This window comes from Triticum aestivum, chromosome 3A, assembly GCF_018294505.1.
Source record: "Triticum aestivum cultivar Chinese Spring chromosome 3A, IWGSC CS RefSeq v2.1, whole genome shotgun sequence".
Classification (NCBI taxonomy): domain Eukaryota; kingdom Viridiplantae; phylum Streptophyta; class Magnoliopsida; order Poales; family Poaceae; genus Triticum; species Triticum aestivum.
Genome location: NC_057800.1, coordinates 692,616,472 through 692,688,560, shown reverse-complemented (window position 1 = coordinate 692,688,560; position 72,089 = coordinate 692,616,472). Strand labels below are relative to the sequence as shown.

The window sequence follows — 72,089 nt, the reverse complement described above, 5'->3', positions numbered from 1 at the left end:
GATATAGAAGTATGTTATGATGATTTGCATAAGCCAGCAGTATGCGTATGGCTTCAAGTCTAGCCACAGGGGCAAATGTTTCATCAAAGTCAATGCCTTCCACTTGAGTATATCCTTGAGCAACGAGACGAGCTTTGTTTCTGACAACTTGACCACGCTCATCTTGCTTGTTGCGGTATATCCATTTGGTGCCTATTATGTTGTGCTTCCGAGGATCGGGACGCTTGACCAGTTCCCATACATTATTCAGCTCAAACTGTTGAAGCTCGTCTTGCATAGCTTGAATCCATTCAGGTTCCATGAAGGCTTCTTCAACTTTCTTGGGTTCTGTTATTGAGACGAATGCGAAGTGCCCACAGAAATTTGCTAGCTGAGTTGCCCTTGAACGAGTGAGTGGACCGGGTGCATTGATGCTATCAATTATTCTTTCAATCTGCACTTCATTGGCAACGCGAGGATGTACAGGGCGAAGATTTTGCTCTTGCTGATCATTGTCGTTGTTAGAAGGAATGTCTTCAGGCTGAGCATTGTCTTCATGTTGATCAGGTGCTGAGATGATAAGTTCTTCTTCAGGATGAGCTTCAGAAGGTATAATTTCTCCAGTTCCCATTAGCTTGATTGATTCACTGGATGGAACTTCATCTAGCACATTTGGCAGTTGCTCTCTTTGTGAACCGTTGGTCTCACCGAACCGCACATCCACTGTTTCAACCACTTTGTAATAAAAGAGATTGAAGACTCTGTAGGAGTGCGAATCCTTTCCATATCCAAGCATAAAACCCTCATGTGCTTTTGGTGCAAACTTTGAGGTGTGATGTGGGTCCTTGATTGTAACACCCCGGATGTAACTTTCCCAATTTGTACTCCAACTCTTGCCGTTTCCGGCGTTAAGTTATATTTATTTCCTCGGGTTTGGGTTTTGTCTCCGTGTGTTGTTATCGTTGTCATGCTTCTCATATCATGTCATCATGTGCATTGCATTCGCATACGTGTTCGTCTCATGCATTCGAGCATTTTCCCCGTTGTCCGTTTTGCATTCCGGCGCTTCGTTCTCCTCCGGTGGCCATTTCTAGCTTTCTTTCGTGTGTGAGGATTAAACATTTCCGGAATGGACCGAGACTTGCCAAGTGGCCTTGGTTTACTACCGGTAGACCGCCTGTCAAGTTTTGTACCATTTGGACTTCGTTTGGTACTCCAACGGTTAACCGAGGGACCGAAAAGGCCTCGTGTGTGTTGCAGCCTAACACCCCTCCAATTTGGCCCAAACCCCACCTAACTCTGCTCCATGTCCTAGAGCGTTCGATCACGATCGTGTGGCCGAAAACCGCACCTCATTTGGACTCTCCTAGCTCCCTCTATGCCTATATATACACACCCCCATTCCAAATTCGCGGATCCTCTCCCCCCTAACCCTAAAAATCCCAGATCCGCCGCTCCGGACGTGTCCGGGCGGAGCCGGACAACGTCCGCCGCCACCGCCGCCCAACCAGGACGTACCACGTGGCGCCCGGCGCCCGCCGCCGCCCGCGGCCCGCAGGGGCCCGAGGCCGGCCCTCCCGCGCCGCCTTCCGCCTCCCCAGTGCCGCCCTTCTCCTCCGGAGCCGGCAGCCGCGCCGCCCGCGCCGGCCGGAGTTGCTCACCGCCGACCGCCGCCTCGCCACTCGCCGCCCCACCGCCAAGACTCGTCGCCGGCAGCCCCGCGCCCCGCGACCGCCGCCCCGCCTCCGTGAAGCTCCGGGCGCCCCGCCTCCTCGTCGCCAGCGGCCTCTCCGGCGAGAGCTCCGGCCGCCGCGGCTCTTTTTCTTCCGGCGGTCCTCGAACAGCTACAGTGCAGCGCCGCGCCTCGGTTTCCATGCAAACCCTAGATCCAGATCCGGAGGTTGAATTTTTCCTAAGTCTCCAGAATTTTTAGTCCAAGTGCTCCTGTTCGAGGCTCCGTAACTTTGCATCCGTAGCTCCAATTCATGCATATAGCATATCAAAATGTTCATCTCAGAGAGTCCATTGCATCATTTTCATTTGAGCTCATCTTGATGCCCAAAATGCTGTTAGAAGAGGGCTACTTGAGTTAATTGTCAGATCTGCTACTCCGTTTAGCACTTTTGTCATTTTTGCCATGATTAATGTGTGCATGATATGCCCGTGAGTTCTTCATATGTTTTGTTAAGGGTTTTGTCATCTTTCCAGAGGTGCAACCCATGTATTTTTAGGATATGTGTGGTAACTTGTGCAAGCTTGCAAAGAGGTGCACTTGCTAATTCTGTTTTTAGGGACTTTGTGATTTCAATAAGTCCTGGGATTGTTTATCTCATGATGCCATATGTTCATGTTGTTTCCTAGTGATCCGTGCCTCTTTTGAGGATGATCAATAAGGGAGTTTTGTTAATATTGTAGTGCTCTATCCATCCATGTCTTTTTTTGCAATTATGGAGCACCCTAGCTTGAGTTAGTCGAGCTCTACTTTTGCTTCGTTGCGAATCTGGGCAGATCATCAACTTGTTTGCTATTTTGCCGATGTTATTGTAGTTGATCCGTGCATGCTATTCCATTGTTCTTGCCATGTCTAGCTTGCATTTTGTGCCTTATTAAGGCATGTATGCTTGTCTTGCCATGACTTGCACCGTGGTGAGTGCATCGAGCTCGTAAACATGCCTTCGTGAGTTATGTTTCAGCATGTCCCAGTTTTCACTAAGTCTGGAAACTGATTATGTTTTTTTGATATGTTCGTGTGCTTGTTAGTATGTTTTGTGATCCCTTTTGGCTCAAGGTCACTAAGGGACTTTTGTTAAGCTTGCTGAGTAGCTCCATGCCATGTCTTTATTTGTCATGTTCAGGTCCTGTAGCATGTTGTTTTGTTGCTCCGAAGAGGGCTATATGATCTGAAATTCCAGACAAGTGTTAATTTCACTAAGTCTGAGATATGTTTTACCATTTGCGTTTTTGCCATGCTTGTTTGAACCTGTTAATGGATGAATTGGCCGTAGCTCAGTGCTAGACTTTTGTTAAGCATCTTGTGTGCATCCCTGCCATGTATTTTGTTGTCATGTTTGGTTGCTGTAGCATGTTCATTTCATTGCATTTAGATGCCTACTTGCTGTAAATCGCAGACCGGTGTCATTTTTGAATCGCTTGCCATTTCCAAACCGTAACTCCGATTCCGGCGTTCTTTATATCGTTTTCAAGCGATTTCATCTCATCTTTCCAGTGGCACCCTTGGAATTCCAAGTTGAGGCCAGGATCATGCATTTCCTGTCATATCTTGCATTTTGCATCCCGCATCGCATCCCGCATAGCATATCATCCTTGCATCGTGTTGCTTGAGTTTGCACGTGGTTGATTGTATCCTTGTTGCTTGTTTGTCTTGTTTGGGTAGAGCCGGGAGACGAGTTCGTTAACGAGGAGCCCGTTGAGTTTGCTTTTGAGGATCCCGTCAACTTTGACAACTGTGCAGGCAAGATGATCATACCCTCGAAATCACTACTATCTTTGCTATGCTAGTTTGCTCGCTCTTTTGCTATGCCATTTCTACGATGCCTACCACTTGCTTGCAAGCATCCCAAATTGCCATGTCAAACCTCTAACCCACCATTGTCCTAGCAAACCGTTGATTGGCTATGTTACCGCTTTGCTCAGCCCCTCTTATAGCGTTGCTAGTTGCAGGTGAAGATTGGAGGCCGTTCCTTGTTGGAACATCTTTTATTTACTTGTTGGGATATCATTATTTTCCTTACAAACCCAACACCCTCTTTCCTCAGGTTTCGGTTCAAAATCTGCTTTTTGAGGACATCACATAGTGTCTGATGCCCTTTAAGACTTTTGTACATCCCTGTTTCAAGCAATGTCTTCAACCTAGCATTCTCATCAGCAATAGCAGTGGTATCCTCAGCAGAGGGGTTAGTTACCACATCAACAGCTGAAGATATTGCAACAGTAGTAGCAGTAGAACATTCAGCAACAGAAGTAGCATTATCACGCTCAATGCATTTAAGACATGGTGGTTCAAATCCTTCCTGAGCAGAACTGATCTGTTTGGCGCGAAGTGACTCGTTTTCCTTTTGAAGATCTTCATGAGCCGATCTCAATTTCTCAAGATCTTGCTTCCTTTGAAGATAATCATAGGAAAGCTTTTCATGAGTTGTTGAGAGAGTTTCATGACGACTTTCAAGTTCCTCATACTTAACGTGAAGATTTTTTATGTCTTCAATTAAGGATTCAGATTGAGTCATTTCAGCACCTAACAGATCATCGCTTCTGTCTAACAGTTTTTGAATATGTTCCATAGCTCTCTGTTGTTCAGTTGCAATTTTAGCAAGTGTTTTGTAGCTGGTTTTTGAACCACAATCAGAGTCATCGTCACTAGATGTTTGATAGTGAGCAGTGCGCGTGTTTACCTTGGCACCGCGTGCCATGAAGCAGTAGGTAGAAGCAGAGTAGTCCTTGTCATTTGCATCGGTGTCGGTGATGAAGTCATTGTCTTCAGTGTTGAAGATGGACTTGGCAACGTATGCTGTAGCCAGACTTGCGACGCCTGAATCAGACTCCTCCTCAGACTCCACCTCCGCCTCCTCAGAAGCAGACTCCTCCTCTGAATCCATTTCCTTGCCAACAAACGCACGTGCCTTGCCAGATGAGCTCTTCTTGTGTGATGAAGACTTTGAAGAAGACTTGGAAGAAGACTTTGAGTATTTCTTCTTCTTCTTGTCGTCAGAGTTATATTCCTTGCTCTTCTTCTTCTTTTTCTTCTCATTGTCCCACTGCGGACACTCAGAGATGAAGTGTCCAGGTTTCTTGCACTTGTGACACGTTTTCTTCTTGTAGTCATGAGCAGAAGCTTCATCATTCCTTGAGCTTGATCGGGAAGACTTTCTGAAGCCTTTCTTCTTGGTGAATTTTTGGAACTTCTTCACAAGCATAGCAAGTTCCCTTCCAATGTCTTCAGGATCATCAGAACTGCTGTCAGATTCTTCTTCAGATGAGGAGACAGCTTTTGCCTTCAAGGCACGAGTTCGCCCATAGTTTGGACCGTAGATATCTCTTTTCTCAGAAAGCTGAAACTCATGTGTGTTAAGCCTCTCAAGTATGTCAGACGGATCGAGTGTCTTGAAATCAGGACGTTCTTGAATCATCAGGGCTAGGGTGTCAAACGAACTATCAAGTGATCTCAGTAGTGTCTTGACGACTTCATATTTTGTGATCTCAGTAGCGCTGAGGGCTTGAAGCTCATTTGTGATGTCAGTGAGTCGGTCAAATGTGAGCTGGACATTCTCATTGTCATTTCGCTTGAAGCGGTTGAAGAGGTTGCGAAGGACACTGATTCTCTGATCTCTCTGGTTTGAGACGCCTTCATTGACCTTGGAGAGCCAGTCCCAGACCAGCTTAGATGTTTCCAAAGCACTCACACAGCCATACTGTCCTTTGGTCAGATGACCACAGATGATATTCTTGGCAGTAGAGTCTAGTTGAACGAACTTCTTGACATTAGCAGCAGTGACACCTTCTCCAGCCTTGGGAACGCCGTTCTTGACGACATACCATAGGTCGACGTCAATGGCTTCAAGATGCATGCACATCTTATTCTTCTAGTAGGGATATTCAGTTCCATCAAAGATGGGACACGCAGTGGAGACTTTAATTATCCCTGCAGTCGACATAGCTAAAACTCCAGGTGGTTAAACCGAATCACACAGGACAAGGGAGCACCTTGCTCTGATACCAATTGAAAGTGCATTATATCGACTAGAGGGGGGTGAATAGGCGATTTTTATGAAAGTCTTCAAAACGTGGAAGTTATGAAGACAAACGATAGAAATAAACCTATTACCCTGCAGCGAAAGGTAGACTACACTAGGCAAGTCATAGTCAAGTATTCAATAGAGTGAAAGCACAATAACTAATAGCAGCAATGTAGTAAGGATCTGGTAGGAAGATATTGTGAAGCCACACAAAACACACAGTCACTCAGTGAAGACAAAAGATAGTGCGAACATACAATGACTTCACAAGGAGTAACCGTAAGTAAAGGGAAGGGAAGATGAAACCAGTGACTCGCTGAAGACAATGATTTGTTGGACCAGTTCCAGTTGCTGTGACAACTGTACGACTGGTTAGGGCGGCTAGGTATTTAAACCTTAGGACACACAGTCCCGGACACCCAGTCCTGAACACGCAGCTCAGGACACCCAGTCCTCACCGTATTCCCCTTGAGCTAAGGTCACACAGACCTCGCCCAATCACTCTGGTAAGTCTTCAAGGTAGACTCCCAAACCTTCACAGACTTCGTTCACCGGCAATCCACAATGTCTCTTGGATGCTCAGAACGCGACGCCTAACCGACTGGAGGATGCACAGTCCTCAAGTGTAATAAGTCTTCAGATCACACAGACAAGAAGAATTAAGTGATGCCTAATTCTCTTTGGCTCTGGGTGGTTAGGGCTTTATCCTCGCAAGGAATTCTCTCTCAAAGACTTCGAGGTGGGTTGCTCTCAAACGACAAAAGCCATACTCTGAATCTGAGCAGCCAACCGTTTATGGTTGTAGGGGGTGGGCTATTTATAGCCACTTGGCAACCCGACCTGATTTCTCCGAAATGACCTTGGGTCACTAAGGAACTGACACGTGTTCCAACGGTCAGATTTCAAACAAACACGGCAACTTTACTTGGGCTTCAAGCAAAGATGACTTGCCCGACTCTGGACAAGATTCGCTTTCAAAGTCTTCACTCGAAGACATAGGTTTTTTTAAGCATCACTTCAGTCATTCTGACTGGTTCTCTTGGACCCCACTTAACAGTACGGTGGTTCCTATGACTCAATACAGAAGAAAGAGAACTACGAAAGATCTAAGTCTTCGAGCTCCATAGGCTTCATGTGGTGTCTTCTCTTGTCATAGTCTTCAATGTGAATATCTTCATATACCACCTTTGACTTCAATGTCTTCATACATTTTTAGGGGTCATCTCTGGTAGGAAAACCAAATCAATGAGGGACTTCTACCTGTGTTATCCTGCAATTCTCACAAACACATTAGTCCCTCAACTAGGTTTGTCGTCAATACTCCAAAACCAACTAGGGGTGGCACTAGATGCACTTACAGTTTCAAATGAACTGTCAAGTGATCTCAGTAGTGTCTTGACGACTTCATGCTTGGTGATCTCAGTAGCACCAAGGGCTTGAAGCTCATTCGTGATGTCAGTGAGTCGATCAAACGTGAGTTGGACATTCTCATTGTCATTTCTCTTGAAGCGGTTGAAGAGGTTGCGAAGGACATTGATTCTCTGATCTCTCTGGGTTGAGACGCCTTCGTTGACCTTGGAGAGCCAGTCCCAGACTAGCTTAGATGTTTCCAAAGCACTCACGCGGCCATACTGTCCTTTGGTCAGATGACCATATATGATATTCTTGGCAGTAGAGTCCAGTTGAACGAACTTCTTGACGTTAGCAGCAGTGACACCTTCTCCATCTTTGGGAACACCGTTCTTGACGACATACCATAGGTCGACGTCAATGGCTTCAAGATGCATGCGCATCTTATTCTTCCAGTAGGGATATTCAGTTCCATTGAAGACGGGGCACGCAGCGGAGACCTTGATTATCCCTGCAGTCGACATAGCTAAAACTCCAGGTGGTTAAACCGAATCACACAAAACAAGGGAGTACCTTGCTCTGATACCAATTGAAAGTGCGTTATATCGACTAGAGGGGGGGTGAATAGGCGATTTTTATGAAAGTCTTCAAAACGTGGAAGTTATGAAGACAAACGATAGAAATAAACCTATTACCATGCAGCGGAAGGTAGACTACACTAGGCAAACCATAGTCAAGTATTCAATGGAGTGAAAGCACAATGACTAATAGCAGCAATGTAGTAAGGATCATGTAGGAAGATATTATGAAGCCAAACAGAACACACAGTCACTCAGTGAAGATAAAAGATAGTGCAATCATACAATGACTTCACAAGGACCAACAGTAAGTAAAGGGAAGGAAAGGATGAAACCAGTGACACATTGAAGACAATGATTTGTTGGACCAGTTCCAGTTGCTGTGACAACTGTACGTCTGGTTAGGGCGGCTAGGTATTTAAATCTGAGGACACACAGTCCCGGACACCCAGTCCTGAACACGCAGCTCAGGACACCCAGTCCTCACCGTATTCCCCTTGAGCTAGGGTCACATAGACCTCGCCCAATCACTCTGGTAAGTCTTCAAGCTAGACTCCCAAACCTTCACAGACTTCGTTCACCGGAGATCCACAATGTCTCTTGGATGCTTAGAACGCGACGCCTAACCGGCTGGAGGATTCACAGTCCTCAAGTGTAATAAGTCTTCATATCACACAGACAAGAAGACTTAAGTGATGCCTAATTCTCTTTGGCTCTGGGTGGTTAGGGCTTTATCCTCGCAAGGAATTCTCTCTCAAAGGCTTCGAGGTGGGTTGCTCTCAAACGACAAAAGTCGTACATTAACTCTGAGCAGCCAACCATTTATGGTTGTAGGGGATGGGCTATTTATAGCCACTAGGCAACCCGACCTAATTTTTCCGAAATGACCCTGGGTCACTAAGGAACTGACACGTGTTCCAACGGTCAGATTTCAAACTCACACGGCAACTTTACTGTAACGCCCTCGATGCGCCTATAGCTCCCACGTGTCGAGGCACGACTTAGAGGCATAACCGCATTGAAAGCAATGTCGCAAGTCAGGCAATCATTACAACACCCCATGTAAAATATAATAAAAGGGGGAGATAACATAGTTGGCTTACACTCGCCACGTCACATCAGAGTACATAAATAACATCCATCAAACAAACACTCATGGCCCGACTACGGCGCCAAAATAGAAAAGAACCCAACATGCGACAAGGTCCTGAATCGATAACCCCAACTAGGCACCACTACTGATCATCCGGAAAAGACACATAGTAACGCTGAGAGTCCTCGTCGAACTCCCACTTGAGCTCGTAATCGTCAACTGGAGCAGAAACACCTGGACCTGCATCTGGAGTTGTAGTATCTGTGAGCCACAGGGACTCAGCAATCTCACACCCACGCGATCAAAACTATTTAAGCTCATAGGAATGGATAAGGCAAATATATGTGGAGCTGCAGCAAGCGACTAGCATATGTGGTGGCTAACTTATACGCAAAAGAGAGCGAGAAGAGAAGGCGAAGCACGAGCGAGAAGCTAAAGGAACATCCTGCGCAAGCATAACTCCAACACCGTGTCCACTTCCCGGACTCCGCCGAGAAGGGGCCATCACGGTAACACACACGGTTGATTCATTTTAATTAAGTTTAGTTCAAGTCATCTACAACCGGACATTAACAAATTCCCATCTGCCCATAACCGCGGGCACGGCTTTCGAAAGATCAATCCCTGCAGGGGGGTCCCAACTTAGCCCATAACAAGCTCTCACGGTCAACGAAGGAATAGACCTCCACCCAAGACACACCGATCAGACTCGGTATCTCGGTACAACAAGAGAATTCGACAGGTTAAAACAAGTCCAGCAACACCGCCCGAATGTGCCGACAAATCCCGATAGGAGCTGCACATATCTCTTTCTCAGGGCACACTCAGATGAGCATCCGTACAACTAAAACCAAACCTCGAGTTTCCCCGAGGTGGCGCTGCACAGGGCTCTAGTTCGGACCAACACTCAGAGGAGCACTGGCCCGGGGGGGGTAAAATAAGATGACCCTCGGGCTCCGGAAACCCAAGGGAAAAAGAGGCTAGGTGGCAAATGGTAAAACCAATGTTGGGCATTGCTGGAAAGCTTTAATCAAGACGAACTATCAAGGGGTTCCCATTATAGCCCAACCGTGTAAGGGACGCAACAATCCGGGAACATAACACCGATATGACGGAAACTAGGGCGGCAAGAGTGGAACAAAACACTAGGCGAGAGGCCGAGCCTTCCACCCTTTACCAAGTATATAGATGCATTAAGATAACATAGCAATATAATGATATCCCAACAAGTAAATAAATGTTCCAACAAGGAACGGCTCCAATCTTCACCTGCAACTAACAACGCTATAAGAAGGGCTGAGCAAAGCGGTAACATAGCCAATCAACGGTTTGCTAGGACAATGGTGGGTTAGAGGTTCAACATGGCAATTGGGAGGCTGACAAGCAAAAGGTAGGCATCGTAGCAGTGGCAAAGCAAAAGAGCGAGCAAACTAGCATAGCAAAGATAGTAGTGATTTCGAGGGTATGATCATCTTGCCTGCACAGTTGTCAGAGTTGACTGGATCCTCACAAGCAAACTCAACGGGCTCCTCGGTAGCGAACTCGTCTCCCGGCTCTACCCAACAAGACAAACAAGCAACAAGGATACAATCAACCACGGGCAAGACCAAGCAATATGATGAAATGACGATATGCTATGCGGGATGCGATGCGGGATGCAAAATGCAAGATATGACAGGAAATGCATGAACCTGGCATCAACTTGGAAAACCAAGTGTGCCACTGGATAGAGGGGATGAAATCGCTTGAAAACGATATAAAGATCATAGGAATCGGAGCTACGGTTTAGAAATGGCAAGCGTTTTAAGATATGACACCGGTCTGCGATTTACAGCAAGTAGGCATCTAAATGCAACGAAATGAACATGCTACAGCCACCAAACATGAAAACAAAATACATGGCAGTGATGTACACAAGATGGTTGACAAAACACTAGCACTGAGCCATAGGCAAATTCATCCATTAAGAGGTTCAAACAAGCATGGCTAAAACGCAAATGCAAAACAGATTTCAGACTTAGTGAAATTAACACTAGTCTGAAATTTCAGATCACGATGCTCTCTTCGGAGCAGCAAAACAACATGATAGAAAACCTGAACATGACAAGTAAGAACATGGCATGGAGCTACTCAACAAGCTTAATAAAACACCCAAAGTGACCTGGGGCCAAAAGGGTTCACAAAATACTCTACCGAGCTCACGAACATCGCTCGAACACAATCAGTTTTCAGACTTAGTGAAAACTGAGACATGCTGAAATTTAACTCACGAAGGCATGTAAACGAGCTCGATGCACTCACTACGGTGCAAGTCATGGCAAGGAAAGCATATAACCAGCAAGAAGGCACAAAGTGCTAGCTACACATGGCAAGAACGAAGGCATAGCATGCATGGAACACTAACGGTAGCATCGGCTAAATCGCAAACAAGTTGACGATCTGCCCAGATTAACAACGAAGCAAAAGTTGAGCTCGATTGAGTCAACCTAGAGCACTCCACAAATGCCAACAAAGACATGGATGGATAGAGCATAACATAAATATCAAAACTCCCTTACTGATCATCCTCAAAAGAGGCACGGATCACTAGGAAACAAGCTGGACATATAGCATCATGAACTAAAATATCCCAGACTTAGTGAAAATCACTAAGTCCCTGAAATCTGCAATCTCAGGTACCTCTCTTCGCAAGCTTGCACAAGACAACACACACATCCTAAAAATGCATGGGTGGCACCTCTGGAAAGAAGACAAAATGCTTCACAATTCATCCCAAAGGGGCACAGGCATATCATGCACGAATTAAACATGGCAAAAATGACAAAAGTGCATGATGAACTAACGGATCTGCAATTTAACTCACGAAGCCTCCTTCTAACAGCATTTTGGGTATCAAGATGACCTCAAATGCAAATGATGCAATGGAATGAAATGATGTACATGTCGAGGCGAAGATTTTGATATATCATACGCCCAAAACGGAGCTACGGTTGCGGAGATACAAGCAGTCAAAGTAGCACGAAAAATTAGGGGGAGAGGGAAAGTCAACCGATAGGGTCCAGATCTGGCGGTTACTGTAGCGCACTGTAGCACCGCGCGAGTTCGCCGGAGACGCCGCCGGAGCCGGTGAGGCGGCCGGAGCAGCGGGGAGAGGCCGGGGCGGGCCGGGAGGTCGGGGGCCGGAGCGCGCCCGGCGGCGGCGGTGGCGGCCCGCGCGCCGGCGAGGAGGGCGGCGCGGCGGCCGGCCTCGGGCGCGCGGGAGCCCGCGGCGGCGACGGCGCTCGGTCGCCGGAGCCGGAGGCGGCGGCGCGCGGGAGGAAGGAGGCGGCGGGGCGCGCGGGAGGAGCCGGGTCGCGGGGGCCGGCCGGGCCTCCCGGCCCGGCGGCGGGCGGCGGCGGTGCCACGTGGCGCGGTGGTTGGGCGAGGGCGCGGCGGCGGACGCGTCCGGCTGGGGCGGACGTGTCCGTCGGTGCGGGGAGATGTGCTGGTTTTTTTTTTGAGGGGTTCGGGGAGGAAGACGAGATCCGAAATGGAGGGGTGTATATAATAGGCATAGAGGGAGCTAGGAGAGTCCAAATGAGGTGCGGTTTTCGCCCACACGATCGTGATCGAACGCTCTAGGACATGGAGCAGAGTTTGGTGGGTTTTGGGCCAAATTTGGGGGGTGTTGGGCTGCAACACACACGAGGCCTTTTCGGTCCCTCGGTTAACCGTTGGAGTATCAAACGAAGTCCAAATGATACGAAACTTGACAGGCGGTCTACCGGTAGTAAACCAAGGCCGCTTGGCAAGTCTCGGTCCAATCCGGAAATGTTTAAACCCCACACACGAAAGAAGACTAGAAATGACCACCGGAGGAGAACGAAGCGCCGGAATGCAAAACGGACAACGGGGAAAATGCTCGAATGCATGAGATGAACATATATGCAAATGCAATGCACGTGATGACATGGTATGAGATGCATGAAAACGAAAACAACACACGGAGACAAGGACCCGAACCCGAGAAATAAATATAACTTGACACCGGAAACGGCAAGAGTTGGAGTACAAATGGGGAAAGTTACATCTGGGGCGTTACAACACTCCACCACTACGAAAAGATCTCGTCCCGAGATCTAGGACTGAAAGAACTCCGGGTACTCAGAACGGAGGTGATCCTCGCGTTCCCAGGTAGCTTCACGGTCGGAATGGTGAGACCACTTAACTTTGAGAAATTTGATTGACTTGTTGCGAGTCTTGCGTTCAGTCTCTTCAAGAATAGCAACTGGGTGCTCACGATAAGAGAGATCTTCTTGGAGCTCAATGTCCTCGAAGTTGACGGTGCGGTCAGGAGTCTTGAAGCACTTTCGAAGCTGAGAGACATGGAACACATCATGAACATTTGCAAAGTTTGAAGGAAGCTCGAGTTGATAGGCGAGGTCGCCTCTCTTGCTGACAATCTTGAAAGGTCCCACGTATCTAGGGGCAAGCTTCCCTTTGATACCGAAGCGACGAGTACCTTTCATGGGAGAGACGCGGAGGTAAACATGATCTCCGATCTCGAAAACCAGATCACGGTGCTTACTATCATAGTAGCTCTTCTGGCGGGACTGGGCTGCTTTGAGGTTATCACGAATGACTTTGCACATTTCTTCTGCTTCTGTGATTAAGTCATTACCCAGCAGCTGACGTTCACCGGTTTCAGACCAGTTGAGAGGGGTACGGCACTTCCTGCCATACAGAATTTCAAAGGGGGCCTTGCCCGAACTTGCTTGAAAGCTGTTGTTGTAAGAGAATTCAGCATAAGGAAGACAATCTTCCCACTTCATGCCGAAAGAAATCACACAAGCCCTGAGCATATCTTCAAGAATCTGATTGACACGCTCGACTTGACCGCTCGTTTGAGGATGGAACGCTGTGCTGAAGCGGATGTTGGTGCCCATGGCCTTCTGAAAAGAATCCCAAAACTTGGAGGTAAAGATGCTGCCACGGTCTGAAGATATCACTTGAGGAATACCGTGCAGAGAGACAATGCGAGAGGTATAGAGTTCCGCCAATTGAGCTGCAGTGATCGACTCTTTGATAGGCAGAAAGTGAGCCACTTTGGTGAGCTTGTCGATGACAACAAATATAGCATCATTGCCACGCTTGGACTTTGGAAACCCAGTCACGAAGTCCATTTCAATGTGGTCAAACTTCCATTCTGGAATGGCAAGAGGTTGGAGGAGACCAGCTGGCCTTTGGTGTTCTGCCTTCACTCTTCTGCAGACATCACATTCATTCACGAATTGAGCGATCTCGCGCTTCATTCGAGTCCACCAATAAGCTTGCTTGAGGTCCTGATACATCTTCGTACTACCAGGGTGGATGGAGAGGAGAGAGTTGTGAGCCTCGTTCATGATCACCTTACGAAGTTCACCTTTGGGCACAACAATTCGATCCTCGAAGAAGAGAGTGTCCTTGTCATCAAGTCGGTAGCACTTGTACTTGGACTGACTCTTTGCAATACCAATCTTCACCTTCTTCACCATAGCATCAAGAAGTTGGGCTTGGCGAATCTGGTCTTCTAAGGTAGGAGAGACTTGAAGGTTGGCGAGGAAACCTTGAGGAACAACTTGCAGATTAAGTTTGCGGAAAGCTTCACAAAGCTCGGGTTGATAAGGCTTGAGAATCAGACTGTTGCAATATGCTTTTCTGCTCAAAGCGTCAGCAATCACATTAGCCTTGCCTGGAGTATACTCGATACTCGGATTGTACTCTTGAATCATTTCGACCCATCGAGTCTGCCTGAGGTTGAGATTAGGCTGAGTGAAGATGTACTTGAGACTCTTGTGATCAGTGAAAATATCCACTTTCCTTCCCAATAGAAGATGTCTCCAAGTCAACAAAGCGTGCACAACTGCCGCCAACTCGAGATCATGAGTGGGGTAGTTCTTCTCATTAGGTTTCAACTGGCGAGAGGTATAAGCAACAACTTTCTTCTCTTGCATCAGTACAGCACCGAGACCTTGGAGAGAGGCATCACAAAAGACCTCGTACGGCTTGGTTTCATCAGGCGGAGTCAGAACTGGAGCAGTGATCAATTTCTCTTTCAAAGTGTTGAAAGCAATATCACACTCCGGAGACCAAACGTACTTGACGTGCTTCTGAAGAAGATTTGAGAGAGGCTTGGCGATCTTAGAAAAGTTTTCAACGAATCTTCTGCAATAGCTTGCGAGACCGAGGAAACTGCGGAGTTGCTTCACGTTCTGAGGAGGTTCCCAATTCACAATTGCAGACACCTTCTCAGGATTCACGGAAATGCCCTTGGCAGAGATGATATGACCAAGATAAAGAACCTCATCGAGCCAAAATTCACACTTGGAGAACTTGGCGTAGAACTGATGTTCTCTGAGCTTGTCAAGAACCAAACGCAAGTGCTTGGCATGATCTTCCTTGTTCTTCGAGAAAACCAGAATGTCGTCGAGATAGACCAAAACGAATTCATTGGTGTAGGGGTTGAAGATGAAGTTCATCATACGAGAGAACGTCGGAGGAGCGTTGGCGAGGCCAAAAGACATGACGGTGTATTCATATGAACCAAAGCTTGTTCTGAACGCCGTCTTGGGAATATCTTGCTCACGAATACGAATCTGATGATAACCCATACGGAGATCAAGCTTGGAGAATACTTGAGCACCCTTGAGTTGTTCGAACAGCTCATTGATGTTGGGAAGTGGGTATTTGTTCTTTATGGTCTTCTTGTTTACTGGACGGTAATCAACACAAAGTCGACTCGATCCATCCTTCTTCTTCACAAAAAGAACACCACAACCCCACGGAGAAGTACTAGGCCGAATGAGACCCAATCTTTCTTGCTCATCGAGTTGTTTCTTCAGCTCTCCCAATCTCAAACCAATATCCGTGGAAGAAGAACTAGAGCTACTAGAATTCCCACCTATGAAATTCCCGAACCTTTCCGGTTATGCAATCAGGTGTTGGGGATACAGGGGAAGCACAATATCTCACCCAAACTAGCAAATCCTACATCCAGCTGTATCCATCCTTCAACACATAACCAGGAAAACTTCGGAAACCATCTACCTCAACCTTCGAAAAGCATCCGTTATACAAGTTATGGCGATACTCCCGAACTCCCGCCCCAGTACTGGGTGGCGTCAAGGTTATCTCACCAACGAACTGCATAAAAGAGATTTTCGATGTCGGCGAACATATCTCAAGTATACCAGAATTGCAACGATAAAATTGTGACGACAACACCTCGGAGCTCAACTCCCCGGGACACTGCCACAACCCCTAAAGACAGGAGGCACCAAGAACAATGTTCTCGTCACAAAACCATCGGAACAAAACCAAGATACTCGCGTGATCCTAAAAAAAATTTAGTGAAATTTGAGAAGAGAAGAGTCCAAAACTCTACGTCAGGATGCCTTACCAGAGCGATGAGGAGACTGGGAAGTAAAAAGAATTCCTAAGCTCTCCGATATATAATTCCTAAGGACTCAAAACATTTTTCTAGACACAACTCGGCTGCTAAAAACGATCAAGCAATGGGGCTCCTAAGGTCGGGGATGGCTCTGATTACCAACTTGTAACGCCCTCGATGCGGCTATAGCTCCCACGTGTCGAGGCACGACTTAGAGGCATAACCGCATTGAAAGCAATGTCGCAAGTCAGGCAATCATTACAACATCCCATGTAATATATAATAAAAGGGGGAGATAACATAGTTGGCTTACACTCGCCACGTCACATCAGAGTACATAAATAACATCCATCAAACAAACACTCATGGCCCGACTACGGCGCCAAAATAGAAAAGAACCCAACATGCGACAAGGTCCTGAATCGATAACCCCAACTAGGCACCACTACTGATCATCCGGAAAAGACACATAGTAACGCTGAGAGTCCTCATCGAACTCCCACTTGAGCTCGTAATCGTCAACTGGAGCAGAAACACCTGGACCTGCATCTGGAGTTGTAGTATCTGTGAGCCACAGGGACTCAGCAATCTCACACCCACGCGATCAAAACTATTTAAGCTCATAGGAAATGGATAAGGCAAATATATGTGGAGCTGCAGCAAGCGACTAGCATATGTGGTGGCTAACTTATACGCAAAAGAGAGCGAGAAGAGAAGGCGAAGCACGAGCGAGAAACTAAAGGAACATCCTGCGCAAGCATAACTCCAACACCGTGTCCACTTCCCGGACTCCGCCGAGAAGGGGCCATCACGGTAACACACACGGTTGATGTATTTTAAATAAGGTCAACTTCGAGTTTTCTACAACCGGACGTTAACAAATTCCCATCTGCCCATAACCGCGGGCACGGCTTTCGAAAGTTCAATCCCTGCAGGGGAGTCCCAACTTAGCCCATGACAAGCTCTCACGGTCAACGAAGGAATAGACCTCCACCCGAGACATTCCGATCAGACTCGGTATCCCGGTACAACAAGACATTTCGACAGGGTAAAACTAAACCAGCAACACCGCCCGAATGTGCCGACAAATCCCGATAGGAGCTGCACATATCTCTTTCTCAGGGCACACTCAGATTGTCCTAGGTACGGGTAGGCCAGCCCAGAGTTGCCCCTGGTAGCCACCGGTAGCTGACAGGTGGACCAACACTCAGAGGAGCACTGGCCCGGGGGGGGGTAAAATAATGATGACCCTTGAGTCTGCAGAACCCAAGGGAAAGAAAAGGCTAGGTGGCAAATGGTAAAACCAATGTTGGGCATTGCTGGAAGAGCTTTACTTAAGACGAACTGTCAAGGGGTTCCCATAATAGCCCAACCGTGTAAGGAACGCAAAATCCGGGAACATAACACCGATATGACGGAAACTAGGGCGGCAAGAGTGGAACAAAACACCAGGCATAAGGCCGAGCCTTCCACCCTTTACCAAGTATATAGATGCATTAATTAAGTAAGATATATTGTGATATCCCAACAAGTAAATAAAAGTTCCAACAAGGAACGGCTCCAATCTTCACCTGCAACTAACAACGCTATAAGAAGGGCTGAGCAAAGCGGTAACATAGCCAATCAACGGTTTGCTAGGACAATGGTGGGTTAGGGGATCAACATGGCAATTGGGAGGCTGACAAGCAAAAGGTAGGCATCGTAGCAGTGGCAAAGCAAAAGAGCGAGCAAACTAGCATAGCAAAGATAGTAGTGATTTCGAGGGTATGATCATCTTGCCTGCACAGTTGTCAGAGTTGACTGGATCCTCACAAGCAAACTCAACGGGCTCCTCGGTAGCGAACTCGTCTCCCGGCTCTACCCAACAAGACAAACAAGCAACAAGGATACAATCAACCACGGGCAAGACCAAGCAATATGATGAAATGACGATATGCTATGCGGGATGCGATGCGGGATGCAAAATGCAAGATATGACAGGAAATGCATGAACCTGGCATCAACTTGGAAAACCAAGTGTGCCACTGGATAGAGGGGATGAAATCGCTTGAAAACGATATAAAGATCATAGGAATCGGAGCTACGGTTTGGAAATGGCAAGCGTTTTAAGATATGACACCGGTCTGCGATTTACAGCAAGTAGGCATCTAAATGCAACGAAATGAACATGCTACAGCCACCAAACATGAAAACAAAATACATGGCAGTGATGTACACAAGATGGTTGACAAAACACTAGCACTGAGCCATAGGCAAATTCATCCATTAAGAGGTTCAAACAAGCATGGCTAAAACGCAAATGCAAAACAGATTTCAGACTTAGTGAAATTAACACTAGTCTGAAATTTCAGATCACGATGCTCTCTTCGGAGCAGCAAAACAACATGATAGAAAACCTGAACATGACAAGTAAGAACATGGCATGGAGCTACTCAACAAGCTTAATAAAACACCCAAAGTGACCTGGGGCCAAAAGGGTTCACAAAATACTCTACCGAGCTCACGAACATCGCTCGAACACAATCAGTTTTCAGACTTAGTGAAAACTGAGACATGCTGAAATTTAACTCACGAAGGCATGTAAACGAGCTCGATGCACTCACTACGGTGCAAGTCATGGCAAGGAAAGCATATAACCAGCAAGAAGGCACAAAGTGCTAGCTACACATGGCAAGAACGAAGGCATAGCATGCATGGAACACTAACGGTAGCATCGGCTAAATCGCAAACAAGTTGACGATCTGCCCAGATTAACAACGAAGCAAAAGTTGAGCTCGATTGAGTCAACCTAGAGCACTCCACAAATGCCAACAAAGACATGGATGGATAGAGCATAACATAAATATCAAAACTCCCTTACTGATCATCCTCAAAAGAGGCACGGATCACTAGGAAACAAGCTGGACATATAGCATCATGAACTAAAATATCCCAGACTTAGTGAAAATCACTAAGTCCCTGAAATCTGCAATCTCAGGTACCTCTCTTCGCAAGCTTGCACAAGACAACACACACATCCTAAAAATGCATGGGTGGCACCTCTGGAAAGAAGACAAAATGCTTCACAATTCATCCCAAAGGGGCACAGGCATATCATGCACGTATTAAACATGGCAAAAATGACAAAAGTGCATGATGAACTAACGGATCTGCAATTTAACTCACGAAGCCTCCTTCTAACAGCATTTTGGTATCAAGATGACCTCAAATGCAAATGATGCAATGGAATGAAATGATGTACATGTCGAGGCGAAGATTTTTGATATATCATACGCCCAAAACGGAGCTACGGTTGCGGAGATACGAGCAGTCAAAGTTAGCACGAAAAAAATAAGGGGGAGAGGGAAAGTCAACCGGATCTAGGGTTTCCAGATCTGGCGGTTACTGTAGCAGCACTGTAGCACCCGCGCGAGTTCGCCGGAGACGGCTCGCCGGAGCCGGTGGAGGCGGCCGGAGCAGCGGGGAGAGGCCGGGGCGGCGCCGGAAGGTCGGGGAGGCCGGAGCAGCGCCCGGCGGCGGCGGTGGCGGCCCGCGCGCCGGCGAGGAGGTGCGGGCGGCGGCCGGCCTCGGGCTCGCCGGAGATGACCCGCGGCAGCGACGGCGGCTCCGGTCGCCGGAGCCCGAAGAGGCGGCGGCGCGCGTGGAGGAAGGAGGCGGCGGGGCGCGCGTGGAGGAGCCGGGTCGCGGGGGCCGGATCCGGGCCTCCCGGCCCGCGGCGGCGGCGGCGGCGGTGCCACGTGGCACGCGGTGGTTGGGCGAGGGCGCGGCGGCGGACGCGTCCGGCTGGGGCGGACGTGTCCGTCGGTGCGGGGAGATGTGCTGGGTTTTTTTTTTTTGAGGAGGACGGGGAGGAAGACGAGATCCGAAATGGGGGGTGTTTAAATAGGCATAGAGGGAGCTAGGAGAGTCCAAATGAGGTGCGGTTTTCGCCCACACGATCGTGATCGAACGCTCTAGGACATGGAGCAGAGTTTGGTGGGTTTTGGGCCAAATTTGGGGGGTGTTGGGCTGCAACACAAACGAGGCCTTTTCGGTCCCTCGGTTAACCGTTGGAGTATCAAACGAAGTCCAAATGATACGAAACTTGACAGGCGGTCTACCGGTAGTAAACCAAGGCCGCTTGGCAAGTCTCGGTCCAATCCGGAAATGTTTAAACCCCACACACGAAAGAAGACTAGAAATGACCACCGGAGGAGAACGAAGCGCCGGAATGCAAAACGGACAACGGGGAAAATGCTCGAATGCATGAGATGAACATGTATGCAAATGCAATGCACGTGATGACATGGTATGAGATGCATGAAAACGAAAACAACACACGGAGACAAGGACCCGAACCCGAGAAATAAATATAACTTGACACCGGAAACGGCAAGAGTTGGAGTACAAATGGGGAAAGTTACATCTGGGGCGTTACAACACTCCACCACTACGAAAAGATCTCGTCCCGAGATCTAGGACTGAAAGAACTCCGGGTACTCAGAACGGAGGTGATCCTCGCGTTCCCAGGTGGCTTCACGGTCGGAATGGTGAGACCACTTAACTTTGAGAAATTTGATTGACTTGTTGCGAGTCTTGCGTTCAGTCTCTTCAAGAATAGCAACTGGGTGCTCACGATAAGAGAGATCTTCTTGGAGCTCAATGTCCTCGAAGTTGACGGTGCGGTCAGGAGTCTTGAAGCACTTTCGAAGCTGAGAGACATGGAACACATCATGAACATTTGCAAAGTTTGAAGGAAGCTCGAGTTGATAGGCGAGGTCGCCTCTCTTGCTGACAATCTTGAAAGGTCCCACGTATCTAGGGGCAAGCTTCCCTTTGATACCGAAGCGACGAGTACCTTTCATGGGAGAGACGCGGAGGTAAACATGATCTCCGATCTCGAAAACCAGATCACGGTGCTTACTATCATAGTAGCTCTTCTGGCGGGACTGGGCTGCTTTGAGGTTATCACGAATGACTTTGCACATTTCTTCTGCTTCTGTGATTAAGTCATTACCCAGCAGCTGACGTTCACCGGTTTCAGACCAGTTGAGAGGGGTACGGCACTTCCTGCCATATAGAATTTCAAAAGGGGGCCTTGCCCGAACTTGCTTGAAAGCTGTTGTTGTAAGAGAATTCAGCATAAGGAAGACAATCTCCCACTTCATGCCGAAAGAAATCACACAAGCCCTGAGCATATCTTCAAGAATCTGATTGACACGCTCGACTTGACCGCTCGTTTGAGGATGGAACGCTGTGCTGAAGCGGATGTTGGTGCCCATGGCCTTCTGAAAAGAATCCCAAAACTTGGAGGTAAAGATGCTGCCACGGTCTGAAGATATCACTTGAGGAATACCGTGCAGAGAGACAATGCGAGAGGTATAGAGTTCCGCCAATTGAGCTGCAGTGATCGACTCTTTGATAGGCAGAAAGTGAGCCACTTTGGTGAGCTTGTCGATGACAACAAATATAGCATCATTGCCACGCTTGGACTTTGGAAACCCAGTCACGAAGTCCATTTCAATGTGGTCAAACTTCCATTCTGGAATGGCAAGAGGTTGGAGGAGACCAGCTGGCCTTTGGTGTTCTGCCTTCACTCTTCTGCAGACATCACATTCATTCACGAATTGAGCGATCTCGCGCTTCATTCGAGTCCACCAATAAGTTTGCTTGAGGTCCTGATACATCTTCGTACTACCAGGGTGGATGGAGAGGAGAGAGTTGTGAGCCTCGTTCATGATCACCTTACGAAGTTCACCTTTGGGCACAACAATTCGATCCTCGAAGAAGAGAGTGTCCTTGTCATCAAGTCGGTAGCACTTGTACTTGGACTGACTCTTTGCAATACCAATCTTCACCTTCTTCACCATAGCATCAAAAGTTGGGCTTGGCGAATCTGGTCTTCTAAGGTAGGAGAGACTTGAAGGTTGGCGAGGAAACCTTGAGGAACAACTTGCAGATTAAGTTTGCGGAAAGCTTCACAAAGCTCGGGTTGATAAGGCTTGAGAATCAGACTGTTGCAATATGCTTTTCTGCTCAAAGCGTCAGCAATCACATTAGCCTTGCCTGGAGTATACTCGATACTCGGATTGTACTCTTGAATCATTTCGACCCATCGAGTCTGCCTGAGGTTGAGATTAGGCTGAGTGAAGATGTACTTGAGACTCTTGTGATCAGTGAAAATATCCACTTTCCTTCCCAATAGAAGATGTCTCCAAGTCAACAAAGCGTGCACAACTGCCGCCAACTCGAGATCATGAGTGGGGTAGTTCTTCTCATTAGGTTTCAACTGGCGAGAGGTATAAGCAACAACTTTCTTCTCTTGCATCAGTACAGCACCGAGACCTTGGAGAGAGGCATCACAAAAGACCTCGTACGGTTTGGTTTCATCAGGCGGAGTCAGAACTGGAGCAGTGATCAATTTCTCTTTCAAAGTGTTGAAAGCAATATCACACTCCGGAGACCAAACGTACTTGACGTGCTTCTGAAGAAGATTTGAGAGAGGCTTGGCGATCTTAGAAAAGTTTTCAACGAATCTTCTGCAATAGCTTGCGAGACCGAGGAAACTGCGGAGTTGCTTCACGTTCTGAGGAGGTTCCCAATTCACAATTGCAGACACCTTCTCAGGATTCACGGAAATGCCCTTGGCAGAGATGATATGACCAAGATAAAGAACCTCATCGAGCCAAAATTCACACTTGGAGAACTTGGCGTAGAACTGATGTTCTCTGAGCTTGTCAAGAACCAAACGCAAGTGCTTGGCATGATCTTCCTTGTTCTTCGAGAAAACCAGAATGTCGTCGAGATAGACCAAAACGAATTCATTGGTGTAGGGGTTGAAGATGAAGTTCATCATACGAGAGAACGTCGGAGGAGCGTTGGCGAGGCCAAAAGACATGACGGTGTATTCATATGAACCAAAGCTTGTTCTGAACGCCGTCTTGGGAATATCTTGCTCACGAATACGAATCTGATGATAACCCATACGGAGATCAAGCTTGGAGAATACTTGAGCACCCTTGAGTTGTTCGAACAGCTCATTGATGTTGGGAAGTGGGTATTTGTTCTTTATGGTCTTCTTGTTTACTGGACGGTAATCAACACAAAGTCGACTCGATCCATCCTTCTTCTTCACAAAAAGAACACCACAACCCCACGGAGAAGTACTAGGCCGAATGAGACCCAATCTTTCTTGCTCATCGAGTTGTTTCTTCAGCTCTCCCAATCTCAAACCAATATCCGTGGAAGAAGAACTAGAGCTACTAGAATTCCCACCTATGAAATTCCCGAACCTTTCCGGTTATGCAATCAGGTGTTGGGGATACAGGGGAAGCACAATATCTCACCCAAACTAGCAAATCCTACATCCAGCTGTATCCATCCTTCAACACATAACCAGGAAAACTTCGGAAACCATCTACCTCAACCTTCGAAAAGCATCCGTTATACAAGTTATGGCGATACTCCCGAACTCCCGCCCCAGTACTGGGTGGCGTCGAGGTTATCTCACCAACGAACTGCATAAAAGAGATTTTCGATGTCGGCGAACATATCTCAAGTATACCAGAATTGCAACGATAAAATTGTGACGACAACACCTCGGAGCTCAACTCCCCGGGACACTGCCACAACCCCTAAAGACAGGAGGCACCAAGAACAATGTTCTCGTCACAAAACCATCGGAACAAAACCAAGATACTCGCGTGATCCTAAAAAAAATTTAGTGAAATTTGAGAAGAGAAGAGTCCAAACTCTACGTCAGGATGCCTTACCAGAGCGATGAGGAGACTGGGAAGTAAAAAGAATTCCTAAGCTCTCTGATATATAATTCCTAAGGACTCAAAACATTTTTCTAGACACAACTCGGCTGCTAAAAACGATCAAGCAATGGGGCTCCTAAGGTCGGGGATGGCTCTGATTACCAACTTGTAACGCCCTCGATGCGGCTATAGCTCCCACGTGTCGAGGCACGACTTAGAGGCATAACCGCATTGAAAGCAATGTCGCAAGTCAGGCAATCATTACAACACCCCATGTAAAATATAATAAAAGGGGGAGATAACATAGTTGGCTTACACTCGCCACGTCACATCAGAGTACATAAATAACATCCATCAAACAAACACTCATGGCCCGACTACGGCGCCAAAATAGAAAAGAACCCAACATGCGACAAGGTCCTGAATCGATAACCCCAACTAGGCACCACTACTGATCATCCGGAAAAGACACATAGTAACGCTGAGAGTCCTCATCGAACTCCCACTTGAGCTCGTAATCGTCAACTGGAGCAGAAACACCTGGACCTGCATCTGGAGTTGTAATATCTGTGAGCCACAGGGACTCAGCAATCTCACACCCACGCGATCAAAACTATTTAAGCTCATGGAAATGGATAAGGCAAATATATGTGGAGCTGCAGCAAGCGACTAGCATATGTGGTGGCTAACTTATTCGCAAAAGAGAGCGAGAAGAGAAGGCGAAGCACGAGCGAGAAACTAAAGGAACATCCTGCGCAAGCATAACTCCAACACCGTGTCCACTTCCCGGACTCCGCCGAGAAGGGGCCATCACGGTAACACACACGGTTGACGTATTTTAAATAAGGTCAACTTCGAGTTTTCTACAACCGGACGTTAACAAATTCCCATCTGCCCATAACCGCGGGCACGGCTTTCGAAAGTTCAATCCCTGCAGGGGAGTCCCAACTTAGCCCATGACAAGCTCTCACGGTCAACGAAGGAATAGACCTCCACCCGAGACATTCCGATCAGACTCGGTATCCCGGTACAACAAGACATTTCGACAGGGTAAAACTAAACCAGCAACACCGCCCGAATGTGCCGACAAATCCCGATAGGAGCTGCACATATCTCTTTCTCAGGGCACACTCAGATTGTCCTAGGTACGGGTAGGCCAGCCCAGAGTTGCCCCTGGTAGCCACCGGTAGCTGACAGGTGGACCAACACTCAAAGGAGCACTGGCCCGGGGGGGTAAAATAATGATGACCCTTGAGTCTGCAGAACCCAAGGGAAAGAAAAGGCTAGGTGGCAAATGGTAAAACCAATGTTGGGCATTGCTGGAAGAGCTTTACTTAAGACGAACTGTCAAGGGGTTCCCATAATAGCCCAACCGTGTAAGGAACGCAAAATCCGGGAACATAACACCGATATGACGGAAACTAGGGCGGCAAGAGTGGAACAAAACACCAGGCATAAGGCCGAGCCTTCCACCCTTTACCAAGTATATAGATGCATTAATTAAGTAAGATATATTGTGATATCCCAACAAGTAAATAAAAGTTCCAACAAGGAACGGCTCCAATCTTCACCTGCAACTAACAACGCTATAAGAGGGGCTGAGCAAAGCGGTAACATAGCCAATCAACGGTTTGCTAGGACAATGGTGGGTTAGGGGATCAACATGGCAATTGGGAGGCTGACAAGCAAAAAGGTAGGCATCGTAGCAGTGGCAAAGCAAAAGAGCGAGCAAACTAGCATAGCAAAGATAGTAGTGATTTCGAGGGTATGATCATCTTGCCTGCACAGTTGTCAGAGTTGACTGGATCCTCACAAGCAAACTCAACGGGCTCCTCGGTAGCGAACTCGTCTCCCGGCTCTACCCAACAAGACAAACAAGCAACAAGTATACAATCAACCACGGGCAAGACCAAGCAATACGATGAAATGACGATATGCTATGCGGGATGCGATGCGGGATGCAAAATGCAAGATATGACAGGAAAATACATGAACCTGGCATCAACTTGGAAAACCAAGTGTGCCACTGGATAGAGGGGATGAAATCGCTTGAAAACGATATAAAGATCAAAGGAATCGGAGCTACGGTTTAGAAATGGCAAGCGTTTTAAGATATGACACCGGTCTGCGATTTGCAGCAAGTAGGCATCTAAATGCAACGAAATGAACATGCTACAGCCACCAAACATGAAAACAAAATACATGGCAGTGATGTACACAAGATGGTTGACAAAACACTAGCACTGAGCCATAGGCAAATTCATCCATTAAGAGGTTCAAACAAGCATGGCTAAAACGCAAATGCAAAACAGATTTCAGACTTAGTGAAATTAACACTAGTCTGAAATTTCAGATCACGATGCTCTCTTCGGAGCAGCAAAACAACATGATAGAAAACCTGAACATGACAAGTAAGAACATGGCATGGAGCTACTCAACAAGCTTAATAAAACACCCAAAGTGACCTGGGGCCAAAAGGGTTCACAAAATACTCTACCGAGCTCACGAACATCGCTCGAACACAATCAGTTTTCAGACTTAGTGAAAACTGAGACATGCTGAAATTTAACTCACGAAGGCATGTAAACGAGCTCGATGCACTCACTACGGTGCAAGTCATGGCAAGGAAAGCATATAACCAGCAAGAAGGCACAAAGTGCTAGCTACACATGGCAAGAACGAAGGCATAGCATGCAAGGAACACTAACGGGAGCATCGGCTAAATCGCAAACGAGTTGACGATCTGCCCAGATTAACAACGAAGCAAAAGTTGAGCTCGATTGAGTCAACCTAGAGCACTCCACAAATGCCAACAAAGACATGGATGGATAGAGCATAACATAAATATCAAAACTCCCTTACTGATCATCCTCAAAAGAGGCACGGATCATTAGGAAACAAGCTGGACATGTAGCATCATGAACTAAAATATCCCAGACTTAGTGAAAATCACTAAGTCCCTGAAATCTGCAATCTCAGGTACCTCTCTTCGCAAGCTTGCACAAGACAACACACACATCCTAAAAATGCATGGGTGGCACCTCTGGAAAGAAGACAAAATGCTTCACAATTCATCCCAAAGGGGCACAGGCATATCATGCACGTATTAAACATGGCAAAAATGACAAAAGTGCATGATGAACTAACGGATCTGCAATTTAACTCACGAAGCCTCCTTCTAACAGCATTTTTGGTATCAAGATGACCTCAAATGCAAATGATGCAATGGAATGAAATGATGTACATGTCGAGGCGAAGATTTTTATATATCATACGCCCAAAACGGAGCTACGGTTGCGGAGATACGAGCAGTCAAAGCTAGCACGAAAAAAATAAGGGGGAGAGGGAAAGTCAACCGGATCTAGGGTTTCCAGATCTGGCGGTTACTGTAGCAGCACTGTAGCACCCGCGCGAGTTCGCCGGAGACGGCTCGCCGGAGCCGGTGGAGGCGGCCGGAGCAGCGGGGAGAGGCCGGGGCGGCGCCGGGAAGGTCGGGGAAGGCCGGAGCAGCGCCCGACGGCGGCGGTGGCGGCCCGCGCGCCGGCGAGGAGGTGCGGGCGGCGGCCGGCCTCGGGCTCGCCGGAGATGACCCGCGGCGGCGACGGCGGCTCCGGTCGCCGGAGCCCGAAGAGGCGGCGGCGCGCGTGGAGGAAGGAGGCGGCGGGGCGCGCGTGGAGGAGCCGGGTCGCGGGGGCCGGATCCGGGCCTCCCGGCCCGCGGCGGCGGCGGCGGCGGTGCCATGTGGCACGCGGTGGTTGGGCGAGGGCGCGGCGGCGGACGCGTCCGGCTGGGGCGGACGTGTCCGTCGGTGCGGGGAGATGTGCTGGGTTTTTTTTTTTTTTGAGGAGGACGGGGAGGAAGACGAGATCCGAAATGGGGGTGTTTAAATAGGCATAGAGGAAGCTAGGAGAGTCCAAATGAGGTGCGGTTTTTGCCCACACGATCGTGATCGAACGCTCTAGGACATGGAGCAGAGTTTGGTGGGTTTTGGGCCAAATTTGGGGGGTGTTGGGCTGCAACACAAACGAGGCCTTTTCGGTCCCTCGGTTAACCGTTGGAGTATCAAACGAAGTTCAAATGATACGAAACTTGACAGGCGGTCTACCGGTAGTAAACCAAGGCCGCTTGGCAAGTCTCGGTCCAATCCGGAAATGTTTAAACCCCACACACGAAAGAAGACTAGAAATGACCACCGGAGGAGAACGAAGCGCCGGAATGCAAAACGGACAACGGGGAAAATGCTCGAATGCATGAGATGAACATGTATGCAAATGCAATGCACGTGATGACATGGTATGAGATGCATGAAAACGAAAACAACACACGGAGACAAGGACCCGAACCCGAGAAATAAATATAACTTGACACCGGAAACGGCAAGAGTTGGAGTACAAATGGGGAAAGTTACATCTGGGGCGTTACATTTACTTGGGCTACAAGCAAAGCTGACTTGTCCGACTCTGGACAAGATTCGCTCTCATAGTCTTCACTCAAAGACATAGGTTTTGGTTAAGCATCACTTCAGTCATTCTGACTGGTTCTCTTGGACCCCACTTAACAGTACGGTGGTTCCTATGACTCAACAAAGAAGAAAAAGAACTACGAAAGATCTAAGTCTTCGAGCTCCATAGGCTTCATGCGATGTCTTCTTTTGTCATAGTCTTCAATGTGAATATCTTCATATACCACCTTTGACATCAATGTCTTCATACATTTTTAGGGGTCATCTCTGGTAGGAAAACCGAATCAGTGAGGGACTTCTGCCTGTGTTATCCTGCAATTCTCACAAACACATTAGTCCCTCAACTAGGTTTGTCGTCAATACTCCAAAACCAACTAGGGGTGGCACTAGATACACTTACAAGAGGTATAAGCCACAACTTTCTTCTCTTGCATCAACACTGCACCAAGACCTTGAAGGGAAGCATCACATAAGACCTCAAACGGTTTGGGTTCATTAGGAGGAGTCAGAACTGGAGCAGTGACTAACTTCTCTTTCAGGGTGTTGAAAGCAATGTCACATTCAGGAGACCAGACGTACTTGACGTGCTTCTAGAGAAGGTTAGAAAGAGGCTTCGCGATCTTTGAGAAGTTCTCGACGAATCTTCAACAATGGCTTGAGAGACCAAGGAAGCTACAGAGTTGCTTCACGTTCTGAGGTGGTTCCCAATTCACAATTGCAGACACCTTCTCAGGATTCACAGCAATGCCCTTGGCAGAAATGATATGCCTAAGGTAGAGAACCTCATCGAGCCAAAACTCGCACTTTGAAAACTTGGCATAGAACTGATGTTCTCTGAGCTTATCCAGCACCAAACACAAGTGCTTGGCATGATCCTCCTTGTTCTTGGAAAAGACCAAAATGTCATCGAGGTAGACCAAGACGAAGTCATTTGTGTAGGGGTTGAAGATGAAGTTCATCATGCGAGAGAATGTTGGCGGAGCATTGACGAGGCCGAAAGACATGATAGTGTATTCATATGAACCATAGCTTGTTCTGAATGTTGTCTTAGGGATATCTTGCTCACGAATGCGAATCTGATGATAGCCCATACGGAGATCAAGCTTGGAGAATACTTGAGCACCTTTGAGTTGTTCAAACAGCTCGTTGATTTTGGGAAGTGGGTACTTGTTATTTATAGTCTTCTTGTTCAATGGACGGTAGTCGACACAAAGTCAGTCTGTTCCATCCTTCTTCTTCACAAAAAGAACTCCACAACCCCACGGAGAAGAACTTGGTTGGATGAGACCCATACGCTCTTGAATATCGAGTTGCTTCTTCAGCTCCTTCAACTCTTCAGGTCCAAGCTTGTAAGGACGTTTGCAAACAGGTTCCGTGCTAGGCTCAAGATCGATGACGAATTCAACTGGCCGGTGTGGAGGCATTCCTGGAAGCTCTTCTGGAAAGACGTCTTGATATTCGCAAACGACTGGAATTTGAGAGATAGCGTCCAGCTCGCCCTTCTCATTGAGAGAAAACAGTCGGATGGTATCATCACGAGCGGCAAAGACAATTACATCCTCAGACGAATGAGTCAATTGAATCTGCCTGGCAGCATAATCAAGCTGAGCCTTGTGCTTAGAAAGCCAGTCCATTCCGAGAATAAGATCAATATCCGAGTTACCAAGGACCACTAGAGAGGATAGAAACTTATAGTCACCCAACGTGATAGTAACATCCGAGACGCAATTGTTAGATGTCATTTGCTTGCCCGGGGACACAATCTTCAATGGGAAAGGAATCCTTTCGGTCACAAATTCATGCTTGGCAACAAATGGTCTTGAAATAAAAGAAAGCGATGCATCAGTGTCAAAAAGAACTTTTGCAGGAACATCGTTAACAGGAAGGTTACCCATGATGACATCTGACGAGTCCTCTGCCTGAGCTGCATTCAGCAAGTTGACCTTGGCATGCTTGGGGTTATGCTTGACCACTGCGGTACTGACAGATCTCACAGGAGGAGGAGGAGGGGGAGGAAGATGCCTCTGATTGAAGCATTTGTTGGCATAGTGACCCTTCTGTTGGCACTTGTTGCACGTGACCTCTGAAAGCGGACGGTGAGATGGAGCACTTGATCTTGGAGCTTGAGACGAAGTCTTGTTCTGAAAGCCAGGGTTGGGTGGGTGGGAAGATCCATTGCCACCTTTGCTCTTCTGCTGATAAGGCTGACGGAACGGAGGAGGAGGCAGCCAATACTTTTTCTGCTTAGCCACTTGAGTTGAGGAAGAAGGAGTTGCATCTCTGACTCGCTTCTTGGAAGCATCACACTTGAGTTGAGCAGCCTCTTGTTTCAGTGCCATGTTGTAAAACTCATCGTACTTATGAGGCTCGAAAAGCACGAGAGCAAGTTGAAGATCTTCTCTGAGGCCACCCTTGAACTGATAAATCATGCTCTTCTCGTCAGGGACGTCCTGCTTGGCGAAACGAGCGAGCCTCTGGAACAGAATGTTATACTGGTAAACAGACAAGCTGCCTTGCTTCAGGTTGCAAATTCCTCATGCTTGCTTTCAACAACACTCTGAGGAATGTGATGAGCTTTGAAGTCTTGATGGAATTCATCCCAGGTAATCACATGGTCTCCTTTGGAATCTTTGTATTGCTGAAACCATTCTGCAGCTTGGTCTTTGAGTTGGAAGGAGGCAAACTTGACACAAAGTCCTCAGGCCTGACGTTACTGCACTCGAAATGCTTGCATATGTCCACGAGCCAATCATCAGCGTCTGGGGCCTCGACACAGTTGCTGAAGTTCTTTGGCTGGTTAGCAAGGAACTGGTTGAGTGTAGCAAACTGATTCTGATTGTTGCCATGGCCTTGGTTGTGCTCTTGCAGAATTTTCATGATCAGCTGCGTGTTTGCATTGGTAGAAGCCATCACAGCTTGCCATGCCTCCGGAGGTGGAGGTGGTGGTGGCGGATCCTGATTCTGATTCTGACCCTTAGCAGGAGCCATCCTAAAGAGGGTGACATCCGTTAGCATATTGACAGACATAAATTCAAGCTGAATCAAATGGATGGAAATTGCAACTTATAGTCTTCACATCCGAACAAAATGAACGAATGCATTCCAATTGAAATGGTCACATTTCCATAAATTGAGAAGCCACTTATATAGAGGTAGAAGAAATAAAACAACAAGGTATGGACAAGAACAAATACTTGGTGAGGATTACCCAATCCCAAACCAAATATCCGCGGAAGAATAACTAGAGCTACATGAATTCCCACCTATGAAACTCCCGAACCTTTCTGGTTATGCAATCAGGTGTTGGGGATACAGGGGAAGCATAATATCTCACCCAAAGCTAGCAAATCCTACATCCAGCTGTATCCATCCAAACACATAACCAAGAAACCTTCGGAAATCATTTACCTCAACCTTCGAAAAGCATCTGCTATACAAGTTATGGCAATACTCCCGAACTCCCGCCCCAGTACTGGGTGGCGTCGAGGTTATCTCACCAACAACTGCATAAAAGAGATTTTCGATGTCGGCGAAACTCAGGTATTCCAGAATCTCAATGATAAAATTGTGACGACAACACCTCGGAGCTCAACTCCCCGGGACACTGCCACAACCCCTAAATGTCAGGAGGCACCAAGAACAATGTTCTCGTCACAAAACCATCGGAACGATTCCAAGATACCCGCGTGATCCTAAAAAATATTTAGTGAAATTTGAGAAGAGAAGATTCAAAACTCTACGTCAGGATGCCTCACCAGAGCGATGAAGGGACTGAGGAGTAAAGAGAAGTCCTAACTCTCCGATATATATAATCCTAAATGACTCAAAACATTTTTCTAGACTCAACAACGCCAACGATTCGATCAAGCAGGGGGCTCCTAAGGTCGGGGAAGGCTCTGATTATCAACTTGTAACGCCCTCGATGCGGCTATAACTCCTACGTGTTGAAGCACGACTTAGAGGCATAACCGCATTGAAAGCAATGTCGCAAGTGAGGTAATCTTCGCAAACAACCCATGTACATAAATAAAGGGGAAAGGATACATAGTTGGCTTACACTCGCCACGTCACACAAATACATAAATAAGTCATTACATTCATCCAATACACTCAGGGTCCGACTACGGAACAAAAATAAAGATCAACCCCCAAATGTGACAAAGTCCCCGATCGCCCCAACTGGGCACCACTACTGATCATCTGGGAAAGACACATAGTAACGACGAGAGTCTTCATCGAACTCCCACTTGAGCTCGGTCATATCATCTGGAGCGGCATCATCGGTCCTTGCATCTAGTTTTGGAAGGAATCTGTGAGTCACGGGGACTCAGCAATCTCACACCCTCGCGATCAAGACTATTTAAGCTTATAGGTAAGGTAAAGGTATGAGGTGGAGCTGCAGAAAGCGACTAGCATATTTGGTGGCTAACATATTCGCAAAAGAGAGCGAGAAGTGAAGGCAAAAGCACGGTCGGACAACTATGATCAAGAAGTGATCCTAGAACAACCTACGTCAAGCATTACTCCAACACCGTGTTCACTTCCCGGACTACGCCGAGAAGAGACCATCACGTTTACATACGCGGTTGGTGCATTTTAATCAAGTTAAGTTTCAGGTTATCTACAATCGGACATTAACAAATTCCCATCTACCCATCATTGTGGGCACGGCTTTCGAAAGTTCAAATCCCTGCAGGGGTGTCCCAACTTAGCCCATCACAAGCTCTCACGGTCAACGAAGGATATTCCTTCTCCCAAGACATTCCGATCAGACTGGGCATCCCGATTACAAGACATCCTCGACAATGGTAAAACAAGTCCAGCAACACCGCCCGAATGTGCCGACAAATCCCGATAGGAGCTACACATATCTCGTTCTCAGGGCACACTCAGATGAACACTACGTACAACTAAAACCAACCCTCAAATTTCCCCGAGGTGGCGCTACAAGTGGCTCTGTTTTGGACCAACACTCAGAGGAGCACTGGCCCGGGGGGTTTAATAAATATGACCCTCGGGCTCCGGAAACCCAAGGGAAAAAGAGGCTAGGTGGTAAATGCTAAAACCAAGGTTGGGCATTGCTGGAGGAGTTTTATTCAAGGCGAACTGTCAAGGGGTTCCCATTATAACCCAACCGTGTAAGGAACACAAAATCCGGGAACATAACACCGATATGATGGAAACTAGGGCGGCAAGAGTGGAACAAAACACCAGGCATAAGGCCGAGCCTTCCACCCTTGACCAAGTATATAGGTGCATTAAGATAAACAAGATAATATTGTGATATCCCAACAATAAACAAGTTCCAACAAGGAACAATCTCCAATCTTCACCTGCAACTAGCAACGCTATAAGAGGGGCTAAGCAAAGCGGTAACATAGCCAAACAACGGTTTGCTAGGACAAGGTGGGTTAGAGGTTTGACATGGCAATATGGGAGGCATGATAAGCAAGTGGTAGGTATCGTAGCATAGGCATAGCAAAAGAGCGAGAATCTAGCAAGCAAAGATAGAAGTGATTTCCAGGGTATGGTCATCTTGCCTGCAAAGTTCTTAGAGTTGCCTTAATCCTCGTAAATGAACTAAAAGGGCTCCTCGTTCACGTACTCGTCTCCTGACTCTACCCAAACAAGAACAACAAGCAAAAGGAACACGATTAACCATGTGCAATGCTCAAACAACATGATGCAAACATGGTATGATATGCGGGATGCGATATGTGATGCATATGCAAGATTTGGAAAAAAATGATTGAACCTGGACTCAACTTGGAAATCCAAGAGTGCCACTAGAAAGGTGGGATGATTTCGGTTGAAAGTGATATAAAGATCACCGGAATCGGATGCACGGTTTGGAAAAGGCAAGCAAAACAAATATGGCACCGGTCTGCGATAATCAGCAAGTAGCCATCTAAAAGCATCAAGATATTTATGCTACAGCACCCAAACATAGCAATGAAATACATGGCAGGGATCCACTCATGATGCTTGACAAAATATGAACACTGAGCTATGGCTAATTCACTCATTAATAGGTTCAAACAAGCATGGCAAAAGTGCAAAAGATAACAGGTTTCAGACTTAGTGAAATTGACAAGTCAGAAATTTATCATCAGGAAGCAATCTTTAGAGCATGAAAACTACATGCTACAAGAACATATCTTGGCAAAGCAAGGCATGGCATGAAGCTACTCTAAGCATATAACAAAAGTTCCTTAGTGACCATGAGCCAAAAGGGATCAGAAAATACAATTGCAAGTCTGTGAACATAGCAAAACATAAACAGATTCAGACTTAGTGAAAAACTGGAGCATGCAAAACAGATTAACAAGTAGGCATGTTTACGATCTCGATGCACTCACTACGAGGCATTGCATGACAAACTAAGCATACACCCATCAAGAAGACATGGCATTGAAGCTATACATGGCAAGAACAACAACATAGCATGCACGGATCAATAGCAACAACCTCGGCAAAATTGCTAAACATGTTAACAATTTGCCAGGAACATTTTATAGCAAAAGTAGAGCTCGATTGACTCAATCTAGGTTGCTCCATAATTGCAAACAAAGACGCGGATAGATAGATCACAACATTATCTACAAAACGTCCTTACTAACCATCCACAAAAGAGGCACGGATCACTAGGAAACAACATGAACATATGGCATAAAAGCAAAGACATGGCAAGGATAGGGCAAGGACTTAGTGAAATTCGAAGTCTCTGAAATCAACATCATTGAGTAAGCTACTTTGCATGCTTATGCTAATCACCACAAAGATCACAAAAATACATGGCATACACCCCTGTAAAGATGGCATGACATTCTACAAAACACATGTAGGGCTCAGGATCATAGCATGCACATATTAATCATGGCAAAAATGACAAAAGGCCATTGGCTGAAACAGATCTGACAAAATCATCACATAGCCATCTTCCAACAGCATTTCGGGCATCAAGATGAGCTCAAATGAAAATTATGCAATGAGATGAAATGATGTACTCGTCGAGGCGAACATTTTGATATGCTACACGCACGAATCGGAGCTACGATGAGGAAGTTATGGCATGCCAAAGTATGAAAAAATATAGTGTTTCGTGGAGGAAAAAGTCAACTGAGGAGAAAATCTCAGATCTGGATCCGGCTAGAAACACTGTAGATGCACGGAGTCCGATGTTTGCCGGAGCTATCGGAGATCGTCGGAGGGGGTCGCCGGACTTGGTCGGAGTGGCCGCGGGGGCGCGCCGGAGTTTGGGGACGCGGTGGGCGTCGGTGGACGGGGCGGCGGAGTCTGGCGATGGAGGCGACGCTGGCGCGCGACGAGGCGGCCGGCGGCGGAGCCGGGCGCCGTGGAGGAGTAGGAAGACGGTGGGCGCGGGTGTGCGGCTTCCGGCCGCGGGCGGTGGAGAGGGCCCACCCTGGGCCGGGACGGGCCGCAGCGGCGGTGGAGGCGCTGCGCGATGTGTCGATCAGGGAGTGGTTGCGGTCGCCGGCGCGGGCGTGTCCGGCCGAAACGGACACTTCCGGCGGCGCGGAGGACGAATTTCTAGGGTTAGGGGTTGAAGAGACCCAAAAATTTCAGGAGGAGGTCTATTTATAGAGGTAGAGAGAGCTAGGAAGCTCCAAATGAGGTGCGGTTTGTGGCCACACGATCGTGATCGAACGCTCTAGATCATTGAATAGTTTAGGTGGGTTTTGGGCTACTTTGGAAGGGTGTTGGGCTGCAACACACACGAGGCCTTTTCGGTCCCTCGGTTAACCGTTGGAGTATCAAACGAAGTCCAAATGGCACGAAACTTGACAGGCGGTCTACCGGTAGTAAACCAAGGCCGCATGGCAAGTCTCGGTCCAATCCGGAAATGTTTAACATCCGCACACGAAAAGAGGTAGAAAGGGACACCGGGTGACATCGGAGCGCCAGAATGCAAAACGGACAATGGGGAAAATACTCGGCTGCAAGAGACGGACACATATGCAAATGCAATGCACATGATGACATGATATGAGATGCATGACAAAGACAAAACACACGGAGACAAAAACCCGACAATGAGGAAATATCATAACTTAGTGCCGGAAACGGCAAGAGTTGGAGTACAAATAAGGTAAATTACATCCGGGGTGTTACATTCTTCCACCTCCTGAATAGTTATGCCATCTTCTTAAGAGCATGAGACTTGATCAATTGCTCTTTAACTGGCTTCTTCGGACCCTCCTCAGGCGGTAGGGTGAAATTTGCCTTCAGCGTGGTCCAAAGATCATCTTTCTGCATATCGTTGACATAAGACACCTCAGGGTCATCTTTAGCCGGCTTATACCATTGGTGGATGCTGATCGGGATCTTGTCCCTAACAAGAACCCCGCACTGAGCAGCAAATGCTTCCTTTGTCCGAATGGGTTCAATCAGTTGGCCATCGCGCGCGATTACTGTGATCTCAAACCTTTCATCCGAGCGCAACTTTTTCTTCGGGCCTCGTCTCTTTACCGAAGTTGTGCTCGATTCGGAGGGCTAGAAAAAAGAAGAAAGACGAGAGTTGTTAATTAATATGTGTACATACCAAAAACAATTAATGCATCAATTAGCTATAGTCAGCACATGCTTAATTAATATATATACCTGGTCGGACTCCGTTCGGTCACCGGAGCCGTCATCACGGTGTCCTTCTTCCACCGGCATTCGGTCACCGGAGTCATCATAATCATGTCCTTCCTCCTCCATTGTTTGATCACCGTAGCCTGCTTCTTCACCCTGTCCTTCCAGACCATCGGTTTCATTGAGAAACGACATGACATCATCACTTCCGGCTCAATTATGTCCCCCAACACCGCTTCTGTTGCTTCGTCTCGGGGGTGCTCCATAGTTTCTGCAAATATTTACAACATGGCAATTATTATTCAAACATGAAAGATGGATATATTAGTGGCAAACATAGAACTAGCTAGCTAATCACAATAAGGAATCATATTAGTGGCCTCGATGCTTCTCTAGGGTTTGGGGTGGCCTCGGCAACGCTTCAAGGGTTTGGGGTGGCCTCGACGACAACACTCTTTTAACTTAGTAAATTTGGGTGGCCTCGGGAGAGTTTGTCCGGTAGGGGCGCGGCGGGAGGGGGTAGGAGACCGACATCATTTTTTTCTAGGGTTTGGGTGTCCTCGAGAGTTTTGGTCGAGCGAGAGGGCCAGGGGGTGCTCCCGTGGAATAAGTTATCACGGTCGAGAGGGGGTATATATATCGACCGCCCCTCTTGTCAAAGTTATCTGGGAGGGGGTTATATCGACAACGACGACATACATACATGGGAAAATAATGTTATCAGGGAGGGGGTATATCGACCCCCCCTCGTGTTGAAGTTATCGGGGGGGTATATCGACAATGGCATACCCGATAAAAAATAAGAAGACGAAGAAGAAATAAAAAGAGGAGAAGATCAAAGAAAAAAAAGAGGAGAAGAAGAAAAAAATAGAGAATTTTCTATTTTTTCTTCTTCTACTCTATTCCTTTCTTCTTCTCCTCTTCTTTTTCTTCTTTTTTCCTCTTCTTATTTATTTCTTCTCTTCTTCCTCTCCTCTTCTTCTCCTTTCTTCCTCTTCTTATTTTCCTTTTTCCTCTCATTCTTTTTCTTCTTCTTCCTTTCCTAGCTAGATATATAAAACTTTTCTAAAAATGTAACTTTTGCATATATAAAACTTTTTTTTCTTCCTTCTTCCTTCTCTTCCTTCTTCCTAAATATGTAAAACTTTTCTAAAAATGAAACTAACCTAAAATGTACTAAATCAGAGAACATATATAGATCTAGCTTTTCTAAAAAAAACTAACTTTTGCATATATTACAATTGAAAAAAATACATACATACATACAAAAAACATGTAAAAAATACATACATACATATATGAACATACATCAAAAAAATACATACATACATATAGGAAAATCTAAAAACATGTAAAAAATAGCATGTATAACTAAAAGGTTATATTTAGCGGCGACAGCGGGGCAGGAGCAGCGCGCGGCGGGGCAGGGGCGGCGCGCGGCGACGGCGTCGGGCGACGGCGACGGCGCGGGCGACGGCGTCGGGGCAGGGGCAGCGCGCGGCGACGACGTCAGGCGAGGGCGCGTGCGACGGCGAGGGCGTGGGCGACGGCGATGGCGGGGGCGGCGGGCGGCGTCGATGTCGTCGAGGGGTCGTCGGGGGCAACTGCGAGATGAAGATGAAAATTTTCACAAGTGTTGGTTATATACCCAAAGCTTTGGTCCCGGTTGGTGCCGTGAACCGGGACCAATGCACCCCTTTAGACCCGGTTGGTGGCACCAACCGGGACTAAAGGGGTGGCATTGGTTCTGGTTAGTACCATGAACCGGGACCAAAGGCCCCCTTTCATCCCGGTACGAGTCACGAACCGGGACCAATGGTCTTGTGCTGGAACTGTCGCGGTGCGGTGGGATGTTTAGTCCCACCTCGCTAGCTGAGAGGCTTCGAAAGTGGTTTATAAGCGATGGTGCGCTGACCACTTCGAGCTCCTCTCTAATGCAGGCTTACGGGCCTAAAGTCACTTTATCTGCCTGTGAGCCTACTGGGCCTACTGCTGGCCTGAATCCTGGCCCATGGGTGAGTTTCTAGTCGTATTCACGCCGTGGTGGCCCAGTATGTGGCATTTTTTTCCAATTTTTTATTATCTTTGTTGCTTTATTTATTTTATTTTGTTTCTACTTACAACAAAATACTTACTGTTTTTCAGTGATTCTTTTTATTTTAGGTAATAAAAATAGTAAACTTTCTTTTAGCGCCATTAGTTTTCCAAATTGAATAGTTTAAATTTGAATTCTTTGAAATTTGTGTGAATCACTAGTTTGTGATTAACTTTACTATAAAAATAAAATACTTACTGTTTTTTAGTGATTCTTTTTGGTTTTAGGTAATAAAAATAATAAACTTTCTGTTGGTCCCATTAGTTTTCCAATTTGAACAATTTAAATTTGAATTCTTTGAAATTTGTGTGAATCATTAGTTTGTGATTAACTTTACTATAAAAATAAAATACTTACTATTTTTCAGTGATTCTTTTTGATTTTAGGTAATAAAAATAATAAACTTTCTGTTAGTGCCATTAGTTTTCCAATTTGAATAATTTAAATTTGAATTCTTTGAAATTTGTGTGAATCACTAGTTTGTGATTAACTTTACTATAAAATAGATTTTGGAGTGATTCTTTTTCCTGCTATTTAATATTACTGTGTTTTATCATTATATTCAAAAACTGTTTTTGTTATTTTAGTTTCTAACAATTTTTTTAAGATAATTCTTTTTGCTATTAAAGTTTCTAACAAAAAAAGTGACTTATGAAAATTCTTTTTGCTTATAATGTTTTGAACAGAAAATACTTTGATAATTTTAGTTACATAAATTTTATATAATTTTAGTTTCAATAATACTAGAGGTTTATGAAAGCTTTTTAGTTGATTCCTTTTGCTATTAGAGTTTCATTAAAGTTTTTGAGTTCATTGTTTTTTCTATTAGCGTTTCATTAAAGTTTTCTAGTTCATTCTTTTAGTTTCTTTTTTTTCTATCAGGGTTTCATAAAAGTTTTCTAGTTCATTATTTTTGCTATTAGTTCATTCTTTTTGCACTAAATGACCCTGAAATTGAAAAGCACTACAAATAAACTCTGAAAAGGTTGAAACTTGGCATGGTATCATCATTTCACCCACATAGCATGTGCTAAAAAGTAGAGATGATTACAGCAAAAACTAGATGCACTTCGTGTACAAAATGGAAAATCTCTTTCGAAGTATCAGGGTTTCGGACGAAAACTCATCTGTTACAAAGGGATTTCATTTTTTTGAACTTATTTGAACTCCAAACTTTTTGTGTGTTCAAAATGCACCATTCAAAGCCACATCATCAATTTTCAACCATTTCTGACTTCATTTGTTATCTTTCATGCAACCATTCTGCTTGTTTGCCTCAGCCACTTCGAGAAACATAATTATGTGTGTCTGTCACCGTACATCCATTGCCGGTTCATCTGCTTGCATTATATATAATTATGTGTGTCAAAAACCATTACAGATTCACATGGGTAGATAAGTGACCAAATTAATAGAAGTTCATCATCACATTAAAGCCAAAGTACATACATAGTTCAAATTGAACAACACATAGCTCTCCAGAGCATCTACTTAAACCATACATTGAAACTATGTAAAACCTTTCAATGCAACAACAAATGCGATCATAATCACAACCAAGGTAACAGTTGATACAACAGCATAATGATACCAAGCCTCGGTATGAATGGCATATTTTCTAATCTTTCTCATCTTCAACCGCATTGCATCCATCTTGATCTTGTGATCATCGATGACATCCGCAACATGCAACTCCAATATCATCTTCTCCTCCTCAATTTTTTTACTTTTTCCTTCAAGTAATTGTTTTCTTCTTCAACTAAATTTAACCTCTCGACAATAGGGTCGGTTGGAATTTCCGGTTCAACTACCTCCTACATAAATAAAATCTATGTCACATTGGTTGGCATAATTATCATAAGCAATAAATGAACCAAATAGTTATAAAAAGATAATATATACCACATCCGAATCATAGTCAGGACGAGGGCCGACGGGGGCGGATACCAAAACCATCACACTATATAATAACAAGCAATAATAAAAGTAAGAAAATTAGACAAGTATCTATCTAAAGTAAGAATATTTTTTCTTTCAGAAAGAAGATAAGAACAAGAGGCTCACCATGGTGGTGCTGGCGACGAGATCGGCGCAGGCGATCGACGTCGGTGAAGAAGGGGACGGGACGTGACGAACCGCTAAACCTATGCAACTCTTGGGGAAAATGGAGCTTGGGGGGCGAGCTTCGAGAGGAGAAATCTTAACTAGTGTGGCTCGGGCATTTCATCGAACACCTCATGTGCATAGGAGCTGAGCTAGAGCACCCAAATGCCCTCCCCTCGCCGGGCAGAAAAAACAGAGCACTATGGAGTGCTCTGCTTCGGCGATGGGGTATATATAGGCAGCTCATTTGTCCCGGTTTGTGGCTGGAACCAGGACTAAAGCTCCACCTTCTGTCCCAGTTCGAGCCACGAACCGGGACCAATGTATGTGGGCCAGGAGCGAGGCCCATTGGTCCCGGTTCATGCCTAGAACCAGGACAAATGGGTCTAGACGAACCAGGACCAATGCCCACGAGGCCCCAGCCTGCCCCCGGGCTCACGAACCGGGACATATACCCCCATGGGTCCCGATTCGTGACTGAACCGGGACTAATGGGCTGGCCAGGCCCGAACCAAAGTGATAACCCACAAGTATAGGGGATCGCAACAGCTTTCGAGGGTAGAGTATTCAACCCAAATTTATTGATTCTACACAAGGGGAGCCAAAGAATATTCTCAAGTATTAGCAGCTGAGTTGTTAATTCAACCACACATGGAAACTTAGTATCTGCAGCAAAGTGTTTAGTAGCAAAGTAATATGATAGTGGTGGTAACGGTAACAAAAGAGTAATGAAAGCAAAGTTATATTTTTGGTATTATGTAGTGATTGTAACAATAGCAACGAGAAAGTAAATAAGCGTAAACCGGTATATGGAAAGCTCATAGGCATCGGATCAGTGATGGATAATTATGCCGGATGTGGTTCATCATGTAACAGTCATAACATAGGGTGACACAGAACTAGCTCCAATTCATCAATGTAATGTAGGCATGTATTTCGAATATAGTCATATATGCTTATGGAAAAGAACTTGCATGACATCTTTTGTCCTACCCTCCCGTGGCAGCGGGGTCCTAATGGAAACTAAGGGATATTAAGGCCTCCTTTTAATAGAGAACCGGAACAAAGCATTAGCACATAATGAATACATGAACTCCTCAAACTGCGGTCATCACCGGTAAGTATCCTGATTATTGTCACTTCGGGGTTAACGGATCATAACACATAATAGGTGACTATAGACTTGCAAGATAGGATCAAGAACTCTCATATATTGATGAAAACATAATAGGTTCAGGTCTGAAATCATGGCACTCGGGCCCTAGTGACAAGCATTAAGCATAGCAAAGTCATAGCAACATCAATCTCAGAACATAGTGGATACTAGGGATCAAACCCTAACCAAACTAACTCGATTACATGGTAAATCTCATCCAACCCATCACCGTCCAGCAAGCCTATGATGGAATTACTCACGCACGGCGGTGAGCATCATGAAATTGGTGATGGAGAATGGTTGATGATGACGACGGCGACGAATCCCCCTCTTCGGAGCCCCGAACGGACTCCAGATCAGCCCTCTCGAGAGGTTTTAGGGCTTGGCGGTGGCTCTGTATCGTAAAACGCGATGAATTCTTATCTTCTATTTTTTTTCTCCCCGAAAGCAAATATATAGAGTTGGAGTTGGAGTCGGGAGGTCTCCAGGGGGCCCACGAGGTAGGGGGCGCGCCCTAGGGGGGCGCCCCCCACCCTCATGGACAGGGTGTGGGCCCCCTAGTCTTCATCTTTGGCGAGGATTTTTTATTATTTATTGTAAGATATTCCGTGGAGTTTCAGGTCATTCCGAGAACTTTTGTTTTCTGCACATAAAACAACATCATGGCAATTCTGCTGAAAACAGCGTCAGTCCGGGTTAGTTTCATTCAAATCACACAAGTTAGAGTCCAAAACAAGGTCAAAAGTGTTTGGAAAAGTATATACGACGGAGACGTATCACAAAGCCATGTTTTCTACTAGTGTTTGGTCCTTACAATACTAATATATGTTGTCGTGGGATAGGACATATAGCACCTCTCTTGGTTGCATGTGTTGCTGCCTTTACAACATTTTGACACCATTGCCTCGCGGTGTTCCCGTCTGTGGATCCGCAGGCTGGCTCTACGGCTAGGAAGGACCACCATTCTGCCCCCACCCCACCCCGACCCCCCTGTTGGGGAGCATCGTGGATTAATTTTTGGATGGTTGATATGACATCATTGCAACACAAAAGTGGATTGGGAGTGTGGTCGAACAACCTCCATTGCAACTGAAGACTGACACCAAAAACACCACAGGCGGTACATACTCTTCAAATACACGGAAAATCATCCTACAGAGCACAACCATCTTGCTAATTATAATATAAGTTCTTTAATCTCCTTAATGGCTAGCGCTCTCCCGGCAACATCTCACGAGAGGTACCCAACATGACCCTTCATAGAGCGCGCTGACAACCGATGAGGACACACCGGACCCAGGGAGTAAGGATACTACATCGACCAGGCAACACCTCACGAGAGATACCCGGCATAACCTGACACAACATATACCAAAGGGTATCAATGGTAGCGAGCGCCACCCTTGCCAACATCACGCATGCCATCGCATGTTGGCAGGCAAATAACCAAGAAAGTCTGTAAGCGAATACCGAAAGAAACTCACAATGGTTGTGCGCACAAAGAGAAAGAGAATGAACAACGATATGGCATACAAGAGCTCGCACAAGAATTAAAGATGCAACGTATGAACCTCGGGCAGCTGGTTGGAGTGAAGCGAGAGGAAGCTAGGGGAATTTGCTTGATGTGCCACGGTGGGGTGAAGGATTTATAGAAAAAACAACCGACCTAAAGGATAGACTGAAATGCCCATGAAACATCCTGACTCGGCACGACTGGGAAGCAACCAATGTTACATGTCCCATCCGACGCGGGGCTGGCGCGTAAGAGAAGAAAAAGACTGTCCACTCGCACCGCCGGCCCGCCACACAGGCTCGCGGGCACATACGGTAGCCCAGCCACCTCCATGGCACTGGCTTGTGCATGTTTGATGGGAATGCCACTGGCCTTATCCAGATGAGCTTACCACCTAGAACAACACATCCCTGATGCCTTGTGGGGCCCACAGCTGGCCTCCAGCCCTCATCTTCTACTATATGAAGAGTTTTGATGTAGAAAAAATAAAGAGAGAACTTTTAGGACAAAGTGTCACCGTCTCGAGATGGAACCTGGGCAGGAGCACTTTTGCTCTTCGGCGAAGCGATTTCGCCGGGAGGGGGAAATCGAAGACATCGACATCATCAACAATCCTCTCATCGTGGGAGGACCAATCTTCATCAACATCTTCACCAGCACCATCTCATCTCAAACCCTAGTTCATCTCATTCAATATTTGTCTCAAAACTCCATAGTTGCTGGTAGTGTTGATTATATCTTGTAGTTGATATTAGTTGGTTTATTTGGTGGAAGATTATATGTTCAGATCCTTGATGATATTCAATACCCCTCTGATATTGAACATGAATATAATATGTGAGTAGTTACTTCTGTTCTTGAGGACACAGGAGAAGTCTAGTTATAAGTAACCATGTGAATTTGGTATATTCTTTTGATATTTTGATGATATGTGTGTTGTTGCTTCCTTTAGTGGTGTCATATGAACATCGACTACATGACACATCACCATACTAGGCCTAAGAGAAGGCACTATGGAGTAATAAGTAGATGATGGGTTGCTAAAGTGACAGTAGTTTAAATCCTAGTTTATGCGTTATTCCATAAGGGGCTGACTTGGATCTATATTTTCATGTTATGGTTAAATTTATCTTAATTCTTCTTTTTTAGTTGCAGATGCTTGCAAGTGGGGGTAATCATAAGTGGGAGGCATGTTCAAGTAAGAGCAGCTTGCAAGCACCGATCCACCCATATATCAAATTATCAAAGGAGCGAACGCGAACAAATAAACATGATGAAAGTAACTAGATAATAATTACCATGTGTCCTCGAGAACACTTTGCTTATTATAAGAGACTGTTCCGCCTTGTCCTTTGCTATAAAAAGGATTGAGCCACTTTGCTCCACCTTTGTTACCATTGCTACTTGTTGCTCGTTACAAATTACCTTGCTATCAAACTATTTGTTACCGATAATTTTAGTGTTGGTAGAGAATACCTTGCTGAAAATCGCTTGCCATTTTCTTCTGCTCCTCATTGGGTTCGACACTCTAACTTACTGCAAAGACTATGATTGATCCCCTATATTTGTGGGTCATCAACCCTACACCAACCTGGGGTGACTTATGCAAAATATAACTGAGCAAATCAATCAGATGATCCAGGGGAAGAGCATGCCCAGACATTCATTCCCGTGGTGAAAAAGGTGCATGCATTTGAAAACACGCCAACCGGCCAGGCCAGGCGATGACAAGAAAATGGGCAGGCAAAGCACCACTGCATCCAACCAAGACCAACGGGTGAGTCGGGAAAACCACCCCACAGATGCCAGCAGTTGGCTAGGGCTCGTGGCGGCAACGGTTCGGGCCGACATAGCCGAGGCAAAAGCGCATGCCCGGGCGCACGCAAACATCGCCGGTCATCCAAACCTCTCAGAACCCCAAACGTCAAGGCCGAGCAGGCAACTCGCACGAGCCGGGCGCACACGTCTTGTCGGCTGGCGCAATAGACAAACCAGCCCGGGGCTGAAAGACGCCGACAGCCGGGTCCGTCCTCCCATCATGCACGAGAGGGCGCATGGAAGAGGCCCCGCGGGCGTGAACAAAGTCGCCCCATGACGGTGGGCCCTTCCAGCTGGGGGTCCACCTGTCATCGCGGCGGGAGGGGGTAGGAGACCGACATCTTTTTTTTCTAGGGTTTGGGTGTCCTCGAGAGTTTTGGTCGAGCGAGAGGGCCAGGGGGTGCTCCCGTGGAATAAGTTATCACGGTCGAGAGGGGGTATATATATCGACCGCCCCTCATGTCAAAGTTATCTGGGAGGGGGTTATATCGACAACGACGACATACATACATGGGAAAATAATGTTATCAGGGAGGGGGTATATCGACCCCCCTCGTGTTGAAGTTATCGGGGGGTATATCGACAATGGCATACCCGATAAAAATAAGAAGACGAAGAAGAAATAAAAAGAGGAGAAGATCAAAGAAAAAAAAGAGGAGAAGAAGAAAAAAATAGAGAATTTTCTATTTTTTCTTCTTCTACTCTATTCCTTTCTTCTTCTCCTCTTCTTTTTCTTCTTTTTTCCTCTTCTTATTTATTTCTTCTCTTCTTCCTCTCCTCTTCTTCTCCTTTCTTCCTCTTCTTATTTTCCTTTTTCCTCTCATTCTTTTTCTTCTTCTTCCTTTCCTAGCTAGATATATAAAACTTTTCTAAAAATGTAACTTTTGCATATATAAAACTTTTTTTCTTCCTTCTTCCTTCTCTTCCTTCTTCCTAAATATGTAAAACTTTTCTAAAAATGAAACTAACCTAAAATGTACTAAATCAGAGAACATATATAGATCTAGCTTTTCTAAAAAAACTAACTTTTGCATATATTACAATTGAAAAAATACATACATACATACAAAAAACATGTAAAAAATACATACATACATATATGAACATACATCAAAAAAATACATACATACATATAGGAAAATCTAAAAACATGTAAAAAATAGCATGTATAACTAAAAGGTTATATTTAGCGGCGACAGCGGGGCAGGAGCAGCGCGCGGCGGGGCAGGGGCGGCGCGCGGCGACGGCGTCGGGCGACGGCGAGGGCGCGGGCGACGGCGTCGGGGCAGGGGCAGCGCGCGGCGACGATGTTAGGTGAGGGCGCGTGCGACGGCGAGGGCGTGGGCGACGGCGATGGCGGGGGCGGCGGGCGGCGTCGATGTCGTCGAGGGGTCGTCGGGGGCAACTGCGAGATGAAGATGAAAATTTTCACAAGTGTTGGTTATATACCCAAAGCTTTGGTCCCGGTTGGTGCCGTGAACCGGGACCAATGCACCCCTTTAGACCCGGTTGGTGGCACCAACCGGGACTAAAGGGGTGGCATTGGTTCTGGTTGGTACCATGAACCGGGACCAAAGGCCCCCTTTCATCCCGGTACGAGTCACGAACCGGGACCAATGGTCTTGTACTGGAACTGTCGCGGTGCGGTGGGATGTTTAGTCCCACCTCGCTAGCCGAGAGGCTTCGAAAGTGGTTTATAAGCGATGGTGCGCTGACCACTTCGAGCTCCTCTCTAATGCAGGCTTACGGGCCTAAAGTCACTTTATCTGCCTGTGAGCCTACTGGGCCTACTGCTGGCCTGAATCCTGGCCCATGGGTGAGTTTCTAGTCGTATTCACGCCGTGGTGGCCCAGTATGTGGCATTTTTTTTTTTTTTCCAATTTTTTATTATCTTTGTTGCTTTATTTATTTTATTTTGTTTCTACTTACAACAAAATACTTACTGTTTTTCAGTGATTCTTTTTATTTTAGGTAATAAAAATAGTAAACTTTCTTTTAGCGCCATTAGTTTTCCAAATTGAATAGTTTAAATTTGAATTCTTTGAAATTTGTGTGAATCACTAGTTTGTGATTAACTTTACTATAAAAATAAAATATTTACTGTTTTTTAGTGATTCTTTTTGGTTTTAGGTAATAAAAATAATAAACTTTCTGTTGGTGCCATTAGTTTTCCAATTTGAACAATTTAAATTTGAATTCTTTGAAATTTGTGTGAATCATTAGTTTGTGATTAACTTTACTATAAAAATAAAATACTTACTGTTTTTCAGTGATTCTTTTTGATTTTAGGTAATAAAAATAATAAACTTTCTGTTAGTGCCATTAGTTTTCCAATTTGAATAATTTAAATTTGAATTCTTTGAAATTTGTGTGAATCACTAGTTTGTGATTAACTTTACTATAAAATAGATTTTGGAGTGATTCTTTTTCCTGCTATTTAATATTACTGTGTTTTATCATTATATTCAAAAACTGTTTTTGTTATTTTAGTTTCTAACAATTTTTTTAAGATAATTCTTTTTGCTATTAAAGTTTCTAACAAAAAAAGTGACTTATGAAAATTCTTTTTGCTTATAATGTTTTGAACAGAAAATACTTTGATAATTTTAGTTACATAAATTTTATATAATTTTAGTTTCAATAATACTAGAGGTTTATGAAAGCTTTTTAGTTGATTCCTTTTGCTATTAGAGTTTCATTAAAGTTTTTGAGTTCATTGTTTTTTTCTATTAGAGTTTCATTAAAGTTTTCTAGTTCATTCTTTTAGTTTCTTTTTTTTCTATCAGGGTTTCATAAAAGTTTTCTAGTTCATTATTTTTGCTATTAGTTCATTCTTTTTGCACTAAATGACCCTGAAATTGAAAAGCACTACAAATAAACTCTGAAAAGGTTGAAACTTGGCATGGTATCATCATTTCACCCACATAGCATGTGCTAAAAAGTAGAGATGATTACAGCAAAAACTAGATGCACTTCGTGTACAAAATGGACAATCTCTTTCGAAGTATCAGGGTTTCGGACGAAAACTCATCTGTTACAAAGGGATTTCATTTTTTTGAACTTATTTGAACTCCAAACTTTTTGTGTGTTCAAAATGCACCATTCAAAGCCACATCATCAATTTTCAACCATTTCTGACTTCATTTGTTATCTTTCATGCAACCATTCTGCTTGTTTGCCTCAGCCACTTCGAGAAACATAATTATGTGTGTCTGTCACCGTACATCCATTGCCGGTTCATCTGCTTTGCATTATATATAATTATGTGTGTCAAAAACCATTACAGATTCACATGGGTAGATAAGTGACCAAATTAATAGAAGTTCATCATCACATTAAAGCCAAAGTACATACATAGTTCAAATTGAACAACACATAGCTCTCCAGAGCATCTACTTAAACCATACATTGAAACTATGTAAAACCTTTCAATGCAACAACAAATGCGATCATAATCACAACCAAGGTAACAGTTGATACAACGGCATAATGATACCAAGCCTCGGTATGAATGGCATATTTTCTAATCTTTCTCATCTTCAACCGCATTGCATCCATCTTGATCTTGTGATCATCGATGACATCCGCAACATGCAACTCCAATATCATCTTCTCCTCCTCAATTTTTTTACTTTTTCCTTCAAGTAATTGTTTTCTTCTTCAACTAAATTTAACCTCTCGACAATAGGGTCGGTTGGAATTTCCGGTTCAACTACCTCCTACATAAATAAAATCTATGTCACATTGGTTGGCATAATTATCATAAGCAATAAATGAACCAAATAGTTATAAAAAGATAATATATACCACATCCGAATCATAGTCAGGACGAGGGCCGACGGGGGCGGATACCAAAACCATCACACTATATAATAACAAGCAATAATAAAAGTAAGAAAATTAGACAAGTATCTATCTAAAGTAAGAATATTTTTTCTTTCAGAAAGAAGATAAGAACAAGAGGCTCACCATGGTGGTGCTGGCGACGAGATCGGCGCAGGCGATCGACGTCGGTGAAGAAGGGGACGGGACGTGACGAACCGCTAAACCTATGCAACTCTTGGGGAAAATGGAGCTTGGGGGGCGAGCTTCGAGAGGAGAAATCTTAACTAGTGTGGCTCGGGCATTTCATCGAACACCTCATGTGCATAGGAGCTGAGCTAGAGCACCCAAATGCCCTCCCTCGCCGGGCAGAAAAAACAGAGCACTATGGAGTGCTCTGCTTCGGCGATGGGGTATATATAGGCAGCTCATTTGTCCCGGTTTGTGGCTGGAACCAGGACTAAAGCTCCACCTTCTGTCCCAGTTCGAGCCACGAACCGGGACCAATGTATGTGGGCCAGGAGCGAGGCCCATTGGTCCCGGTTCATGCCTAGAACCAGGACAAATGGGTCTAGACGAACCAGGACCAATGCCCACGAGGCCCCAGCCTGCCCCCGGGCTCACGAACCGGGACATATACCCCCATGGGTCCCGATTCGTGACTGAACCGGGACTAATGGGCTGGCCAGGCCCGAACCAAAGTGATAACCCACAAGTATAGGGGATCGCAACAGCTTTCGAGGGTAGAGTATTCAACCCAAATTTATTGATTCTACACAAGGGGAGCCAAAGAATATTCTCAAGTATTAGCAGCTGAGTTGTTAATTCAACCACACATGGAAACTTAGTATCTGCAGCAAAGTGTTTAGTAGCAAAGTAATATGATAGTGGTGGTAACGGTAACAAAAGAGTAATGAAAGCAAAGTTATATTTTTGGTATTATGTAGTGATTGTAACAATAGCAACGAGAAAGTAAATAAGCGTAAACCGGTATATGGAAAGCTCATAGGCATCGGATCAGTGATGGATAATTATGCCGGATGTGGTTCATCATGTAACAGTCATAACATAGGGTGACACAGAACTAGCTCCAATTCATCAATGTAATGTAGGCATGTATTTCGAATATAGTCATATATGCTTATGGAAAAGAACTTGCATGACATCTTTTGTCCTACCCTCCCGTGGCAGCGGGGTCCTAATGGGAACTAAGGGATATTAAGGCCTCCTTTTAATAGAGAACCGGAACAAAGCATTAGCACATAATGAATACATGAACTCCTCAAACTACGGTCATCACCGGTAAGTATCCTGATTATTGTCACTTCGGGGTTAACGGATCATAACACATAATAGGTGACTATAGACTTGCAAGATAGGATCAAGAACTCTCATATATTGATGAAAACATAATAGGTTCAGGTCTGAAATCATGGCACTCGGGCCCTAGTGACAAGCATTAAGCATAGCAAAGTCATAGCAACATCAATCTCAGAACATAGTGGATACTAGGGATCAAACCCTAACCAAACTAACTCGATTACATGGTAAATCTCATCCAACCCATCACCGTCCAGCAAGCCTATGATGAAATTACTCACGCACGGCGGTGAGCATCATGAAATTGGTGATGGAGAATGGTTGATGATGACGACGGCGACGAATCCCCCTCTCCGGAGCCCCGAACGGACTCCAGATCAGCCCTCTCGAGAGGTTTTAGGGCTTGGCGGTGGCTCTGTATCGTAAAACGCGATGAATTCTTATCTTCTATTTTTTTCTCCCCGAAAGCAAATATATAGAGTTGGAGTTGGAGTCGGGAGGTCTCCAGGGGGCCCACGAGGTAGGGGGCGCGCCCTAGGGGGGCGCCCCCCACCCTCATGGACAGGGTGTGGGCCCCCTAGTCTTCATCTTTGGCGAGGATTTTTTATTATTTATTGTAAGATATTCCGTGGAGTTTCAGGTCATTCCGAGAACTTTTGTTTTCTGCACATAAAACAACATCATGGCAATTCTGCTGAAAACAGCGTCAGTCCGGGTTAGTTTCATTCAAATCACACAAGTTAGAGTCCAAAACAAGGTCAAAAGTGTTTGGAAAAGTATATACGACGGAGACGTATCACAAAGCCATGTTTTCTACTAGTGTTTGGTCCTTACAATACTAATATATGTTGTCGTGGGATAGGACATATAGCACCTCTCTTGGTTGCATGTGTTGCTGCCTTTACAACATTTTGACACCATTGCCTCGCGGTGTTCCCGTCTGTGGATCCGCAGGCTGGCTCTACGGCTAGGAAGGACCACCATTCTGCCCCCACCCCACCCCGACCCCCCTGTTGGGGAGCATCGTGGATTAATTTTGGATGGTTGATATGACATCATTGCAACACAAAAGTGGATTGGGAGTGTGGTCGAACAACCTCCATTGCAACTGAAGACTGACACCAAAACACCACAGGCGGTACATACTCTTCAAATACACGGAAAATCATCCTACAGAGCACAACCATCTTGCTAATTATAATATAAGTTCTTTAATCTCCTCAATGGCTAGCGCTCTCCCGGCAACATCTCACGAGAGGTACCCAACATGACCCTTCATAGAGCGCGCTGACAACCGATGAGGACACACTGGACCCAGGGAGTAAGGATACTACATCGACCAGGCAACACCTCACGAGAGATACCCGGCATAACCTGACACAACATATACCAAAGGGTATCAATGGTAGCGAGCGCCACCCTTGCCAACATCACGCATGCCATCGCACGTTGGCAGGCAAATAACCAAGAAAGTCTGTAAGCGAATACCGAAAGAAACTCACAATGGTTGTGCGCACAAAGAGAAAGAGAATGAACAACGATATGGCATACGAGAGCTCGCACAAGAATTAAAGATGCAACGTATGAACCTCGGGCAGCTGGTTGGAGTGAAGCGAGAGGAAGCTAGGGGAATTTGCTTGATGTGCCACGGTGGGGTGAAGGATTTATAGAAAAAACAACCGACCTAAAGGATAGACTGAAATGCCCATGAAACATCCTGACTCGGCACGACTGGGAAGCAACCAATGTTACATGTCCCATCCGACGCGGGGCTGGCGCGTAAGAGAAGAAAAAGACTGTCCACTCGCACCGCCGGCCCGCCACACAGGCTCGCGGGCACATACGGTAGCCCAGCCACCTCCATGGCACTGGCTTGTGCATGTTTGATGGGAATGCCACTGGCCTTATCCGGATGAGCTTACCACCTAGAACAACACATCCCTGATGCCTTGTGGGGCCCACAGCTGGCCTCCAGCCCTCATCTTCTACTATATGAAGAGTTTTGATGTAGAAAAAATAAAGAGAGAACTTTTAGGACAAAGTGTCACTGTCTCGAGATGGAACCTGGGCAGGAGCACTTTTGCTCTTCGGCGAAGCGATTTCGCCGGGAGGGGGAAATCGAAGACATCGACATCACCAACAATCCTTTCATCGTGGGATGACCAATCTTCATCAACATCTTCATCAGCACCATCTCATCTCAAACCCTAGTTCATCTCATTCAATATTTGTCTCAAAACTCCATAGTTGCTGGTAGTGTTGATTATATCTTGTAGTTGATATTAGTTGGTTTATTTGGTGGAAGATTATATGTTCAGATCCTTGATGATATTCAATACCCCTCTGATATTGAACATGAATATAATATGTGAGTAGTTACTTCTGTTCTTGAGGACATAGGAGAAGTCTAGTTATAAGTAACCATGTGAATTTGGTATATTCTTTTGATATTTTGATGATATGTGTGTTGTTGCTTCCTTTAGTGGTGTCATATGAACATCGACTACATGACACATCACCATACTAGGCCTAAGAGAAGGCACTATGGAGTAATAAATAGATGATGGGTTGCTAAAGTGACAGTAGTTTAAATCCTAGTTTATGCGTTATTCCATAAGGGGCTGACTTGGATCTATATTTTCATGTTATGGTTAAATTTATCTTAATTCTTCTTTTTTAGTTGCAGATGCTTGCAAGTGGGGGTAATCATAAGTGGGAGGCATGTTCAAGTAAGAGCAGCTTGCAAGCACCGATCCACCCATATATCAAATTATCAAAGGAGCGAACGCGAACAAATAAACATGATGAAAGTAACTAGATAATAATTACCATGTGTCCTCGAGAACACTTTGCTTATTATAAGAGACTGTTCCGCCTTGTCCTTTGCTATAAAAAGGATTGAGCCACTTTGCTCCACCTTTGTTACCATTGCTACTTGTTGCTCGTTACAAATTACCTTGCTATCAAACTATTTGTTACCGATAATTTTAGTGTTGGTAGAGAATACCTTGCTGAAAATCGCTTGCCATTTTCTTCTGCTCCTCATTGGGTTCGACACTCTAACTTACTGCAAAGACTACGATTGATCCCATATATTTGTGGGTCATCAACCCTACACCAACCTGGGGTGACTTATGCAAAATATAACTGAGCAAATCAATCAGATGATCCAGGGGAAGAGCATGCCCAGACATTCATTCCCGTGGTGAAAAAGGTGCATGCATTTGAAAACACGCCAACCGGCCAGGCCAGACGATGACAAGAAAATGGGCAGGCAAAGCACCACTGCATCCAACCAAGACCAACGGGTGAGTCGGGAAAACCACCCCACAGATGCCAGCAGTTGGCTAGGGCTCGTGGCGGCAACGGTTCGGGCCGACATAGCCGAGGCGAAAGCGCATGCCCGGGCGCACGCAAACATCGCCGGTCATCCAAACCTCTCAGAACCCCAAACGTCAAGGCCGAGCAGGCAACTCGCACGAGCCGGGCGCACACGTCTTGTCGGCTGGCGCAATAGACAAACCAGCCCGGGGCCGAAAGACGCCGACAGCCGGGTCCGTCCTCCCATCATGCACGAGAGGGCGCACGGAAGAGGCCCCGCGGGCGTGAACAAAGTCGCCCCATGACGGTGGGCCCTTCCAGCTGGGGGTCCACCTGTCATGGAGCCCGGGGGGGGGGGGGGGGGTCGCACAGGTGCATGTCATTTAGGCAGATCGGACGGCGCAGAGGGCACTCTCACCAGCGAAGCCTCAAGTGGCGGGTATTCCAGAATCCTTTATATGAGTAATCACAGAAACATGATTGAACTTGCACATATTATATCTTTTCATCCGTAACTCGTAGTGAGACATGTTATAAATGTAAAATGATTAGGAAAATGTGTAGATTGCAACCATGCTATTACTTTTCATGTTTGACCACCTCTAAAATATTTTTTAGTGCAGAACCTTAATTAACATTTTATTTAACACGGGGTATTTTGGAAAATACTATATATATGTTTCCCACCCCATTTAAATTGACTAGATATGGTAGTTTACTTCCGTTTCACCCCGTTTCAAGCTAAACAACACTTGATGTGTAGCTAAACAAGATGGAACCCTTCCTAAATATGAAGTATCATTGTGTGTGGTCGACACTTCACTTAACTTGGTTATTGCTTCAGATTGTGTTGCATATCACCCTTGCAAATGCCATGTCATTGCATTTCATGAACAAGTTGGATCACCCTTACAAACTTGGTTAGTCGACAAGGGAGGATGTGAAGAGAGCTTTTGGGGTGCTTCAAAAGCGCTTTGGTATCATTCGTGGCCTTGCAGGGTATTGGAACGCCAAGATCCTATGGCAAATAATGACATATTGCACCATCTTGCATAACATGATCATTGAAGATGACAGAGACATACTTGAGAACTTTTGGTACATCCCCAATGGGGATGCTGTTGAGCCGGAGCACGAGGCAAACAAAGATACGTAGATTCCTCGTGGTGCATTGAAGTATCGAAAAACGAGAAGTTCACATCCAGCTCCTAGATGATCTTGTTGAGCCTCAGTGGCATCTCTATAGCACTTCATAGTTGTGTTTTTATCGTGCTTTTTACTTCATGTTAACCCTTCGGTGTGTTTGAATTTGAATAATTTGGTTGTTCGAACCTTAGTAGAGGGCAGGCTGCCGCAGTGGCGAACTCCTCCCCACTTGTGCCACAGTGGTGTGAACTTTAAAGGATCAGTTAGAAACCGCATTTTTAGCGGAGCAAATATACTACTACGAATGATACCCAAACATTTGCCCCTCTAAATTATATGGGATCGATTAGAAATGCTCTTATGTGCTCAACACCGTTGCATATGTACAATCCGCACTGGCATTGACGTGTTACAGCACGGTTTGGAAATCGATGGTACAGATCCTGCAATAGATCAGTTTTTCATTGGGTTTATCTTAAATTAAACACAGGTTTCTTTATTACTTAGGTGACTGACAAATAACCATAGCTAAGTTGAATATAAAAACCATCTGATTTCGGCATTGAGATTTTCGCAAGTTTTAAGTGACAGGTAAAAATTACTGTACGTATCTGAATACTGACTGAAAAAAATAAATATTTTCAAGTCCGCCGAAGATGGTCACTTATGCAGAGCGTAAGTTCAAATGAAAATACAAGTTTAATGAGGAGATGTGAAATCCTGCATTGCCGCCATTGTGATGCAGTTAACAGATAGCTGAAAGCCTGTATTGCACATGATTTGCATAATATAAATCGCCACATCGCTGCCCATTCATTCGTCCTCCTGACACATTAGCCTGAAGAGACAGGCCATGACCGGTACCAAATGCAGGTTGCATCAGTGAACCTCTTGGCAGTGCGCAGGCTTGTGTATTCATAGCGACTCACTTCCAGTCTTCCACGGTACCGAGACATGCAAAAACATAACCAACGCAACAAAGCAAGCAAATGGCTTAAACAGATACTACAAATGTAACCGCAAATCGACAAAGATAACAGTTAAGTGAAAAGCAGTCAAGCGTACGATGATTGCATCTCAACAAAAATGCCTGCTGCTCTTGACATTTATCACAAGTCACAGGCTCTATATCAGTTTTACTCAGCCTCACTGTTACAGCTCAAGGAATGCACTATCACAACATTAGGCGATGGGGGGCAAAAAAATTAAGGGAGAGAAAACGGCAAAATAGCTCGCTCTATGTGTAAGGCTTTACAGGTATCAACTCTCAACGAATGATCGTATGCACTTTCTTTCTCCATCGACCTTGCGGTCTCCAAACAACTGAAAGTTCCCGCTGATGACGAGAATGCGGGTACTGTTAGCTCCTTTATCCAATTGAAGGACTCACTCAACTCCGGCCTTGGCCCCTATCCTGTAAAAAAATTTCAGATTCAGTAACTTGCATGTGTGACATGATGCACATGCAAGAAAATTGTAACAGCATGCCTGGCTCAGTAGATACTTAGCAAGGCAAATGCTTAATCATGGATTTGACTGCATATTTTGAGTAACTTAGGTTGTTTTCAAAATCGCATGAAAGAAGCTTACAAGCATAAATGATCCGGCTGGTTTTGTAGGCTCCCAAAATCTTGAATTGGCTGCAAGATCCAAGGGAAATGCAGCCTCTTCCAGACACAAATCCATTTACTAATACAGATGCCGAGAAGGACTATGGACAACTCAAAACAAATCGAGGAGAGAAAGAATACTGCATGGCGATCTTTCACATGAGTAATGACTCTAACCAGTCCGAGATGTATTCGTAGGCCACAAATGTCACTGCACCAGCAGGAGCTGATTTCACCACCGATGGGAAAAGCCCTTTATAGAGGCCTCCAAACCCCTCCTTAACAACTATCTCTGTTAGGGCATGGTACATGCCCTTGTATGTGCTGCTCTCAATCCGCGCCCCATACCTTGGATGACGTTTTAATCCTTCAATCTGCAAATTGTTGGAAGAAATATTAGCTCCAAAATATACCAAGGACTCGGCATTGTCTCACAACCATAATAGTGATCATTTCTTAACTATCATAATACAGCTTGATTTCATCAGATGGGATTTATTTCATGAAACATGTGGATGGGAAAACAGCAAATTTCATTGACCAATTACCTGGAATCTTTTCTTAACAACATCAAGTGGGTGACATGCAGCTTTTGAAAATGTTCCAGCTGCGAATCCACAAAGAAATAGCTGGAAGCTTGATGCCGAGTCATCCTCCTCAATTCCATATCTGTATCTATTCCATGACTATGGGAAAAAATTGCGGTCAGAGACACATACTAATCAAAGTTAAGAAAAAAAATCAAGTGTAATTCTCTTATGAAGAAACAAGCCTACAATAACAATAACAACAACAACAACAAAGCCTTTAGTCCCAAACAAGTTGGGGTAGGCTAGAGGTGAAACCCATAAGATCTCGCGACCAACTCATGGTTCGGGCACATGGATAGCAAGCTTCCATGCACCCCTGTCCATAGCCAGTTCTTTGGTGAAAAAAAGCCTGTCTTGAATAAATTGTTACAACACCAGTAGTTTCTTGTTACCTATATGAGCATGCCATATACTTTATGTTTCATAAAAAATGCATTTCTTGGTACCTCAATATCCCATATTCTAGAAGGATAACAAACTAAGGAAAGAGTACAACATCTAATACGATCATCTGATAAAACTCGCAGCTGAGATCATCTATATAGATCTTCTCCAAATCATTGGAGGGTACATGTAAAACTGTGAGTTTAGCTTTGTTACCATCATTGAACGTTTGAAAGTGTCGTATGAACCAAACTGCAAGCCAGCATATGGTATAATTTCAACAAGAGTTGGAATTAAACCAGCATACAGCCCTCGAACACCACGAGTTTGAACTATATCAACAAGTGCAGACCGCATATTGGGGTAAACCTACAGAGAAAAATACAACTTTGTGTGAATCAACAAGAAAGCATCATGATAGAATTGTCAACTCAAGAGTATCCATCAAGCAGTTGGCTTGCAATGATTGTGCAAAAAATCAATCACAGGGAATAAGTGCATAGTAATATAATGTGTACACTTGATTTGTATTCACATGTGCATCTCAAAAAATACAAAATGATAGAACACACACAGCTGAAAAAAATATTTAAGAGCATGATCACGCACGGTCCAAAAAAGACAATGAGTGTACTTGTATTTTGTATATTGCAGTTATAAGATTTATTGTATTCCATATTGTGAATACGTTTATGAATGAAAAAAACTCTTATTATGAATTAAAATATCAGTTTTTATTTTAGAATCACATAAACAAATCAACATTGTACACTGAGCCTAGCTCAGTTGGTGGGAGGTGTGGGTATACACCCCCAACTCAGGTCACAGTCCTCTACTTCAGAATTGGGTGCTATTTCTCCTTAAGGAAAGAATAACAATATCTTTGCTCCTAGGTGTTCTCATTTAATGATTTATCAATGTTCTTTCAAGTTCTGTACAGAAGATAAATTCTCTGTTCAAGGCTACCTTGAAGGCTTGAACTGTTGCTAGCACAAAATGATTTGCCATGTATAAGGGCAACCTGGTGCATGTAGCTCCCGCTTGCGCAGGGTCCAGGGAAGGGTCCGACCACTTTGGGTCTATAGTACGCAGCCTTTCCCTACATTTCTGTAAGAGGCTGTTTCCAGGACTTGAACCCATGACCTCATGGTCACAAGGCAGCAGCTTTACCACTTTGCCATGTATAACTGAACAATAATTTTTTTGTTCAGATAGTTGACACTTGATGGAACACAAAACTAAAAAAAGATCAGAAAAGAAAATAAGAAAAAAAATTAAGCCTGGGCTTCATGACAAAACCAAAAAAAGGTGCAAGGGGAAGTCCGTTGTGTTGAAAATGAAACTGAATGAAACTCTACCGTAAAACAAAAGGATTCAACTTCAAGCAATCTAACAATGATATGTCCATATTATGAGTAAAGTGAGTACTAACTATCGGCATGGAAGTAAAGTACAGAAGTACTACAAATCACTGCAAGTACTCGAGGTAAAGAAAGATGACCAAGGATCTAACTACAATCTTGCAAAACCAAACTAGTGGCACCATAAGTTTGCAACTAAGTTCAAATGTTCACACTCCAAGGAAACAAACAGTTCCACAAATCACAAATAAGATCAGATTTACCTTCGGTTCACCCTGTGACGCAAGAATAGTTCTGAGAAGGTCAAATGGATATGACCCTACAGTTGCTGCACTTCCTGCGATAGCCCCACTTACGTAAGACAAGTAAGGACTTAAGTGCAGATGATCCTCTGAGAAGAAACAATAGACCAGATAAGTACTAAAGAGATGTGAGAAATCATATTAAAAGCTTCAGTTCTGAAACATGGATTTGAACATTTCTCATTTCACTGAGATGAGATTCCCAAATAGCAATATAATTCTGGGAGTATCAAATTTCATAATGTATCAATTGTACAAATTAAAAGTTTGGGTAAAAAACTATTATCTACTGCAAGCACTTACTAGGATGACATTTGTAATTAATTTTAAAATATAGACCGAAAACCAAGCTGAAAGGGCATACCTGTTCTCGATGAACCAGATGCAAATGTTTTTAGCTTGTGTAGAACTGTGAATTGTATAGCTGTATATGGCATATACATAAACAAGGCTGGAACATTTCCTCTCCAGAATCCCTGAAAGATCAGCATCTTGCACAGTAAGAGCATATTTCATGGAATTGTTTTAGATGGACTATTTAAATCAAACATAGAGCATGCATAAACCCAAGGTAGATAAACCAAAAGAAGTGCCGGGGGCGAAAAAGAAGCAAATTAGATATCAGAATAGAAATCTAGGGAATAAGCACTTCCCAAAAAAGCCAGCAACCAATGACATAACCTCATAAGTAAAAAAGCAATATAACACTACATGTCAGCCATTTGATATATTCGTGGAGAACTGATGGATTGAAGATTCGTCACAAGCAGCCAGACAACATTTCGGGCGCCCCACCTCAGGAGACGTGAAGCGTTTACCAATGATGAGGTCTTCTGAGCGTCACTGAGCCACGGCTGCATGCCATCAAGAGGGAGGAAGGGAGGGGGGGGGGGGGGGAGAGAGACTTGTGCGCCTCGCTGAGCCACGGCTGCACGTCGCCTAGAGAGAGAGACGGGAGAGTACATGGCAGTTGGGACGTACAGGTAGACTAGTAAAAAACTCACATGGCACCAGAAACGCCACATCAGCCTGGACATCCAGGCCCAGGTAATCAGATTCGCTGTCAAAACGCTCTCAGCCCAGGAACAGTATTATTTCATGACCCAGCCCCCAAAACGGCAGTTCTTTGTTACCACTTCCCCGAATGTGGTCATTTTTTGTAATTTACTCGTTAAATTAAGACCCCGCCAAGAATTGGATCAGTCCACTAAATACTGATCATAGCAGTTAGCATTGTTCCATACCGACTATAGCATTGGACTCCCCTCCTCAAGCATAATTTACAACTAAGAACTAGCATGACTGTAACCCTCAATTCTAGGCCCATGTTCAGCCTGGTAAGATTCACAGAACAAACCTCACAGATAAATATTAAGGCTGACATTTAGCATGAGAAAACAAGTTAATGATCACCAGTCCATGGACAAGTTTATCTAAATAAAGCATGAGCTAAGTGTTTGAAGAAAAGCAGATACCGGCAAACCTTCCTCTCGCAGAATATCTTTAGTTGCTTGCATAAGTCCAGTGTACTTGGAAGGTCCAGAGACATCCCTCCGAAGTACACCCCATTTTGCCGTCGGCTCTAATTGAACCTGAAAAAGGCATTGAAGAGCATATCAGTAACCAAAATATGATTATAGATTGCTACAGTTAGGCTGCATCCAACGCAATTATGAGTGCTTCAATACAACGGTCAAGATTTAGAAAAGAAGTCGTCAATCTAGTGAAGAAAACACGTCAGAAAATACTATTCTGCCGTATAAAGAGTGTAATCAGTAGGTATCTAACTAAAATAAATTCCATCATATTCCAATCTCTGACAAATAAGACCCCTAAAACCCAATCAACCAAAACTCCCACAAAATGATCATCTGAGTTTATGTAACAGTGTTCAAACCAAAAACAGTGATGTAATACGAAACATTTGCAAAAGGATAGGCAGATCCTTGTGCAATCAAGGGTGAACAAGCCACAAAAGGGATGGTAATAAGAAATGGTATTAAGAAGGTACATAACAGGAGGCAGCTCTTCAGCATCCCAAAGTGGTAAGATAGCTACATTTTCCCTCCAAGGAAATCCTTAAGAGCAAGGAGCGTCAGCTCATCACAAAGCGGTTTACTGGAGTGATGCTCCAGAAATACTGATTCTCGCAGTATATCTTCAAACATCAGAATTCAACAGCAGCTCTGACACGGATTTCGTTAGCATCAAACTGAGCACTAAAGGATTCAAACAGTGACGCCCAGGTACGCTAAACAGTAGAGAATTTATTCGAAACCCCGCCATGCTTGCTCGAACAACAAAACAGCTCCCAGAATTTCCTCATGGCCACGGGTTAACTAAATTGTGAGCGTGTGCTCCCGAATGGCCCAAATGCACCCGCAAAATTCCCCAAACCAGGCAGCTCTCCCACGCCCGTCGTGAATCCGCGCCAGACGCGGACACCCGGGGCCTCCTGAAGCCCCCGGCCCCAATTTCCCGGGGACAAACAAATGCACGCGCGAATCCGCGGAGACAGCCGCATCCTCCAGCCAGCGCACGCGCGATCCCTACGGCTTCCTACCCGAAACATACCAGAAAAATTCCCCCCACTAACCCCAGCCTGGCGACACGACGAATTCGCGGCTACCGGCTCCCAAATTGGGCAGCGGGGAAACAATCGAAATTGGAGGGTGGGTTCAAGGGGGAGGGGGACCTGGAACCGGATTTTGATGACGTCGAGGGGGGAGGTGACGGTGCGGGAGATGCCCCCGGAGATGGCGCCCGCGGCCGTGTCGACCAGCGCCCGCCGCGTCTGCGACGGCTCCTCCGCCGCGCCCGCGCCCGCACCCATGGCGACGACGGCGGCCGCGGCGGCGCGAGGCAAGGCGACGCGCAGAGGGACGAGGGGGCGGGGCGGGGCTGGGCGGCTTGTGTGAAGGAGGCGGCCAGGCCAGGTCTCTCGCCTCTCTTTTGGCTCTTGGGAGTTGGGACGGTGGTGGGCGGGCGGGCCAGGTTTCCGTTTCCGTTTCGGCTGGGGAGAAGGCGGTATCTTTTCTTTGTAGTGACCCATAAATCGCGCGCTTTCTTTTTCAGTTTCCACATTTTTTATCCTTTTTGGCCCGAGCTAGTATCAATCAGTGGTCTCTAATTTTGACCGCAGCCGAGCCCTGCCGTTGAAGAAAGGCGTCTAGTCTATGGCCTTACTATTAAAGCAACTTCAATCGGGCGATTTATTTCGTCTGCCCGCGTTTGTTTGGATCGGTGCGAATAAAAGTGTTGGCCCAACGCGCCGACCCAACTTAAATCGTGTCTGGCCGGCGTTCGCGCCGATCCATTTCTGGTCTAATTGTGTCTGGAATTCGTCGGCGCGGACGCACCCCGCGTCTCCTTGTTGTTCGCTGCGCTCCCACCTGGCGGCCGTCCAACTACAACGGTCAACATAATTTATGACGACCGCCCATCTTGGGCCACGCGTCAGCGACGGCGGTCGTCCTTGTCGGGCGTGCGACGGGGCCGTCCTCATCCACTACCACTCGGCCCCCGTCCTCATCTGGTCACCCCTGCCCCCACGTCGGCGACAACCCTAACCACCGCCAACACGAGCTTCTTTTCCGACATCGGCAGCAGCCGCAAGGGCAAGGCCCCCGCCCGCCATTCCCCCTCCCTCCCCGCGCCGGCGCGCGCTCCTCGGCAGAGACAGCGCATCAACTTGTCGTTGCACTAGGCCGAGTGGCACTGGCACCACCGCGTGCCTCTGTCGTACCCCGACGTGACGCTGCCGCATGACTGGCATTTGGATCGGAAGAGGATCCCAGTGCCGGCGGCGCCGCGGACGGCGAGGGCCCATGCGGAGGAGGTGGTGCGCCGGCGGGCGTTGCTGACGTCGGAGCAGCACGCCGAACCGCACTTCGCCGTTGACTCGCCCAACTGGGCTCGATGGTTCGCCTTCGAGCACGAGGAGGCGAGGCGACGCGGCGTTCGCGATGTTGACCACAGCCTGCCGCCACCCGCGCTCGTCGTCCGCGACGAGGACCAGGAGGCCGAGGCCGCCTACCAGGCGGCCATTAAGGAGAGCGATGGAGGGAGGCGGATGAGGCGGCTTCCGAGGCTGCCATGGCGGAGGCCATGGCCCTCTCCGCGGCGGGCGACTGCGTCGTGCCGCCGGTGACCCCGCCGTCCCCGCCCAAAGCCGAGCCGGAGGAGCCGGCCTACCTCGAGCGCTACTCCTAGACCGGAGTAGTGCGCGAGTGGGTCAGCGCTCCGCCGATATGGCTCGGGGCGACGAAGAAGCAGGAGGCAGCCTACCTCGACCACGGGCGCCGCGTTCGGCTGGCCGAGGAGCGCCGGGAGGCCAAACGCTTGCAGATGCTCGAGCGCGAGGCCGAAGAGGAGGCGCGCCAGGCCCAGACAGCGGCGGCACAACCCGACATCGCTGCCCTCTGGAACACGGCGTTCCCCTGGGCTGGCCCTGCGCCGACGTTGATCGACCTCGTCGGTCCTGACACATACGCCGCCGTCGAGGAGGACGCCTAGGTCAGCACGTCGTCTAGTTTTTAGTGTTTAATTAATGTAATGTGGACTTTCGCCGGCCTTCGTCACCGGCTTTTATGTTTAATTAAATGCATGTATTTTTTAAAAAATGCTTGCAATACTTTTTTTGACGCGTCGGTGAAATGGGTCGGGCCAGCGTTAAGCGCTCGCGCCAATCAAAGCACAGCGCTGGACGTTTGTGTCCGCCAGGCCGACCTAAACAAATAAAAAACGAACAAAAGCGCCGTCTGACCGACCCGTTGAAGTTGCTCTTACGTATTATTATTGACTTTTGGTCCCTTTTAATCAAAATTCAGGGGCAGAATCTCTCACCGTGGTCCCTTCAATGAAATAATGAAGTTTGATTGGTCGTGGGGGGTGACAACAGACGCATTGCACTCTGGTCGGTCATGCTAAAAAGAAGAAAAAAGGTGTATATTCACTGTTAAAAGAAAAGGTGTGTGCCTTATCCCTCCAGAAAAGAAGTGCATCGATCTTATCTATGCTGTTGATGAGGATTATATATCAAGCAAGTGTTGTTTTTTTTTTGAGCGGTATCAAGCAAGTGCTCGTGAGAGGCAGACGACGCATCGTGGACCTCGTGGTCTCGTCCGTGCGAATTATTTTTTAATTCTTTTGATTTGAGGAGGAGGATGCATGAGATATTCTGGAGCTGGAGGCGACGTGCCTGGCTGGCTGCGGATGCTAGTGCTCGGCGCTGGCGCTCGCGTCGCGTGCCAAAACATAATATACGTACGTGTCACTATCCGGTAGGTCGGCTGATCTGCATTGCTACGCCGGAGCCGGAACCTCGGCGGCATATGCCGCGGCTCGCACGTGGTTTGCCAAATTCGAGCGTTTCACCGGCTCGGTTTAGGCTGGTCATAGTGGGGAGTAATATATACTACTTCTTCCATTCTTAAATATTTGTCTTTATAGACATTTCAAATGACTACTACATACGGATGTATGTAGACATATTTTAGAATATAGATTCACTCATTTTGCTTCGTATGTAGTCATTTGTTGAAATGCCTAGAAAGACAAGTATTTAGGAACGGAGGGAGTAGTAGCATGCATATGATACTAGTGTATGATACTCTCTTTTTAAATTTCCTGCCATGTAAGCATGTTTGCGAGTCCCAAGTATATGATACTAGTTATGTTACTCCCACTATGGTTACCCCCACTATGTTACCCCCACTATGACCCTCTCTCCATAGTGCATAATATCATAAAGTAGTATCATAGGTGGTCTTATTTATTGCCATGCGTGACACATAATAGCATAACATTTATTATGTTATGATATCTACCTATATTACTATGACCCTTTCTCTCTTTTTAAATTTCCTGCCATGTAAGCATGTTTGCGAGTCCCAAGTATATGATACTAGTTATGTTATCCCCACTATGGCTAGCCTTAGCCGACTTTTCTACGCAACGAACGGACGTTATAGTGCCCACCGCTCCATCTTTAGCCGCGCACCGTCGAATGTGCCGTCGTTTGTTGCTTGTTGCCGCCCCCCTCCCCCAGTGAATGGTCATGGACGCGTCGTTTTTAAGGATGTACTGATGTACTCCTTCTGTCCCAAAATATAAGAATGTTTTTGACACTATGCTAGTGTAAAAAATGTTTTTATATTTTGGGACGGAGGAAGTAGATATCATTTCTACACATCTTACCTTGTAATGATCCCTAAAAAACCTAACAATAAATAACATTTTTACACATATTGCATATATATAAAATCAAAATATCGAACTAGACAGCTGATACGACCTGGTATATGATATTTTCGAACCTTGCAAGGTACCCACAAGCATTTTCTTAATCCACTAGCGAGTCACTAACATTTATGCAAAGGTCGAATGAAAAAGCCCCCCCTCCCCCCCAAAAAAAGCAACATCTAATTTTTTCCATGAATCTCAAAACTGTAGTAAAAGTCAAAAAAGCCTTTTTTGAGCTCACTAAAACAAAATATACAGTCAAAGTCGAGCTTTGAGTCAGAGACATCCTTGAATAACCAAACAAAACCAGTCCAAAAAACATATCAAAACAAACAAAAACAAAAGTGTCTTGGAAGCTTCCCAAAACCAGCGGGCGACCCCCTCGTATACCTTTTAAATGGGCTGACCCATCCAGCATCGATGGAGGTAGGGTGGGGGGTGTGCGCCATTCAGGTTGATGCATTTAGCTGGCGCAACGGGTGCCGAATAGAATTCGGACGCTCGCTCGATTTTGGAAAAAAAATTATATGAGACCGGGTCTTACGGTTAGTAGATGAGACCCGTCCTGATGGATGACACGTGACATTCACAAATCACAAAACATGGAAATGGGGGATGCTTTGTGATTTGTGAATGCCACGTGTCATCCATCAGGATGGGTCTCGCGTGAGACCTGGTCTCATAGAATTCTTTTCCCTCGATCTTTGCCAGCCCTATTCATCGGTTTTCCTCCCAAAAAAGTCTCATTCGTCGGTTGACCATTTGACCTTTGACCACTAACCACTTTACCCTGGCCGTTGAATTTTCAAAATTTTAGGGAAAATGTCAAATGCAGAAAGACGTCTAGGAATTTGAAAAAAGTTCTCAAAATACAAAAAAAATCACAAATTTTAAAAAATGTTCATGATTACAAAACAGTTTAGGAATTTGGAAAATGTTGGAAATACAAAAAAGTTTGTAATTTTTTTAAAAAAAGTTACACAAAAAACGTTCGGATATTAGAAAAAGATCACAACTTTGAAAAAACAAATCGAAAATATGAAAAAGTTCATTAATTTGAAAAACAATTCGTGAATCAAAGCAAGTTCATTAATTGTAAAATAAAAAGTTCACGAGTCTGAATAAAAATTTCAAGAATTTGGAAAGAGATCGCAAATTAAAAAAAAGAAAAATATTGATTAAAACAGAAAAGGTTCACGAGTTTGAATAAAAAGTTCATGAATCTGTTTTATTTATTGTGCATTTTATGTTTGTCTTCAATCAAAATTTGTAAACTTTTGACCATAGTTTTAGAAAAATATTAACATCTACAATCTCAAATTAGTACCATTACATTCATCAGTAAATATATTTTTATATCATAAATAATATTTGTGGGTAGTATATCATATATAATTGATATTGTAAATGTTTATATTGTTTTTCGATAAAACTAGTATGCATACTAAATACAAAAAAGTGAGCATCTGAAGCCCGATAGCAATGACTGATTAGCAAGAACATTGTTTCCTAGTAAAGTGTTTCGTATGTCTAAAAAAAAAGTAAAGTGTTTCCTCAGCAGTCCCACATGTATTATTCTAAAAAAACAGTCCCAACTATTAGTTGACTTATTTCGCCAAAAAAATAAAGATATATGAGCTGACTTTCACTTGAGTAGTGGACTAACACCCAATGACGCCCTGTCATGCGCATCACAACAACAATCACTCTGGCACCAGCCAACAGGGATTAAGAGTAAAATTAACCAACAAAACGAAATATAATGACAGCTTGTTTTAAGGAAGCATACAAAACGAATCGTTCGGTGGCATCAATACTTTTGCACAATTTTGTGCCGTCTACGAAGGACCCTTGACCCCACATATCAGTGACACTATGATGTAGGTTCTGTTTGGATGATGGCCAAGAGTTGCCCCGCCGAAATATTGGCGTTGGGCGTTGGCTAGCAGGATTGGTTCCAGTTTGGATGGAGGCCAAATCGTTTCAGCCACACCAATGTTTTGGGTGCCAGCTAGGATTGCACACCAACTTCTGGGCGAAACGTTGGCAGCGGATTTGATCGCCAAAAAATTGGCACGCCCACGTTTTGGTCAGGGGACGTGGGCTGAATCCAAGCAGCCCCGTAGTATCAACGCCGTGGTCTTGAGCTTCGTCGAGAAGCTGCTTGTTGTTGTTACCTGCGGATTTGGAGTTGTGGCGAGGTTTGGTGCCCCTTGCGCGGTCGACAGGGCGATGACCACGACCGTGTGATGTGGGGATCCCATCCTTAGGCGTTGAGTCCATTTGAAATGCCTAGAAAGACAAGTATTTGGAAACGGAGGGAGTATTGGATTTCGTGAGTGGCTGTGTCTCGACGTGCTCAAGACGTCTTGAGGTGGCGCATGTGGGTGTTGCTCTATTGGTTAATCCTCTTTCCGGCGTGTTGGTCCGACTGGATCAAAGATGTAGACTTCTCGGACGTCATCAACATATGCGCATTGCCCAAGGGTACTTGCTGGTTTGAGGAGTGAGCGGTGGCCGGCGAGGCGGTGAATTGGTCCCAGGTACCTGTTTGTAATTTTCCATATCTTTCTGGAGTATTGTACCGCTGCTTGAATTTAGCATATACTAGCAAAGCCTGCGCGGCGGCACACCGCGCTCGTCGATACAGTCTGCCTATATGGAGTGTGTTTAGTTTTGAGATGACAAAGTTCTGTATGCCAATGTTGGCATGCGAAGATAAGATAGAAAGAAGCAGAAATCAAAAGGAATAGCTCGCCTAGAGCTTGTGATCTTTAACATGGCCATAGTGATTGAAGGATTTGGTTGCTTAGACACCACGAAGGAGGTCTGTATACGGTGGTAAAACAGCAGAATTGTTATGACCCACATCTACGCCTACAGGTTGACTTAGTGGTGCTAATGTCAAGAGAAATTATTTAAGCCTCTAAACATTTTGTATGTCTCTGAAAAACCAACTAATCATATGCTAGGAGAATATTCTTAAATTCTAGAATGGCGCACTGTAGAATCTCCTGTTGATACGACTTGCATCTCACTGTCATTTCACTTTAGAACAGGGAGGCACATTTTTCACTAAATGTACTACCTTCTCTATATCCCGGTAGGTTTCTATTTTCTTTTTTTTTAGAAATTTCTTGCAGTGGCAAACTGGGTTTAGGGTTGTTGCCGGAAGGAGTTAGGACACCCCTAGATGGTGGAAGACACCCTTGTTTAGGGAGAACCGTTGAATTTTACTTTATATGTTCAGAATCTCTGTTTCTATAGGACAACTCTGCAAATGGTTAAAGAAAGAGGAAGCGAGCTACGCTATGAGTTAGCAGAATGTACATCCCTCTTGTTATCTTTTTACAGTAAAACCCTGAACATTTTTTCCTTAGGGTCCTACGGGTGATCAAGCCTATTCCTTAATTTTTCTTCGGCCACGGAAGAAAATTTTCTTAAGGCCCATTCAGCTAATTTTCCATTGCATGAAATTAGTGGCTACTATGATGTCATCTCATTTACATCTGCACTCTGCTTTTCACATTTTTTAACGGAAGCTCTTTTCCAGCTAGATGTTGAATGTGACGCGTAGGCTTACATTATTTCCTACATGCCTTCAGAACCGCCAATGCCAACAGACCACCATACTATATGCTGATCCTGTACATAGCATCAAAGAACCAATAATCCTGTCTCTTCTCAATTAGCCCACTTAAAATGAGATGATGCAAAAACAGTCTATCGGATATGTTCTTATAACCTCGAAGAGATGGAAATACATGCTTACATGGTATATTTCTTTCGGAAATGTATTGACGATGCCAAGTCACCAAAGGGTCCAGTTCTTTCCCCTCAATGCCAAGTTAACAGAAATTTATGGTGTTGTTAATTGTAACATAAACTACTATGAACTGTTATTCAAATAAAGTATATGTAAATCTCGGTGTTATCATCACCTGTGGCTAACAATTAACTTTGAATGGAAACACATAAACATCTGTATGAGGTATCATATATGCGGTGACACGCCACACGGTTGAAGAAAGGATATTGCCTATTTTGTAGTCTATTGACTGATTAGTTTCCCATAACAAACAAACTATACTCACTTGCATCATTTTAGGTATATTTAGTTGTGATAGTGAGTGGTTGTATAGGAAAGTAGAAACCATATATTCACCTTAATCCCAAAGAGACGTTTCAGTTAGTTTCCCATAAGAAAAAAAGTATGCATATATGTCTCTAGCTCCTTAACTACCGAACAACCAAGAAATGAGAAGCAACAGCCTTCTTGCCATCGTCGATAGATATCTCACAAATACTGACCAGAAGGACGACACAATAAGTCATGATCCAACGGCTATCAGGACTGCAGTTCCAATATATATTCAAATAAATTTTAACATTTTGAGCAAGCACATGAAGAATTGTGATGGAAAATATAGCCACGGCTCATGCACTCACATTCTGCATCCAGCCATTGAACAAAGAAGCATGCATCATCAGTCTTCACCCTGTATTCCTGTAATGGAAACTGATACGGTAAGACCACAAGTATATCAAAATTACTGTAAAAGACAAAATTGCTTGACTCTTATCTCATAGGGTTTGTCAAATCTGATTCTCTCAACCTGAATCATGAAATCAACCATCCCGTCCCCAATGAACGAAAAAATAAGCGATCAGTAGTAACGGTCGTCGCCGCAGCGGCGTTGACACGGAGGCCGCAACAGCCGAGGCAATTGGCAAGAATGAGGAGCGCGAGGGTAGCGGCGTCGGCACTGGCCACGGACCTCCAGTTGCTCTTGGCGGTCGCCAGCACGTCGACCTAGCATGAATTGCACCGGAAGCACGTAAGATCTGATCGTTGCCCAAGGCCTGGCAGTCCATGCTCGTCGTGTCCAGGGCACACTCGCGTGCGTCGCACCGAACTCATGCGTCGTCGTCACCTTAGCGGCCGAGGTCGCCAGCCTCGCGTGCTGGGTTGCATACGCGTGTCTCCCGTCCCTAACTCAAGGTGGAGGCCTAACTTCCACGCAGCTGGCCGCCACGGCGACCCGCGCTCTGAATCCACCCCTCGCCGAAGCCGAAAGACATGGGTGTCGTCGTGGGGAGGAGGATGGGGCCATAGGATCTCCGGAGTCGAGAGCCACGACACGGAGGCCATGTTGCTACCGACAGCCGCCCTGCGGAAATTCGAGGCGCCATCGCCGCGGGTATAGGCGTGGTGGAGATCGTCGTTGTCGCCGCCGCAGCCACGTCCCTGCATACCTCCTGTTCGCGCCGGTAGAAGCCGGAGCTCCCGTGCACGGCATGCTTTGTGCTCGTGCGGCCTACCCTCAGGCTCCGGCAGAGAGAAGAGAGGAAGGGAGGATAAGGGCGCGGCGGTAGGTTTTTCGTCGAGACGCTGGCCGACGCGTGTGGGTGCTTCAGTGAAGCGTGAGCGAACACTGGTGACCTCCACCTCCGGAGGAGTTGGGGGCCTTTTATATGGAGCTACGGTGGTGAGCGGCCGGGCGGGGGCGATGAGATTGAGATATGCATGAAAAGTTTTCGGGACAAAACGCAGAGAAGATAATAACAAAGTGAAAAAAAAACAGCGACCGCCTATACTAATCAGCTGTCCAAAAAACGCTGGAACCAGGAGTACATGTACATAGGCTAGTCATTTCTCACCACTGCGTGCATGCATCCATGCACTTGCTGCCAAATTCACCGGCTGACACCAAGGGGGGGACAGATTGCATGTTTGAGAATCTCATTTGGAAAACATACGGGTAAACAGGATGGCATGGTCCACACGCAAACGCACACGCAAAACACAAACCATGTTAACAAAATTTACACCGAAAGAGTAAAGTCACCACCAAATTGTACACGTGGCTGCACTTGATAGCTTCCCAAGTTGCTTTCACCCAAGTGGGTAAAGGCAAATTCTTTGCCGGATATAATGTTCCGGGTATGAGCGAGTATATGCACGTATATACGAGTGCCTGCGTATGTATAGTGTTAAAAAAATAAAATCATATCATAGCGCGTAGGACGTCTACTAGTACTTTACTCGAGCGGTGTCCGGCGAGCCACACCATGCAGGATGCAGCAGGTGCAGGGCCCCAACCAAAGGCGAACGAATCCCTCCTTCCTTCCGTGTGCAGTACTACTACAGGTGCAATGCGCGGAAAGCTACGGCGACGGAGCAGCCGCGTCGTGCCCGCGTCGAGAGAGAGTGCTTCCCTTTCTCTCCCGTCACGCGCACTCACTTTTCCTTGGCCTGCAAGTGCAACCGCACAGGAAACAGAAGGGAATACGAATCCTGACCTGCCGCCGCCACTAACGACGGCCGAGATTCGTCGCGAGGCT

The 72,089-nt window shown here is 45.7% G+C and overlaps 1 protein-coding gene across 3 annotated transcripts; it reads right to left on the bottom strand.

Annotated features, from left to right (window-relative positions):
* Nucleotides 1-56,331: 56,331 nt before the first annotated feature.
* On the bottom strand, nucleotides 56,332-62,494 carry LOC123063269 (mitochondrial thiamine diphosphate carrier 2). 3 transcript variants are annotated; one of them, XR_006430230.1, is made up of 8 exons: nucleotides 62,197-62,494; nucleotides 60,977-61,093; nucleotides 59,866-59,977; nucleotides 59,463-59,590; nucleotides 58,055-58,207; nucleotides 57,413-57,550; nucleotides 56,845-57,238; nucleotides 56,332-56,668 (listed from the first exon to the last, which is right to left on the bottom strand). XR_006430230.1 is itself a non-coding variant. In XM_044487009.1 (8 exons), exons 1-8 carry the CDS (start codon nucleotides 62,332-62,334, stop codon nucleotides 56,641-56,643), a joined length of 1,011 nt encoding a protein of 336 aa, XP_044342944.1. In that variant the 5' UTR covers nucleotides 62,335-62,494; the 3' UTR covers nucleotides 56,332-56,640. The 3 variants fall into 3 exon arrangements, 2 of the variants coding, with proteins under 2 accessions (XP_044342944.1, XP_044342946.1); XM_044487009.1 differs by having other exon boundaries at nucleotides 57,042-57,238; XM_044487011.1 differs by having other exon boundaries at nucleotides 57,042-57,238; nucleotides 60,985-61,093.
* Between the last annotated feature and the right edge of the window lie 9,595 nt (nucleotides 62,495-72,089).

Excerpts from the sequence above, each read along its gene's own strand:
- LOC123063269 (XM_044487009.1), bottom strand. The coding sequence starts at position 62,334 with ATGGGTGCGGGCGCGGGCGCGGCGGAGGAGCCGTCGCAGACGCGGCGG. Across the intron at positions 59,591-59,865 it reads ATCTGGTTCATCGAGAACAG|AGGATCATCTGCACTTAAGT; the intron begins GTATGCCCTTTC and ends GTTTCTTCTCAG. Across the intron at positions 56,669-57,041 it reads TACGAATACATCTCGGACTG|GATAGGGGCCAAGGCCGGAG; the intron begins GTTAGAGTCATT and ends ATTTTTTTACAG.